Below are 72,089 nucleotides of genomic sequence, written 5' to 3'. Positions count from 1 at the left end.
CACAAGAGAGAAAATAAGCTCCAATAAAAGAGAATATTTGAGGCTCGGGGCTGAACACAAGGAGTCCTTGGGGCTCTCTGAATTTGGTTGTTTGCTTGCAGGTGTTTTGTTACCCAACTAGATAGCATCATCAGTGTGAGTGAGTGTGAGGTTTATTCCATTTATACTCAGCAGGTTTCCCTGGCGGTATAGTTTTCTCCTTGGTGGTTCCTTGATTGGGGTATTATTTTCTACTTGATTGTTTGTCTGGTGATAAGCAGGGATTATCAGTTGGTTGTTGGTTGCTAAAAAGGATTATTCTGGTCTTTTTGTGTCCTTTGTATCTTTTTTTTTTTATTGTCTCTGCTGAATGGTGTGTAAATGTGCTTTATCTCAGTGTGTCTATCTATGGCTGGTTTGTCTGAATGCCAAGCTTCCAAGAATTCCCTAGCCAGCTAAACAGAGAACAAACTCACACACTTCCTCACACTAGTGGGGTAATGAAACAAGCAAACAAGCATCTTCTGTAGCAGTGTTTCTCAACCTTGGAAGCTTGAAGATGGGTGGACTTCAACTCCCAGAATCCCCCAGCCAGCAGCGCTGGCTGGGGGATTCTGGGAGTTGAAGTCCACCCATCTTCAAGCTTCCAAGGTTGAGAAACACTGTTCTATAGCCATCAAAACTCCCAGAACTTCCAATATGGGATCATATGGCCACTGGTGATAAAGGGATTTCCAATAGAAGATAATATTTGTAACTCAGGGTTGAACTGTGGAGTCCTTGGGGTTCTCCGAGTTGGGTGGTTTTCCTACAAACATTTCATTACCCAAACTAGTAACATCATCCGTGCTAAAATGGAGAGGAGGGTGTTTGTGGAGAGGAGGAGGAGGGTGGGATCCTTGGTTGTTGTTTTTTTGCAGACGTTTCATTACCAAACTAGGTGACATCATCAGTGCTAGCAGGGAGTGGGGCTTGCAGAGAAGAGGAGGAGGAGAAGGGGAGGAGGGGGGAAGAGGAGGAAGACAACGGTGACAACTGTGGGGTCCTTAGTGTTTTCTGAGCTAAGTGGTTTTCTTGAAGACGTTTCATTACCCAGTTGGGTAACATCATCAGTGCTAAAAGGAAGGGGTATTTGTGCGGAGGAGGAGAAGGACAATGACAATGACTATGGAGTCCTTGGTGCTCTCTGAGCTTTGCTGTTTACTTGCAAATGTTTCATTACCAAACTAGGTAACATCATCAGTGCTAGAAGGGATCTGCGCAACAGGATCTGCACATACGCGATCCCGTTGCGAACCGGTAGTAAAGGTAAGTAGAACCCACCCCTGATACATACATACATACATACACACACACGCAAACAAACAAACAAAAAATAAATATATTTCAGGGGCTGTCACTGTTCTGTCCCCATCTCACACACGCACACAAACAGTCAGCCAGGAGTTAAAATAAACTTGCAGACAACAATTTCCTTCGATAACAGAATTGGCAGCAACCCAGTAGCTGCTTGCCAAAAACTTTACTCACAGAGGGAGGTGTTCCTCCTCCGTCAGATAAACCAAAACAAATACACAAAGCCAAAGAATTGTCAAGTCCAGTCCATAATAAATCCAAGGAAGGCAGATAACGAAGTTCCAGGATGAGTTGCTAGCTGTTCAGTTCTGTCCGTCACAAAGCCTGAATGGCCACCACATCCCCTTTTATCCCCTGTGGGGTGTGGTCCAGTGACTCAGCTTAATCTCTGGCACGCCTCCTTCTCTGCTGCGGGCGCTTGTCTTTCTGACGCTGGCGGGGATCCAGCCAAGATTTATCTCTGTCGCTGTCTAACTGCAGCTGCTCAGAGATGCCTGGCTCCTGGTCCATCTCTTCTCCTTCGGGAGACACCTGAGGCATTGCCAGAGAGGAGGGTCCTGGAGAGGGAGGCCTTGCCAACTCCTCTCCTTCACTTTCGGAGTCTTCTCCCTCTGATAAGACGGGCTCGGGGGTCGGAGTCACAACAGAGAAGAGGGAGTCAAGCTATTCTCCGAAGCACTTGAAGGCAGGACAAGAAGCAACAGATGGAAACTAATTAAGGAGAGAAACAACCTAGAACTAAGGAGGAATTTCCTGACAGCTAGAACAATTAATCAGTGGAACAACTTGACTCCAGAAGTTGTGGCTGCTCCAACACTGGAAGTTTTTAAGAAGATGTTGGATAACCATTTGTCTGAAATGGTATAGGGCAGTGATGGCTAATCTTTTTGCCGTTGCATGCCAAAAGCAGATGGAGCGGGGGGGGTCATGGGCATGTGTGCCCATATCCATAATTCAATGCGCCCTGCCCCCCACGCATGCACGAATGATACCCCCCCCATGCTCCTGCTTTTGGCACGTGATGGCACGGTAGGCCCTGTAGGCTCATTTTTCGCCCTCCCCAGGCTCCAAGAAAGCCTCTGGACTAAACGGCCTATTTGTTGACTTCCGGTAGGACCGGAAATCCCGTTTTTCACCCTCCTCGGGCTCCAGAGGCTTTCTAGGAGCCTGGGGAGGGCAAAAACGGGCCTTCCCCCCCCCCCCCCCCGAGGCCCTCCGGAGATCAGAAACGGCCCGTTTGCCGACTTCCGGTGGGCCTGGAAGGCCTGAAAATCAGATGCGGGCACTGGAGCTGAGCTAGGGCAACGCTCGTGTGCCCACTGATATGGCTCCGTGTGCCACCTGTGGCATGCGTACCATAGGTTCGCCATTACGAGTATAGGGTTTCCTGCCTAAGCAGGGGGTTGGACTAGAAGACCTCCAAGGTCCCTTCCAACTCTGTTATTCTATTCTATTCTATTCTATTCCATTCTATTTTATTCTATTCTATTCTATTCTATTCTATTCTATTCTATTCTATTCTATTCTATTCTATTCTATTCTATTCACAGAGAGAATATAGAACACAGGCAGCCAAAAACAGAGCTTGGGAGCCCGTTTTCGCTGGCAGAAGCACTGCGGGCCAGTCCTTTGCTGTTTCCAGGGCGGCCCCGCAGGCCAGATCTAAGTACCCCACAAGCCAGATCCAGCCCCCCGGGCCTTGAATTTGACACCCCTGGTCTAAGGTTTTCTCCTGGTGATGTGGCGAATTCTGAAACGAGTTCCCATCCCTCTCAGCTTCTCTGTCTCTCACACACAAACAGGCATATGCAATTTCTGCTCTGAAAATTTAGATAGCCAATTTTCCCGAATGGAAGAAATTTGTGATAAGCACTCCTGAAGATAAAGGTTTTGCACCAACCATACGAAACATCAAACCTAAATGATCCATTCTGGTTTAGTAATTGACGCACCAGGCCACAAACCAGGAGACTGTGAGTTCTAATCCCGCCTTAGGCATGAATGCCAGCTGAGTGACTTTTGGGCCAACCACCAGGAGACCGTGAGTTCTAGTTCCGCCTTAGGCAGTGGTGGGATTCAGCCTGTTCGCACCACTTCGGGAGAACCGGTTGTTAACTTTCTGAGCAGTTTGGCAAACTGGTTTTTGGAAGAAATCATTAGGCAGAGAACCGGTTGTTAAATTACTTGAATCCCACCACTGGCCTTAGGCATGAATGCCAGCTGAGTGACTTTTGGGCTAACCACCAGGAGACCGTGAGTTCTAGTTCCACCTTCGGCATGAATGCCAGCTGAGTGACTTTTGGGCTAACCACCAGGAGACTGTGAGTTCTAGTTCCACCTTCGGCATGAATGCCAGCTGAGTGACTTTTGGGCTAACCACCAGGAGACCATGAGTTCTAGTTCCACCTTCGGCATGAATGCCAGCTGAGTGACTTTTGGGCTAACCACCAGGAGACTGTGAGTTCTAGTCCCGCCTTAGGCATAAATGCCAGCTGAGTGATTTTTGGACCAATGACCAGGAGACTGTGAGTTCTAGTTCCACCTTAGGCATGAAAGCTGACTGGGTGACTTTGGGCCAATCAGCAGGAGTGAGTTCTAAGCCAATCACTATCTCTCAGCCCAACCCACCTTACAGGGCTCTTGTTGTGGGAAAAATAGGAGAAGGAGGGAGTATTATGTATGTTCATCACCTTGAGTTACTTGCAAAGTAATAAAGATGGGATAAAAGTCTAATAATAAATAAATAATGTATGTATTGAATACTGGTGTAAGGTGCAGCAAGAAGAAACTGGGATACTTAAATAATGATTTACTTAATTGAAAGACTTTCCTGGTCCTCCCTGAGTCATAAAGGATCCCTTTTAAGATCTCTGGAGATCTACCTGGTCTACGCCGAGTATGAAATTTGCAAGAAGGTGATGTTTAGTATCCGAATATCCGTTTAAATCTGGGTGACTTGTTCTTTATGGAATCCATTAGTCTATTTTAAACCCACTCAGTCTCCGGAAAGGGGCTATGCAATGAAAAATATTGGGATATTTTTGGTGGCAACAACCTTTGAAAAGATTAAGAAAAAAACATACGCACTGAAAGGTGGAATGGGAAAAAAAGGGAGAGAGGGAAGGTAATTAATCATTCACACAGACAGATCTGGAGGGAGAGATAAGACTTTTTATAGGAGCTGAAAAGAGACGATAGGCATCTCACGGACTCCGGGAAGAAAAATTCTAGGCAACAAACTCTACTACAAAGTGGACACTCAGCAGGCCCTTTCTTTGAGGTTTGAGCAACCAACCTGTTCTGTGGGAACAAAGTAAATCAGCCTTGCACCTTCGTTCCAACAGCTTTTGTTAGAATCTGAACCCTGAACCCGGGGTACCAGTTACCGAAGGGGCAGCACAGCAACTTCAAAACATGAAAGACATACAGGTATCCACATGCAACTTTACCGCACAGGACACATATATATAAAAAAGGAAGGAGGCCTTCAATTGCATAGTTCCCCCTGCCATCTTGATTCTTTTTTGGACTTTCCTGCTGAAATTTTACGGAGTACGTGTGCGGTAGTGGCACATCTAACAAACAAAGGAAAAGAGTTCAGGCTTTGTCAGCTTTTCTCCAGCAGTCCAGGCAGGAAACATGACCCGATGAGATAATTCTACTTTATTGTAAGGCTGCAATGCATTAACAGAATCTTGCAAGTTTGAAAGTACAAATCTCCCATTGTCTCCTTTACAGTCTGAGGAACTAGGGAAGGTCTCTTCTGATCTTCTTCCTCTGCCTATTATGCAGCTTCAGGTTATGCCTTCTCTTATCTGACTGTTCCCTAAGCAGAGTCCCTTCATCCTATCTTTACGGAGTTACAGAATATTGGAAGGGACCTTGGAGATCTTGTAGTGCAACCCCTAGCTCAAGCAGGAGGCCCTACATCCGTGATGGTGAACCTATGGCATGTGTGCTGGAAGTTGCATGTAGAGCCATCTCTCCGGGCACGCCAGCCATCGCCCATTGCTCTTCCGGGTTCCGGCATGCCAGCTGGTCTTCGCGCGTGCAAGAGTACCGGAAACTGGAAGAGCAGCTCCCTGGCGCACCTGCGCATGCTGGGAAGCTGAGCTTCCTGTTTCCTGCACGGGCATGCACGCTGGCCAGCTGTTTTTCTCGTATGCATGCATGCCAGAAGCCAGAAGACCAGGTGACCAGCATGCATGCACATGCATGGCCAGGGAACTGCTCTTCCAGTTTCCAGTGCTCCCCCACCCCCATTTTGGCACTCGGTGCCGAAAAGTTTTGCCAACACTGCCCTACATCATTCCAGATAAACAGCTGTCCAGTCCCTTCTTGTTGTGGCGCATACACCACAACAAAACCCCCCAGTGATGGAGAACTCAGATGTTCTGGATCTTCCAAGGTCTTCCCCACGTATCTTTATAGTATTTGATCTTTGGAAAAAAATGTGATTTTTTTTTTGCAGTTGATAATGTGGGAAGAAATATCCATCTGGTTCAGTTCCAAGCTGGAAGAAAGACACTGGAAACATGGAGGCTGATTGGGAAGATGGTTCATTGATGAAACAGAACCACATGTGATTCTGGGCAGCTGACAAAATGGAGTTGAGAGTGGGTGGGTTTTTATACCTTCTTTGGATTTGAGCTTCCTGTTCCTGTGCCAGAACATCTCATTTAATATTCTATTGGCTGTTGTCAGATTCCTATTGGGGTCACGTAGGGCAGTGGTGGGTTTCAAATTTTTTTATTACCGGTTCTGTGGGTGTGGCTTGGTGGGCGTGGCTTGGTGGGCATGACAGGGGAAGGATACTGCAAAATCCCCATTCCCACCCCATCCCACTAACCTGCTCTGGGAAGGAATCAAACTCCCCCCCCTTCATTTCCCCAAATAAAATATTACTCATAAGAAAAGGCTCCCCGTTTCTTCACTCCAAGCAAAAACTGAGGAGGCCAACTTTTAGAAATGCAGATTTGGTAATCCATTCAGAAAGACTGGGTCAAGACAGACACTCAGATAAGCAACAAACTAAAGCTTGACTTAACAATCGTGTTACTAACTTAACAACTGTAAGTGATTCACTTAACAACGGTGGCAACAAAAGTCGTGAAACGGGGCAAAATTCACTTAACTGTCTTGCTTAACAACGGAAATTTTGAGCTCGATTGCGGTCGAGGACCAGCTGTAGTTTCTCTTTTTTTTTCCTCTTCCTTTTTGAGAAATAAGAATTCAAGCCTGATCTGTTGGATTTTGTAAATCAAATGCCAGCAGTAATGGGATTCAGCCAGTTCCTGCTGGTTTGGATGAACCGGTAGTTAAATTGCTGGTTGGCTCTACCCCTCCCCTCCCCGCCCCTTCCAGGAGTCCCCACGCACCCCATTTTATTTACTTATTTTATTCATTTATTTGTTTTAATTTGTATACCACCCTTCTCCAGCAGGACTCAGGGCGGTGAACAGCCAGAATAAAACAGAACATACAAAATTTAAAAACAGTTTAAAAATAATTAAATATTTTTGGCCGCAATTTAAAACAACCCAATTAAAATCAATTAAATTTAACCAAAACAGTGGGATCAAGCCAGCCCGGCTAGGTGAAATAAATAAGTTTTCAGGGCCCGACGAAAAGTCCGGAGGTCTGGTATCGTACGTATCTCAGGGGGTAGGTTGTTCCAGAGGGCAGGCGCCGCCACAGAGAAGGCTCTCCCCCTGCGGGTCGCCAGCCGACACTCTCTGGCGGACGGCACCCTGAGGAGGCCCTCTCTGTGTGAGCGTACTGGCTGGTGGGAGGCTATTGGTGGCAGAAGGTGGTCTCGTAAATACCCCGGCCCTAAGCCATGGAGCGCTTTAAAGGTGGTCACCAACACCTTGAAGCGCACCCGGAAGACCACCAGGAGCCAGTGCAGCTCACGCAGGAGAGGTGTCACATGGGAGCGCCCCGTCGCTCCCATAATCCCCCGCGCGGCCGCATTCTGGACCAGCTGGAGCCTCCGGGTGCACCCCGGAGGAGCCCCATGTAGAGAGCATTGCAGTAGTCCAGGCAGGAGGTGACGAGTGCCTGAGTGACCGTGCGTTGGGAGTCCCGATCTAGAAAGGGACGCAACTGGCATATCAGGCGAACCTGATAAAAAGACCCCCTGGCCACGGCCGTCATTTTGGCTCCCAGGTAAGTGCAGGGAGGCCTCCCAGGCCCAAAATGCCCCCCTCCATGGCCCATTTTCGCTCCCAAAACGGGGCACGGGGTGTAGCATGTCCCCTCCATGGCCCGTTTTTGCTCCCAGGTGGGTGCAGGAGGCCGAGTGCTGCCTGTCACCCCCACGGCCACGCCCACCATGGCCACGCCCACCCAGCCAATCATTAGGGCAGAGAACCGGTTGTTAAATTATTTGAATCTCACCACTGAATGCCAGCCATGGAAGGAAATTCACCAGAGAGCAAACCGGTGCAACAGCAAAAAGAGTATCAGCTATTTTCTCGTGGTGAAGGCTCAGCGTTTATTTCCTGTGGAAGAGATCAAACCAGTAATGGGATCAATGCAAGGAAAGACCTTTTAGCATTACAAACGGGCAAACTTCAAACTTACTATTATTAACAAAAAGCAGGTAACAATGTCCTGGTTTATTTGCCCTGTCTGGTCACCCTTTCAAGCTGGTGAAAGGTGAAAGAATATGTCGAATTACAGCCATTTTAACAAGGCGAGGCTTCCGCCGGAGAATTAATGCCTTCCGCCATCCTCCTATTGAAATTGGAACAGAAGGAATAAAATGTCTTTATTTCTTAACGTGACCTAGTTTTGCCCTGGAAGAGAGGGTTATATTATGATGAAAAACTCGAATCTGAAGAGGGACATACAGAATCAAGAAACCTTCTCCCACTCTTGAACAAACAGTATACGCTATTCAAATACGTGTGTGTGTGTGTGTGTGTGTGATGCCTCCTGCAATCCCTTCCTTTCAAAGAAATACACACAGCAGGTGTTCAAAAGGTGATAAAAAAAGGTGGAGCGGCAGCCGAAAAAGTCAATGCAATCCTAAATTACATTAACAGAGGGATACATTCAAGATCAAGTGAGGTACTAATACCCTATAAAGCCCTAGTAAAATGACAACCTAGAGTACTGCATCCAGTTTTGGTCACCACACTATAAAAAAGATGTTGAGACTCTAGAAAGAGTGCAGAGAAGAGCAACAAGGATGATGAGGGGACTGGAGACTAAAACATACGATGAACGGTTGCAGGAACTGGTTATGGCTAGTCTAGTGAAGAGAAGGACCAGGGAAGACATGATAGCCGTCTTCCAATATTTGATGGGCTGCCACAGAGAGGAGGGGGGGTCAAGCTATTTTCCAAAGCATCTGAAGGCCAGACAAGGGATAATGGATGGAAACTGATCAAGGAGAGATTCAACCTAGAAATAAGGAGGAACTTTCTGACAGTGAGAACAATCAACCAATGGAACAGGAGTTGCCATCGGAAGTTGTGGGAGCTTCATCACTTGACACTTTCAAGAAGAGATTGGACTGCCGTTTGTCAGAAATGGTGTAGGGTCTCCTGCTTGGGTGGGGAGTTGGACTAGATGACCTATAAGGTCCCTTCCAACTCTGTTAATCTGTATCTGTATCTGATAAAGCACAGCTCTTATAATCATGAATTTGAAGAGTGTAGTCTCTCCAGAGAACCTCGTGTGGAGTTCCTAAATGCTGGTAGAGCACAAGTTGGAAATGTGTATTGGTTTTTTGAGTGTCCCCCCCTCCCTCTTTTAACATCTCCTCCTGGTGTCAGGTCAGCCAGTAGTCAAGTAGCACCTCAAAAGAGAAAGTGCCAAGCAGCTGTAGTTTCCCTGCCAGCTTCCTTAGTCCTCCAGCTCTGTTTTCTTAAGAGGCAATCATTCCTTGTCAAGTCTAGCGTTTTTCAATGGCATAAAAGCCATTTATCAGATGACTCGAGTCAGGAGCTATTTCTTGCTTGTACAAGGAAGATGCAAGCTCCTTGTGTCGGCTCCCGCACATTGTCATCTATGCTTGCTTGATGTATTGGAAACAATCCAGATCTCCGGCAAACTTAACACAAACTTTTGAGTTTTTCCTCCTCTCTTTCTCTGCTTCTACGTCATCACTGGAGGTTTGCAAGAAGAGACTGGACAGCCATTTGTCCAGAATGGTATAGGATCTCCTGCATGAACACTGGGGTTGGACTAGAAGACCTCCAAGGTCCCTTCCAACTCTCTCATTCTGTTCTGTTCTCTGGAAGTTGTGGATGCTCCATCACTGGAGGTTTCCAAGAAGAGACTGGACAGCCATTTGTCCAGAATGGAACAGGGTCTCCTGTTTGAGCTGGGGGTTGGAGGAGAAAACTTCCAAAGTCCCTTACAACAACACTGTTATTCTGTTCTGTTCTCTGTAAGTAGTGAATTGTCCATCACTGGAGGTTTCCAGGAAGAGACTGGCAAGAGACAGCTATTCTTCCAGAATGAAATAGGGGTCAGTTGCCAAGCATCGGAATTTTGATCACATCACAATGGGATTGCGGCAATGGTTATTAAGTGTGAAACAGGGTCATCAGCAGCGGTGGGTTTCCAATATTCTTATCACTGATTCGCCACGTGTGTGCATGCTCACTTCGCGCATGCGCGCACCTTCCGCGCATGCGCCTGGCCTTCCTCACATGTGCTTTGCTTGCTCACGCACCTTTCGTGCATGCGCCCGGCCTCGAAGATGTGCCTAAATAGGAAGTTATAGAGCCAAGGCGGGTGGGCAGACCCACCTGCGATCTCCGCTACCAGTTCGCAGGAACCGGTACGAACCAGCTGAATACCACCTCTGGTCATAAGTGGTTTTTTCAATGCCATTGCAATTTCCAATGGTTATGAGGTGAACTGTTGCAAGTCGAGGACTTCCTGTATTCTGCGTGCTGATTCCTCCATCGGTTACCTATTCTGCTTCTGTCTGAGCTCGGTGTTGTGGTCCGCCAGCAGCCTGCGGAGCTGGCAGCAGTGTTGGACAGTGAGGAGGCTGGGGAGGACAATGGGCCAATCCTGGAGTCTGGGGAAGGCCCAGATGAGGGCTCTGCATCAGAGGCAGAGATGGGGCCAGGGCCATCAGAGAGTGATGCACGGACTCCGGAGCCTCCAGAGGCAGACAGCAGAGAGACAGAGGAACAGGAGGAGCCTGTTCCTAGTGCACGCATGCGCAGAGCTGCCAGAAGCAAAAAGAGCAGCTGAAGCAAACAGGACGACTCAGGAGTAAGGCCAGGAGATGATTGGCCCCTCCCATAAGGCTTAAAAGAGCAGCAACGAGCCGTTGGGTTCTTTGGAGAAAAGCAACGTTGATTCCAGAGCTTCTTGTCAGCGTCTCTTGAACTTTGTGGGGGTTTTGCCAAGAAAAACCTTTGGCAGGTTGCCAAAGACATCAAAGGTTGGTGATAAGGCCGAAGAATTTGTTTTGGACTAAAGCTGAGAATGAATTAATTCTGAGCTGTTTTAATAAAATAAGTTTGTTCAGGACTGAATTGTGTTTGGTAATCACTACTTGGGCCTTGGTCACAACACTCGGAATTGCCTCCGTAATTGCCTCCCGTTCCCTTTTCCTCCAGCGGCAGGGAGAAGGTGACAATTTGTCTTCCATCCCCCCTGAAGGAACATCTGCCGTCTCCTTTTGCATCGAAAGTAACACCCCTGACTTAGCATCCCTTGATAAAAATCAGACTCCGGCTGCAGCTCCGCTTCATCGAGAGATCCAGAAGAGAATCCTCTCCTATCCTCTTCCCCGATCCGTTTTCTGCTCGGATATGGCATTGCCTGCCCTTGGAGGATGTGATTCACGATCGCTACGCAGAATGTCATTAGACTTTGCTGCCCACATAGAGGCCACAAGGGTAGGGGTTAGTGAGTAATCACCACTGGGGATGTTTTCCTAAATGGTTCCCGCTATTTCTTGTCGGAGAGACATTCCTCTCCGTTAATTGAGTGGATGGCATCGCTCAACCCACACTGCAAACGCAAACGCACACACCTTTCTGGGCACTGGAGAGACGATTTGTCCTTCTGGGCATGCAGATTCTGACTCATCCTTACTCAGCTTGCAAACCAGAACAGCCCTCTGGCAATTTTGGCAGCCCAACTTTGTGGATGGGGGTTATGAAGAAAGTTTGATCTTCCCTCCTTGCACTCCCATCAGGAGACAGTGCAAGGACTTGTCTTTAAACCAATTTTTAAAAATGTTTTTAAAGAAAAAAAATGTACCAATAAAATATATATTCGGGGGGGGGGACCCAACCTCTCAAACCAAAAGATAGCAGAAAATTATATACAGGTAGTCCTCGATTTACAACGGCTCATTTAGTGACCGTTCGAAGTTACAATGGCACTGAAAAAGCGACAGGATCGTTTTTCACACTTACGACCGTTGCAGCCTCCCCAGGGTCACGTGATCAAAATCCTGATGCTTGACAACTAATTCATATTTATAACCGTTGCAGTGTCCCTTTTTGTGACCTTCTGACAAGCAAAACCCATGGGGAAACTGGATTCACTTAACAACCGTGTTACTAATTGAACAAGTGCCAAGGGTTCATTTAACCACTGTGACAAGCTAATTTGTAAACTGGGGCAAAACTCACTTTACCAATGTTTCACTTAGCAACATAAATTTTCAGCTCAGTTATGGTCATAACACGAGGACTACCTGTAGGAGGTCCTCTACGCTCTCCGAGCTTAGTTGTTTCCTTACAGACGTCTCATGACCAAACTTGGTAACATCATCAGTGCTAGAAGGAAGGGGAGGTTTGCAGAGAGGAGGAGAAAGAGAAGGAGGGGAGGAAGAGGAGGAGAACTGTGAGGTCCTCAGTGCTCTCTGAGCTTGGTTGTTGCCTTACAGACGTTTCATGACCAAACTAGGTAACATCATCAGTGCTAGAAGAGAGTGAGGTTTGCTCACTTTTAAGAAGGTGGAGACTCAAACAAGAAAAAGTCTCCTGGTTTCACGCATTCTCACTAGGTTGAGCTTAGTGTGGACAAAGAGGCAGACCCCAATTCTGTCTAAGTAACACATTTAATTGGATCCAGACCAGGGGTGAAATCTACTTATCTTCCTTACCGGTTCACTTCACTCATGTGTGCGTGTTACATGTGTGCACAGACCTTCTGCGCATGTGCACAGACCTTTTGTGCATGTAAAGAAGGTAAAGAACAGATTACTTCCTGGTTAAAACCAGGAAGTAAGGACACCCAGGCGGGTGGGCAGAGCTTTTCTCCGCCATCACTACCAGATCACCAAACCAACCGCCACGATCGCTACCGGATCGCCCGATCTGGTCCGAACCAGGAGCATTTCATCCCTGATCCAGACAAAAGTAGGTCCACCCCAGTGGTGGGTTCCTCCCGGTTCGGCCGAGCCGGTAGCGGTGACGATATGGTGTCACCAAACCGGTTCTCCCCCCCACACCCTCCCACCCCCCCACCCACGTTATTCTTACCTTTTATTTGGTCCCACCCCCAATCTATTGCTGCCTCCTGAGTCCCAGCTGATGACTAGAGGGAAAAAAACTGTTTAAACTCTTGCCGTGGGGCTTCAAAGGGCCGTCCTACAGCTGATCAGTGTTAAAAGCAAACAAATGAGTCGGGTTGTAAGTGCAAGGACTGGTCGTAAGTGCGAGGACCTTCCAGAAATGACTCTGACCAGCTAGCCACGCCCACCTAGTCACATGACCTCCAAGCCACACCCACAAAATAAGCCACGACCATAGAACCGGTAGTAAAAAAAATTAGAACCCACCCCTGGTCCACCCATAAGGCTCAGAAAGGTTCACACATATAATATTTCAGCAAGCACTTATACTTTATAATTATAAGTATATAAGTCAGGCAATATGAGCTAATTACAAAGGAAACACACATTGTCTGTGGAACAAAGAAATTACTAAAGCATTCTTTTCACTTGCCATTTCAGCAAAGTTTGTTTAAAGAAACGAAAGTGTTTTCCAGTGAGGCCAGAGCAATTTCCTTTTTAAAGACATGTTGCTGTCTGACAGATCTTCACACACTCAGGCCTCTGTCTCCAAATTCACACAATTTAACATAGGAACTTTTTTTGAAAATTACTTATGTTAGCCTGACGGGGAGAAACTCTGATTAATTGGAAGAGAGATGGCGGTTTTATGGCTTGTCAAGCCAAGAAAGATCTAGAAAATGGTGATAGTTGACCCAAGCTTAGACTCAAGAGGAGTGGGTTTCAAAGACCCTCTGAAGAAAGAAAAGAACCTCTTCTCCAAAGCCCCTGAAGGCAGGACAAGAAGCAATGGATGGAAACTAAACAAGGAGAGAAGCTACTTAGAACTAAGGAGAAATTTCCTGATAGAAGAATTAATCAGTGGAACAACTTGTCTCCAGATGTTGTAGGTGCTCCCTAACTTGAGGTTTTCAAGAAAGCACCCAAAACTTCTGAAGGCAAGTCATTCCACTGATTAATTGTTCTCTCTGTCAGAAAATTTCTCCTTAGTTCTAGCTTGGTTCTCTCCTTGATCAATTTCCATCCGTTGTTTCTTCTCTTGCCTTCTGGTGCTTTGGAAAATAACCTGACCTCCTCTTCTTTGTAGCAGCCCCTCAAATACTGGAATACTGCTATCATATCCAACACACTTTCCTCCTCTTATTTTCTCACAACAATCCTACAAGGCGGATTGGGCTGAGAAAGAGAGTCAGTGGCAGAGGTAAAATCCAGCAGGTTCTGACAGGTTCTGGAGAACCGGCAGCGGAAATTTTGAGTAGTTTGGAGAACCGTCAAATACCACCTCTGGCTGGCCCCAGGGTGGGTTGGGAATGGAGATTTTGCAATATCCTTCCCCTGGAATGGGGTGGGAATGGAGATTTTTGCAGTATCCTTCCCCTGCCATGCCCACCAAGCCATGCCCACCAAGCCACGCCACACCACGCCAACAAAACCAGTAGTAAAAAAATTTGGATTTCACCACTAGTCAGTGGCCCAAAGTCACCCAGCTGACTTTCATGGCTAAGGAGGGACTAGAACTCACAGTCTCCTGCTTTTTAGCCTGGTGCCTTAATAACTACTAGACTAAGCTGTCTCTCTATTATCCTTCCATTGGCATCATTTAGGACTTTGGAGCAGGAATAAAAATGTAATAAAGAGAGGAGCAAAGTCATAAAAAATTTTGGTAATTCACTGGAAGTAAAGGTGCGCCAATTAAGGCATGAAAGATTTCTGCATAACTTTGGGCCAATCACCAGGAGATGGTGAGTTCTAGTTCCACCTTAGGCATGATCTTTGGCTGGGTGACTTTGGTCCAAACTCTTTCTCTCAACCCAACCCACCTCACAGGATGGTTGTTTATGAGGAAAATAGGAGGGGGGGGAAATCGTCTCGGATATGTTTGCTGCCTCGAGTTATTTGTAAAAATAATAAAGGCAGAATTGCAAATAAACAAATAAATAAATAAACCCAGATTAGCCTTGTGCAACCTTCAAACGTATTGTAAGCCGCCCTGAGTCTCCGGAGAAGGGCGGCATATAAATCAAATTAAAAAAAAAACGATATTATTTATTATTTATTTATTTTTTATTTATTTTATCATATTTGTATACCACCCTACTCCCGGAGGACTCAGGGCGGTGAACAGCCAAGATAAAAATACAAAAAACATACAAAAGTTAAAAGCTATTAAAAATAGATTAAATAATTTGGGCTCAAGAAACAAAATTAAAACATCCAATTTATATAAAACATTTAAAACCCAATTTAAAAGGGAGAGTTAGGCCAGACCAGCCTGTTGGAATATTACAATTCCTTCCAGAATTCTCCAGACCGCAGCCTCAGGCGGGTTGCGAATTCTAGAAAGGTTCCTTCCTCAAGAGCGGCAGTTTTAAAAGAATATGATCCAGTGGAAATGTTGCCCTTGAGTACCAGCCTGACACAATGGGGATACGCACCTCACAATGGTGAGAAGATCTGTTGACAGGGCCAAGACAGGGTATTGTAATCACAGCAGGCGTTGTTTTTCAGGCCCCCTTCTTCCCAAGCGAAGGTGAGGTGCCAATCACATTAGCCTTCCCCGAAAGCCCATCAGGTAAGATTCTCTTCCCTCTTCAGGCGACACCTGGCGTTAATCTTGAGAGCAGGGTCATCTGTCAAGTTGTTAAAATTCCTTCTGACAATGTCTGAGGAGGCTTCTATCCGTCTCCATCACCGCTCCCCTCAAGCCTTTAGTAACAGTTACTCCAGCAATTGAAATAGCTGATTGCCACACCTGCCCTTCCAAAGTTTAAAATAAAGCAGAAGGAGAGGGGAACAGGAAAGCTAAGCCAGGGCACGAAAATTGCTTCTTCTTTTTTTTCTTCCTTGCCTCCTGCCATCAGATATCAGCTCAGCTCTGTAATTGCCGATGCTTTTGTGGAATTGATGTGCCGGTAGCTACAACTCCATAGGGAGCATTTAATGAGAGCCGTTTAGGCTGTGTAGAGATGGGGTGGGGTAAAGCAGGGTGTCAGCGATTCAACGCTGGCATAGAGAGCAGAGGAGAGAGAGATAAGCTCTGAACTTTTGCCTGCTAAATCCCTTTGAAGTCGGGTTGTCGTGGAAATGAGGAGGGGGGGGACATTCCTGGGAAATGATGAGACAAGAAGTCTGAAAAATGACTTGGAAGATAGCCAATGAGAAGCAGAGATTTGGGGATCGGAAAGGGAGGGATTGGGGGGCAAAAGGTCAGTCTTGTCCGCATCAAGTCATGATCCGGTGGCTGTGCTCAATTAAAGAAAAGATTTCTTTAAAGATTGGCAGTTTGGAAATTCATTTATTTTGAGATAGCATCGAAGTCTGACACAGGGTAGGTGGGAGAATGGGAGATTATGTCCTTTAAAGGAATGACCGCTTCTAATTTCTCTAGCTGGGTGGAGAGAAAGCTCTTAGGAAATGGAAGGCTGAGATGCAAAGTAGGACCGTGACCATCCCATCTTGAATGCATCAATAGTAGTAACTGTGAGAGGGATCTTGGAGTCCTAGTGGACAGCCATTTAAACATGAGCCAGCCTTGTGCTGCAGATGCCAAAAAAGCCAACACAGTTCTAGGCTGCATAAACAGAGGGATAGAATTAAGATCCCACAAAGTGCTAATACCACTTTATAAGGCCTTGGTGAGGCCACACCTGGAATACTTCATCCTGTTTTGGTCTCCACAGTGTAAAAAAGATGTGGAGACTCTAGAAAGAGTACAGAGAAGAGCAAGGAAGATGATTAGGGGACTGGAGGATAAAACATACGAAAAACAGTTGCAGGAACTGGGTATGTCTAGTATAATGAAGAGAAGGACTAGCGGTGACATGATAGCAGTCTTCCAATATCTCAGGGTCTGCCCCAAAGAAGAGGGAGTCGAACTACTCTCCAAAGCATCTGAGGGCAGGACAGGAAGCAATGGGTGGAAACTAATCAAGGAGAGAAGCAACTTGGAACTAAGGAGAAATTTCCTGACGGTGAGAACAATTAATCAGTGGAAAAACTTGCCTCCAGAACTTGTGAATGCTCCGACACTGGAAATTTTTAAGAAGAGGTTGGATAACCATTTGTCTGAAGTGGTGTAGGGTTTCCTGCCTAGGCAGGGGTTGGACTAGAAGACCTCCAAGGTCCCTTCCAACTCTGTTATTCTATTCTAATATTTATTTCTTTGTTTGTATCTTTGTTTGTATCCCGCTGTTATTATTTTTACAAATAACCTGAGGTAAACATATCCAAACCACTTTCCTCCTCTTATTTTCCCCACAACAACATCCCTATGAAGCAAATTGGACTGAAAGAGAATGACAGGCCTAAAGTCACCCAAATGGCTTTCAGGCCTAAAGCAGAAATCACCATCGCCTGGTGATTGGCCCAAAGTCATCCAGCCGGTTTCTATGGCTAATGTGAAACTAGAACTCACCATCTCCTGAGGATTGGTTCAAAGTTACCCAGTTGATTCTCATGACAAAAGTGGGACTAGAACTCACAGTCTTCTAGAGATTGGCCCAAGGTCACCCAACTGGGTATTATGACTAACGCAGGACTATAACTCACAGTCTCCTAGTGATTGACCCAACATCACCCAACTGGCTTTTATGATTAAGGCAGGGCTATAATCCACAGTCTCCTAAAGATTGGTCTAAGGTCACTTAACTGGCGTTCATGGCTAAGGCAGAACTATAACTCCCAGTGTCCTAGTGATTGGCCCAAGGTCACCCAGCTGGCTTTTATGACTAAAGCAGGACTATAACTCACACTTACCTGGGAGCCAAAATGGAGTACGTGGGGACTCCTGGAAGGGGCGGAGCAGGAAGAGACAGAGCCGGCCAGCAATTTAACTACTGGTTCGCCCGAACCGGCCTGAATCGGCTGAATCCCACCACTGGTTGTAAGTCAAGGACTACCTTAATTAAAACAATCAATATGTTGTGACTTATGACTGGTTACTTAATGACTATTCAAAGTTACAACAGACCTCCCTGGGGATATAATCCAGATTCAAAGTTCCAATGATCAACTCTCTCCCACTTTGGAAGAAAAAAAACAAACCATGGATTTGCTTAATGACCATAATGATGATGTTATTATCCATTCAGTCTTTTTCCGACTCTTGGTGATTCTGTGGGCTAAGGTGTCTCCACCTCTTCCAATCTTTTACTGCTTCTTTGAGTTGTTCTATGCCCGTGATGGCGAACCTATGGCACCGGTGCCACAGGTGGCACGCAGAGCCATATTGGTAGGCACGCGAGTGTTGCCCGAGCTCAGCTCCAGCACACATGCGCACACCGGCCAACTGATTTTCAGGCCTTCTGGTCCCACCGGAAGTCAGGAAACTGGCTGTTTCCGGCCTCTGGAAGGCTTCCGGGGGGATGGGGAAGGCTGTTTTTGCCCTCCCCAGGCTCCTAGAAAGCCTCTGGAGCCTGGGGAGGGGGAAAAATGGGCCTACCGGGTCCACCGTGCCATCGCGTGCCAAAAGCAGGGTGAAGTGGGGGGGGTCACATGCGCATGCGTGGGAGGGCAGGGCGCAATGAATTATGGATGTGGGCACCCACACCCGTGACCCACCCCACTTTCCCCGCTTTTGGCACGCGACGGCAAAAAGGTTAGCCATCACTGTTCTATGCTCTGGCTGGGGTCAGCTTTGATGGTGTCCAGCCATCGTGTTCGTTAGTGGTTTCCTTTTACCGCTAATTCTTCCAAACAGAATTCCAGTGAATTCCCCCGTATGGCATGGCCACAATAAATGAGACGCAGTTTTGTGATTTTTGCCTTCCACTGCAAAAAAAAAAAGTCGCAAAATGAAGTCAGTCATGTGAGTGACCAGTGTTCTGATCTAGGCTTCCTCAACAGCACGAAGCCGAGTCCTCGTCCCGATAAACTCCTTTTATTTAATTTACAGTGAATTCCTCTCCAGCAAAGTCTTTCTTCACCCACAGTCTTTCAAGATAGTTCACAATTACCGACCTTTATCAGGCTTGGAAAATGGCCAGGCTGATATCTTTCAGATAGGCCGCAATAATTGGCAAGAATGCAGAAATGAACTAATTGTCTCCTGCAAACTCCACTCCCCTTTTGCTCCTCTTTTATTCCCTCTGGGAGGGGCCTTTCATCGTCCCCCTGTGGCCTTACTCCCTAGTCGACCCTTGTTCCTTAGTTGTTCCCTTCATCTGGCAACTCTGCACATACACACATCGGGAACAGGCTCCAGCTGTTCGTCTGCCTCACTGATGTCTGACTCCGAAGGCAGCTGATAACTGGCATACGGCTCTGGCCCCCTTTCTGCCTCCGATGCAGAGCCCTCATCAGAGCCTTCCCCAGACTCCAGGACTGGCCCATGTTCCTCCCCAACCTCCTCACTGTCCGAATCTGCTGCCAGATCCGCTGGCAGGCCACAACAACCAGATCTACAACTATCACGAGTTACAACCATGATGGGCAGCCTCCATTACAGTAATAGTTTGAGGACTACTTATCTAGAGGTGGACCTCTATGAGAAATAAAATATAGTAGAATTGTGTCCTTGGATTGATCCAGTAGGACTAAGACCATCCATAGAGAAGAAAACATAGCTACCGAGAAGGTCCACCAGAAAAGATCTCTGACTACAGTGGACACTTCTATGACAGAGGCTGACCTCCTGTCAATCTTCTGGCAGTAGGATAATTCAGATATTTGTCAGTAATTGCTGAGAATTCATAGATGTCCTCATTCTTCTGACAAGTCTTGGATGTTTTGCTAATCCAAGAGACGTCTAATAAATTCTCATCCGTTGGGAGGAGGGACAATGATGGAGGACAACATGAAGAAAATAGTTGGGGTGTTTCTGTCCTGCTTTGTCTACTGAGTCCAATGGTGGTTCTAGAGCAGGGGTGTCAAACTCAAGGCCCAGGGGCCAGATCCAGGCTGTGGGGTGCTTAGATCTGGCCCACGAGGCCACCCTTGAAACAGCAAAGGACTGGCCTGCAGTGAAAATGGAGCTCGGGAAGGAGCTCTGTTTTCACTGGCAGAGGGTTGCAGGAGGCTGTCGCAAACGAAAATGGAGCTCGGGAGCCTATTTTCACTGGCAGAGCGCTTGGGCTACCACAGGTGCCCCCGACATGAGTGACATAAAGCTGGCCATGCCCATCCTGGCCACGCCCCCTCCCCCAAGGTCAAACACAACCATGATGCGGTCCTCGATAAAATCGAGTTTGACACCCCTGCTCTAGAGTGAATTTTTCACATTCCGGAAATATAGCATTTTTACTCCAAGTAAATAATTTGAGCCCACAATCTGGAACCACAAAGCAATCAGCAAATAATATGGTGCTACTCTTAGAATCCAAAGCCATCCTTGAACTCAAGTAAAAAAAATAATAATGCACAAGGACATACTTTGTTTGCATTTCAAACAAAAAACAACAGAAAGAACCACAGAAGGTCAGGGAATCACACTGTTCTAAAAGCAATTCATGGAAATTGATGGGTTGTGTGGATCAGGGCTTAGAGAATATATATTAATAACCTGGCACCTTTAAATGCCTCTAAATCAAAAAATAGATTTTGGAATGGTGAAAGGGAACATTTTCCAATATGGCGAACATGACAGGCAAGGTAAATTCTTCCCTTTTTTTTTTTTTTTTTTTTTTTTTGCACAAATGGAAGTGTTGTTGTTTTTTGTGAGATCTGGATTACTTAAGAAGGAACATAAACCTCAATTCAGGTTTCTAGTTGTTACAAATGCAGCGATAACTCATGAAGTTGCAGCCTTGGGAGTGACATTCTAAAAATGTAAAGAGCATAAGGTTTATTTTTAAACAAAGAAGCCAGCAAACCCATTTAAACAGAAGAAAGAAAATCGAAAAGAAACTAGGCACGAAGTCTGACCCAATGCTAAAGAAAAGAATGAAACAATAACTTAAAAGAGCACATTTATTCAGGATTAGGAGAAGAGGTCAGTTTTAAGATTTCGCCAGTATAAGTAGTCCTTGACTTACAACCATTGGCGTGCCCACTTCGGCAGCACATATACTAAAAAATTGGAACGACTTACAACCATTTGTTTAGTTATCATTTGAAGTTACAATGGCACTGCAAACAACTGGGCCTCACAGTTATGACTGTTGCAGCATCCCCCACAACCGTGTGTTTAAAATTTGGGCATTTGGCACCCAGCATATATTTAGGTTTATATTATATTGCTCCAGGGGAGGAAAGCTATGGCAAATCTAGACAGCATACTAAAAAGCAGAGACATCACCCTGCCAACAAAAGTGTGTATAGTCAAGGCTATGGTGTTCCCAGTTGCAATGGATGGCTGTGAAAGTTGGACCAAAGTTGTGCACCAGTTGCGCCCTTTTCTAGACCGGGATGCCCTCGCCACGGTTACTCATGCCCTCGTTACCTCTAGGTTGGACTACTGCAACACCCTCTACATGGGGCTGCCCTTGGGATGCGTCCGGAGGCTCCAGCTAGTCCAGAACGCAGCCACGCGGGTAGTTATGGGGGCGTCTAGATACTCCCGTGTAACACCTCTCCTGTGTGAGCTGCACTGGCTGCCGGTGGCGCTCCGGATACATTTCAAGGTGCTGGTGCTCACCTATAAAGCCCTTCATGGCTTAGGTCCGGGGTACTTGCAGGACCATCTCCAGCCGCTCTTCCACCATCCTGTGTGCTCTCACAGAGTCAGCCTCCTCAGGGTGCCGTCGGCCAAACAATGTCGGCTGACGGCCCCCAGGAGGAGGGCGTTCTCTGTGGGAGCCCCGACCCTCTGGAATGGATTGCCCACCGAGCTCAGGACAGCCCCCAACCTTCTTTCCTTTCGTCGCGAGCTGAAGACGTGGCTCTTTCGTCAACTCAACTGATCCGTTTGGGGGTACACTGTCATAATTTTAAACTGTTTTTAATAGGGTTGCTGATTTTAATTTTATTTCATTGTGATTTGTATTGGAATTTGTCATTGTAAGCCGCCTTGAGTCTCCAGGGAGAAAGGCGGCATATAAATCGCAATAATAAATAAATAAATAAGGAAGGCTGAGCACCAAAGAATTGAGGCCTTTGAAGTCTGGTGCTGCAGAAGACTCCTGAGAGTCCCTTGGACTGCAAGGCGATCCAACCGGTCAGTCCTAGAGGAGATCAACCCTAACTGCTCCTTAGAAGGCCAGATCCTGAAGAGGAAACTCAAATACTTTGGCCACCTAATGAGAAGGAAGGACTCCCTGGAGAAGAGCCGAATGCTGGGAATGATGGAGGGCAAAAGAAGAAGGGGATGGCAGAGAACGAGGTGACTGGATGGAGTCAATGAAACAGTAGGTGTGAGCTTAAATGGACTCCAGAGGATGGTAGAGGACAGGAAGGCCTGGAGGAGCGTTGTCCATGGGGTCACAATGGGTCGGACATGACTTCCCAACTAACAACAACAACAACTACAATATATTTAGGATACTTGCTGCCTCCTCAGGCATGTGGCTGCCACTTGTGATCTTCTCAGCCAGCTTCTGACACGCATAGTCAATGGGGGAATTTGGATTTGCTTAATGGCCATGTGATTCACTTAACAACGGCAGTAATTTCCTTAACAACTGTGGCAAAAAAGGTCATAAAATCAGGTGCAACTCGCTTAACAACCACTATGCGTAGCAACAGAAATTTTGGTTCCAGTTGTGGTTGTAAGTCGAGAACTAAAAAAAGATATTGGGACTCTAGAAAAAGTGCAGAGAAGAGCAACCAGGATGATGAGGGGACTGGAGGCTAAAACATACGATGAACAGTTGCAGGAACCGGGCACGGCAAGTCTAGTGAAGAGAAGGACCAGGGGAGACAGGAGAGCAGTCTTCCAATATCTCCAATGGGCTGCCCCACAGAAGAGGGGGCCAAGCTATTCTCCAAAGCACCTGAAGGCAGGACAAGGAATAATGGATGAAAACTGAACAAGGAGAGATTCAACCTGGAAATAAGGAGAAATGTTCTGGCTGTGAGAACCATCAACCGATGGAACAGAAGTTGCCTTCAGAATTTGTGGGAGCTTCATCACTGGAGGCTTTCAAGGGGAGACTGGACAGCCATCTGTCAGAAATGGTGTAGGGGCTCATGCTTGGGCTGGGGGTTGGACTAGATCAGTGGTCAGTGGATTAGATGACCTACAAGGTCCCTTCCAACTCTGTTAATCTGTTAATTATCTCTGGTTTTTTTAGGTGCGCTCTCCATGGTGCTGAAATGGAACTTTGCCAAATCACGTTAGATCCTCGGTTTAATCATAAACCAAGTTTTCTCTTTCTCCTTCTCCCTCTCCCTACCTCCCTTCTCTCTACCTCACACACACACACACACACACACACACAAACACACACATACATACCATCTACAGTTCAAAGTGTAGGAAAGTCCCAAACCACAAACTCATTCACATGAAACACATTGGGGTTTTTTTGGATCACTGCGTTGGTTCTATGATTCATCCAGAGAACTCCTTTGTCATTTCATTCCTTTATTTCTTCATCAGATTCATACTTTTCAAGAAAGGAAAGGAAAAGAATGGGGTGCTCCAATTCCTCACCACCACCCACTCACCCACCTCACAGGTAAGAGGTCCAAAATCAGGACGTTTGCATCAGGAAGCTGGCCCTACACTTTAATCATGACAAATAATATTTCAAATAAAAATGAATGCCCAAGCAGTTTGGAATTTCTGAAATGACCCATTCATCCAGGTGCTTGGTGTCACCAGTGCTATACAGGTAGTCCTTGAGTTACAACAATTTAATGACCAAAGTTACAACAGCACCAGAGGTGGGTTTCAGATATTGTTACCACCGATTCGCCATGCATGCGCACACGCTCGCTTCGCACACGCTCACTCCATCAAGGGTGAAATGCCCCCAGCTCGGACAGCATCGCCCGATCCGGTAGCAATGGCAGCGGGTGGTTCGGAGAACCAGTAGCAAAAATCCCTGCACACACACACATCCCATGCCCAGGTGAGCCGTGCAATCATCAGAGGCTGGTTTTTTTTACTTTTAAAAGCATTTTTTCGGCTGAAGAGGTTGTAGAAAAAATGCTTTTAAAAGTAAAAAAAAAAAGCCTCTGATGATCGCTCAGCTCAGCTGGGATCATCAGAGGCTTTTAAAAGCATTTTTTTCTGCAATCTCTTCGGCCAAAGAGGTTGTAGGGGAAAAAATGCTTTTAAAAGCCTCTGATGATCCCAGCTGAGTTACCTGATCGTCAGAGGCTTTTCAAAGCATTTTTTTACAACGTCTTGGTTGTAGAAAAAATGCTTTTAAAAGTAAAAAAAAAAAAAAGTTGGCCACACCCATCCAGTCACATTACCCCCCCACACCAAGTCATGCCCACAGAACCAGTAGTAACAAATTTTACATTTCACCACTCCCTTCCATGCATGCGCCCAGACTCGAAAACATAGCTAAATAAGACGGCATAGCTCCGGGGTGGGTGGCGGGCCCACCCACAATCTCTACTACCAGTTCAGGCGAACCGGTCTGAACCGACTGAATACCACCTCTCAACAGCACTGAAAAAAGTGACTTATGACTCTTTTTTATATTTACAATCCTTGTAGCATCCCCATAGTCACGTGATCAAAATTCAGCCGCTTGGCAACGGGCTTGTATTTATGACGGTTGCAGTGTCCCGGGGTCATTTGATCCCCTTTTAACGACCCTCTGACAAGCAAAGTCAACGGGGAAGGCGGATTCACTTGAGAAATACGGTACTAACTTAACAACGGCAGAGATTCGCTTAACAACCTTGGCAAGAAAGGATGTAAAATGGGGGCAAACTCACTTAACAACTCTCTCCCTTAGCAACGGGAATGTTGGGCTCCTTTGTGGCCATAAGTTGGGGACCGCCTGTTCTTTTCCACTATGAAAAGAGTTTCCCCTATTTACGGGACCGCCTGCTGCCACTAATAGCCTCCCACCGACCAGTACGCTCCCATAGAGAGGGGCTCCTCCGGGTGCCGTCGGCCAAACAATGTCGACTGGCGGCCCCCAGGGAGAGAGCCTTCTCTGTGGGGGCACCTACGATCTGGAACGAGCTCCCCCCGGAGATACGGAGGATTCCGGATCTGCGTACCTTCCGTCGCGCGCTTAAGACATTCCTATTTCATCAAGCTGGCCTGACCTAAATTTCTCCTCTTTTTAAATGGAAATTTTAAATTTGGTTTTAATTTATTGGGGTTTTAAAATGGTTCAGCCAAATGTATTTAATTAGTTTTATCTCTATTTTAAATTTTGTATTTATATGTTTTATTTTATGGCTGTTCACCGCCCTGAGTCCCTCGGGAGTAGGGCGGTATACAAATTTAATAAAATGAAAAAATGAAAATGAAATGCCTCTGAAGTGGTGTAGGGTTTCCTGCCTAAGCAAGGGGTTGGACTAGAAGACCTCCGAGGTGCCTTCCAACTCTGGTTTTCTAAGTACTCCACAGGATGGCAGAGGGAAAACTCCCAATTCCAACCCTTGCGTTATTTCTGGTTAGGGATGCAATCCAACCCCCCAGAAGCTTAAAGAGATGCGGGAGTTGAAATTGAGATGGGCCAACTCAGCTCCTTAAGTTCCAGAATTGCCATTAATCCGAAGTGATTGCTGTCAGACAACATTCTTCTGCCTCAGCTCCCTATTGCCACTGGGACGTTCCACTTCCAGATCCTGCTTCCAATCATGTCTGAACAGATCCCGCATTTGAGAAGATTTCGAAAACGCTCTGAGCGAGCGGCTTGGGCTTCTACGATTATCTTTCATTTACAAAATCGTGAGTCAGCATCTGCAGAGAGAGAGGGAGGGTTGGGGAGGATTGGGAGGAAGGGTTGGGAAGGAACATTTGTTTAGAGATGGGGAAGTTATGGGGAGGCAGGGGAGTGAGGTGAGATAGTGAGATAATTCTCCACTGAGATATCCTGAGGGCCAGGATAGACATAAATCATAAGTTTATTTGTCAAGCATATATAAGATAACAGGTAAAAGTATAAACATGATTTGAATACATGAAAAGAGTAAGTAAAAAGGAATATTAGGACAGGGACGGTAGGCACGCTGGTGCTCTTATGTACGCCTCTTACAGACCTCTTAGGAATGGGGTGAGGTCAACAGTCAACAGTTTTTTTATTTTTATTTTTATTTATTTATTTATTTTTATATGCCGCCCTCCTCCGGAGACTCAGGGCGGCTTACAATGTGTTAAGCAATAGCCTTCATACTTTTGTATATTTATACAAAGTCAGCTTATTGCGCCCACAAACCGGGTCCTCATTTTACCCACCTTAGAAAGGATGGAAGGCTGAGTCGACCTTGAGCCTGGTGAGAATTGAATTCGCAGTGATTGCAGGCAGCTGGATGTTAAATGCTGCCTTAGTAGGAGGCATTAGCCTCCTATGCCACTCAGGCTCCTTTAAGGTTAAAGTTTTGGGGGTTTGGGGAAAGAAACTACAGAGTCAGGTAGTGCATTCCAGGCATTGACCACTCTGTTGCTGAAGTTGCATTTTCTGCAATCGAGTTTGGAATGGTTTACCTTGAGTTTGTATCTATTATTTGCTCGTGTATTGTTGTTCCAGTATTTGAGGGGCTGCCATAGAGAGGAGGGGGTCAAGCTATTCTCCAAAGCACCTGAAGGCCAGACAAGGAATAATGGGTAGAAACTGATCCAGGAGAGATCAGTTGGTGGCTCAGCAGACTGATAGCATTGTGATTAACACCAGCTGTCTGCAATTACTGTAAGTTCGAATCTCCCCAGGCTCAAGGTTGACTCAGCCTTCCATCCTTTCTAAGGTAGGTAAATTGAGGACCCAGTTTGTGGGGGCAATAAGCTGACTTTGTATAAATATACAAAAGTATGAAGGCTATTGCTTAACGCATTGTAAGCCACCCTGAGTCTCCGGAGAAGGGCGGCATATAAATCAAATTTTAAAAAAAAATCTAGTGTAGGAAGTTAGCACCCACCCGTCTCCTAGAAAAATGAGATATTTTAGGAAATATTAAACGGGCAGAATATTTCCCCTAAAAGGGAGGCAGAAACTCAGCCCCCTCCCCACCTTTGTCAATGGGCCATTAAGGCCTGAGGCAGTCCATTCTACATAACAAAGATCTACCTCCTTCAGGCAGAGCCATTTAATTGCCCTTCATTGCATCACCCAGCAAGATTCAACCAAACATAGCACAAGGACAACCTACAAAGGTAGCCATGACTTCTGACAGCAGCCAATCAGGATACTCTTCCTGTGCCCCAGGAACTCCAAAACCAGAGAGGGACTCTCAGCATCTCTGTCCTTTTTTTTTCCGCTCAGACAGGTGAAAAAAAATTTTTTCAGCCTCTTCGGCTGAAAAAATGCTTTTAAAAGTTTTAAAAAAGCCTCTGATGATCGCGCGGCTCAGCTGGGATCTTCAGAGGCTTCTGAAAACATTTTTTCTGCAACCTCTTCAGTCGAGGAGGTTGTAGGGAAAAAAAATCCCTTTAAAAGCTTCTGGCGATCCCAGCAGATTTGCCTGATCGTCAGAGGTTTCTAAAAGCATTTTTTTCTGCAACCTCTTAAGGTTGTAGAAAAAATGCTTTTAAAAGTAAAAAAAAAAAAGTTGGCCACGCCCACCCAATCACATTACCCCCCCAAGCCACACCCACAAAATAAGCCATGCCCACAGAACTGGTAGTAAAAAATTTTAGAACCCACCCCTTGATCATCCCCATGATCATGTGACCAAAATTCAGAAACTTGGCAACCGATCCACATTTATGACGGTTGCAAGTGTCCCAGGGTCATGTGATCCCCTTTTGCGACCTTCTGTCAAGCAAAGTCAATAGGGAAGCCGGATTCACTTAACAACCGTGTTACTAACTTAACAACTGCAGCAATTCACTTAACAAAACAGGGCAAAAAAGGTCATAAAATGGGGTAAAATTCACTTAGCAACAGTCTTGCTTAGCAACAGAAATTTGGGGCTCAATTGTGCTGCAAGTTCAGAACAGCCTGGTACATCTCTAGCTGTGTATTTTCTATTTCTTTATTGACCACTTGTTTGTTATGAAACTCTACGATGTTTTACCATTTTAAAAATAGAGTTATTTCAGGAGGTTTGCACCATAAATTATTATTTTTTTAATGCTGTAAGCAATTTCAGTTTATTGTATCTCTACATCTTGGCTTCGGTTCTCAGTGAAAAAACTGGAGAGAAATTTAATGGTAAATAAAAGGAATCCATGAATAATAAGCCAATAAACTCAAGGCTTCAGTAATGGATGCTGTGGGTCCGCATTTCATTCTCAAAATACTCCCATTTCACAAGAAGTCAGGCAGAAGGACAAGCAAGCAATGTGGCCCTGTTTCTGAGGATGGGCCCGGTGTTTTGTATAGTTTTTAAATTTTTAATCTGTGTGGTTTTAATATTTTAATATAATTTAATTATTTTTCTACTTGTTGTATAATCTGTAACACACCCAGGGTTACCTTATAGGGGAAACAGGTGGCATAAAAATTAATTTAAATGTAAATGGGATGGGATGGGATGGGATGGGATGAGATGGGATGGGATGGGATCAGAGGTGGGTTTCAGCAGGTTCTGACCAGTTCTGGAGAACCGATAGTGGAAATTTTGAATCGTTCGGAAAACCGGTAAATACCACCTCTGACTGGCCCCACCTCCATCTGTTCTCTGCCTCCCGAGTCCCAGCTGATCGGGAGGAAATGGGGATTTTGCAGTAACCTTCCCCTGGAGTGGGGAGGGAATGGAGATTTTACAGTATCCTTCCCCTGCCATGCCCACCAAGCCACGCCCACCAAGTCACACCCACAGAACTGGTAGTTAAAAAAAATTGAAACCTACCACTGGATGGGATGGAGGAGAGGAAGGGAGGATAGGATAGGATAGGATAGGATAGGATAGGATAGGATAGGATAGGATAGGATAGGATAGGATAGGATAGGATAGGATAGGATAGGATAGGATAGGATAGGATAGGACAGGACAGGACAGGACAGGACAGAATAGGAATGAGAAAGAGAGAGAGAGATGGTAGGTAGGTAGGTAGGTAGGTAGATGGATGGATGGATAGATAGATAGATAGATAGATAGATAGATAGATAGATAGATGAGGGAGGGAGGGAGGGAGGGAGGGAGGGAGGGAGGGAGGAAGAGGGAGGAGAGGCTGGATGGACAGACAGACAGACCATTGCTTCACCTTGAAAAATTCAGGATAGCATTACTGGGTTCAAACGTTATGCTTTGCTCAGATGAGGTTTGTGTGGTTTTGCTTTAACGTGTTGCAGAGACCCAGATATTTTTGTTTGCAAATGACGGTTGGGAGTTTTATCTGTGGAATGACTATTTCTCATACTTTCCATCAAGGCAACGTAGAATTCAAACTTGTTCACATTTTATATAAAGGCTTTTAAGGGTTAGAGCCTCTCCTGGTTCTATTTCTCAGCAGATCACATCCTGGTTCCTATCCAGGGTTGAGAAACTCAGCTTGGATAGAGTTTTGTGCTGCCTTCTTTAACCTGGTTTCCTTATAGATACCGATAGAAGTGAATATTTGTAGCTCAGGGTTAAATTGTTTGGTCTCTTGGAGCGTGGTGGTGACGTTCATTAGCCAAACTAGATAACATCATCAGTGCTAGAAGGGAGTGGTATATGTGGAGGAGGAGGAGGAGGAGGAAGAGGAGGAGGAGGAGGAGGATTGTGGAGTCCTGGATGCCCTCTGAGCTTGATTGATTTCTTGCAGACATTTCATTATCCAACTAGATTACATCATCAGTGCTAGAAGAGAGTTGGACTTGCTCTCTTTTTATACACGAGTGACTTTTCTTTAGAGATTTACCAGAAAGTCCAGTTGCCTCTTGAAAAAGCGCCTTTGGGATTTTCTTAGAGATCTATTATTAGAAAAAATATTTCAGCCTAGCATTTGATTAACATGGAAGTTTTACAAGCCATCTTTTCCTGGCCCACTTCTGACCTTCTCCCATTTCATTTCTATCCTCCCATGTATACAAATAAAGAATTAAGAAGCCAGGCAGCTCTCACTTTTCTCCTTGGGGGTTAAAGAGAGAGAGAGAGAGCAAGAGAGATTTTTTTTAATTAAAAAAAATCTCTTTTTTTTAAAAAAAAATCTAGCGAAAATTCTGCTTCACTGCTGCACCCATCGCCTGGAGGGATTCTTTTCTCTACAAAGAACAGAAGAAAAAGGAATATCATCAGCACTCTGGCAGGTACCTTGATTGGATAATGCCCCCGCCGGTCTCAAAAAAAGATGGACAAATACATCCTGATTTCCAGAGGGACTTTGAAAATAGCTTTTTAACCACGTATCCAAAATGCGTTCATTCCCCATTTTGCAACCCGCGATCCGTGTTTCTCGGCATCAGGACTCACCTTCCTGGTTCTCTTCTCCTGGTGGGATGCTCGCTCACAAAGTGTCTTGTAGTCATCTCTTCTTAGGCCTTAGGAGCAAGCCCTGGGCTGGACTGCATTCACACAGGCATCGAATCAAGATGACGTGAAGTCTTAATACCATTTTATAATGCCTTGGTAAGAAGACCACTCTTGGAATACAGCCAATAAGGAGAATGTCTGTAGCTTGGGGTTGAAACGAGGGGTCCTTGGTTCTCTCTGAGCTTGCTTGTTTTCTTGCAGTTTCATGACCCAACTAGGTTACAGCATCAGGGCTAGAAGGGAAGGGGATTTGTGGAGTGAGGGAGGAGGAGGAGGACAAAGCCGGGAGCGTTAGACAAAGTGCTGGCCACTCCCTCTGCCCTGCCAGCGAAAGGAAGGGAGAAACATTAACGGTATGCCCATGAGATAGATCAAAGAGGTGAATGTAGGTAATGGAACTGATTTGGGTGGATTATTTTAAGAACTTTGAAGAAAAATGCATAAACAAATCCATGAGAGAATATGGGAAAAAAAAGTATAAAAGGATATAAGACAAATAAAGAAAACAGAGCTTTTAAAAATATTACAGAAAGCCTGTTTGACGCAGGGGGGAAGGTGCTGCTTTAGAAACCAGGAGACCGTGAGTTCTAGTCCTGCTCAGGCATGAAATCCGGCTGAGTGATTTTGGGCCAATCACCAGGAGACTGTGAGTTCTAGTTCTCCCTTTGGCATGAAATCCAGCTGAGTGACTTTGGGCCAAGTCACCAGGAGACCGTGAGTTCTAGTCCTGCTTAGGCATGAAATCTGGCTGAGTGATTTTGGGCCGATCACCAGGAGACTGTGAGTTCTAGTTCTCCCTTTGGCGTGAAATCTAGCTGGGTGACTTTGGACTAATCAGCAGGACACCGTGAGTTCTAGTCCTGCTTAGGCATGAAATCCAGCTGAGTGATTTTGGGCCAATCACCAGGAGACTATGAGTTCTAGTTCTCCCTTTGGCATGAAATCCAGCTGAGTGACTTTGGGCCAAATCACTAGGAGACCGTGAGTTTTAGTCCTGTTTAGGCATGAAATCCAGCTGAGTGACTTTGGGCCAAGTCACCAGGAGACCGTGAGTTCTAGTCCTGCTTAGGCATGAAATCCGGCTGAGTGATTTTGGGACGATCACCAGGAGACTGTGAGTTCTAGTTCTCCCTTTGGCATGAAATCTGGCTGGGTGACTTTGGACCAATGACCAGGACACTGTGAGTTCTAGTCCCGGCTTAGACATGAAATCCAGCTGGGTGACTTTGGGCCGCATCATTCACTTAAGAACTGCAATGATTCGCTTAACAACTGTGACCCAAAAAGTCATAAAAATGGGGGGAAACTCAATTGACAGCTGCCTTGTTTAGCAATGGAAAGTTTGGATTCCCTTGTGATCATACGTTGAGGTCAACCTGTACAGATTTTATGCCTACAAACACCCAAATTTTGGATGGAACAGATTCAGCCCGCTAATCCCCTAACCCAGGGATCAGCAACCCTAAACACTCAAAGAGCCATTTGGATCCGTTCCCCACAGAAAAGAAAACACTGGAAGCCACAAAACTCTTCCCGTGCGTGACTATTTCCTGAGCGGCCACAAAAATAGCATATGTAGTTGAATTAAAGGTTCTGTTTTCTTCTGAAACTGTTCTTTTCTTGGATTTATCCACGGTTGGCCTACTGGGGGTTGAAAAGCTTAATAAATTGCGCGTCGGTGGGTGTTGCACATTGGCAGTTGTGCCGCATATTTTGAGCGACGGAGCTGCAGTAGAGGGATGAAAGAGCCACATGCGGCTCCAGAGCCACAGGTTGCTGACCTCTGCCCTAACCGCAGGTTAGTTCGGACCTTTTATAAAACATGATTTGGGCGGGGATGATGGGTTTGAAGGAAGAGATCAGCAAAGCTCTTCATAGGAATTGCTGCATTGCTCCAGCTTATCTGGATCGTCCTGACCTTTCATTTTAATATACTGACGGAGCGAGGGTACTTTTTTTTTTATTATAAAAGTTTTACAAAAAAGAGAAAAAAATTTCCCCCCTGTTCCCCCCACCCTTTACCTCCCTTCATCCCACCCTCCCCCCCCCGACTTCCCAGAGCAAAATACAAGGTATTTCATTTAGTCAAACATAAACTAGATTAATCTACTTATCCTCAAAGTACTACCTTCCCCACTGAAACCTTAACTCCACTATCGATAACTAGATACTTCTAATACTAACAGTCATTCATAAGCTATTTGATATTTTCTTGTCTGATACTTATTTTGAATATAATCAATCCATCTTCTCCATTCCGATACGTATCTTTCTTGCATGTGGTCCTTCAAATACGCCGAGATTTTCGCCATTTCTGCTAGGTTTGTTACTTTCAATGTCCACTCTTCAATAGTAGGCAAAGAGTCTTTCTTCCAATATTGAGCTACCAGCAGCCTAGCTGCTGATATTAAGTTCAAAATCAATTTAGTCTCTAAAACTGTACAGTCTGTAGTTATACCCAATAGAAACAATTGAGGAGTAAATTTTAACCTTCTTTTCAAAATGTTCTGCATCACCCACCAAATTTTTATCCAAAATGCCTTGATTTTCTTGTAAGTCCACCATATATGGTAATAAGTTGCATCATTACATTCACATCTCCAACATTTAGCTTGCAAATTTGATTACATACATGATAATTTCTTAGGAGGGTACTTTTAATGTGACATCGGACAGGAAATGTTTGCATTTTACATACAGCACTGGAAGTAGATAATCTCTGTTAATAGTGCTTTGATCAAAGTTCCCCGCCCCCTAAAGGATTAGGATAATGCCAGCCCATTTCCATATTGGAAGAGGGGGATTATCTGAATTTTTCCTCTCTCCCAGACATCCATGGCTCCAACAAGATGGCCAAGCCACCACCCTAAATCCCTTCCACAGCTTTTTTAAAAAGTGTAAATGTTCCAGGAGAGATTTAAGCCAAGTAGGAAGTTAGCACCCACGCCTCTACTAGAAGAATGAAATATTCTAGGAAATATTAAAAAGGCAGAATATTATATTTCCCTGGATGAGAAATGGAGAAAAATGTTTTTTTAGGCAGGAGGCAGACTCACTCTTAATAACCCCCCCCCCATCATCCTCAATAGCCCACAGCAGATGTCAGCACTTAAGAGATAAAGAGATAGCTAGGTCTATTCATAAGCAAATGCCCTCACCCAGGATCTAACAAAGATAGGATTAGCCCTCTACCCATCTAGCAACAGAACTCACCACATGGCACCTGGGGAGATTGCATCACCCAGCAAGGCTCAACCAAGCCTAGGATTCAAAAGACAACCTACAAAGCAGAGGTGGGTTTCAGCAGGTTCTGACCAGTTCTGGAGAACCGGTAGGGGAAATTTTGAGTAGTTCGGAGAACCAGTAGTAAAAATTCTGACTGGCCCCGCCCCCATTTATTCTCTGCCTGCCGAGTCCCAGCTAATTGGGAAGAAATGGGGATTTTGCAGTAATCTTCCCCTGGAGTGGGGTGGGAATGGAGATTTTGCAGTATCCTTCCCCTGCCACGCCCACCAAGCCATGCCACGCCCACCAAGCCACACCCACAGAACCGGTAGTAAAAAAATTTGAAACCCACCACTGCTACAAAGCTTCCCTGCACAGCCCCATGGGAGTCTGACAACCAATCAGAATACAAGCTCAGATTCAAAGCCCAACAGAGGGTATAAATCTCTTTCTCTCTCTCACCCATGTGCCTTTTTGCCCAGGATCTCAAAACCATGTGGTCCTGTCCACCATTAATCCATCTTCCCGAGCAGCCTCCATGTTTCCAGTATCTTTCTCCCCAACTTGGAACTGAACCCAGATGGACATTTCTTCCAACACAAGAATGTCAGGTTTGTAATGTGTAAAAATTCAGGAGTGTCAGATGTAAATGCCTTATTCCCTAATGTGTAAATAATGTATATATGGGATATCAGGGGTTAACTTATTCTTTGTTTCTTAATGTATTCATAATTCACCACTCCCACTCTTGGCTCCACCCTTTGTATATATAAGGAGCCACCTTCACCATTTTCTTTGCTTCTATCTGTGAATATTCAGTGAATATAGAATGCCTATTATAATTAAAGAGAAATATATTTAAACCTCTAACTCTCATTATTATTATTGAGTCTGATCCTAAAAATATTGCAACAAACTGGTAGCAGAGGATGGTTAATTGACTCAATAAATACCTAAAAATGTCTAAGAAAGATAGGCCCAACACCAGGGCCTACAGCAAAGAAATAGAAACTGAACAAGAAATAATCAACGAATCCACAAACGCGATTTCGAGAGAATCCGAAGAATACACCACTGAAGAAGAAGAATTAATAAATGAAAATGATGGCCAGGAGGAAATCGAAATAGAAAATAACGAACTCAGGTCAGAGATACTGAAGCTATTAAAAAGCCAGAAGAATGATGAAAGCCTCATCGCGAACCTCCAAGAAATGCTGAAGAACAGCGGAGCAGCGAGAGAGAAAAACATCGCTAAAGAGAAACCCAAAGACCAAAAAACTGTGAGTGATATGACTACAGAGAAAGTCGTTATGAAAAAGAAAAGATGTGATCCCGCGCGAAATTTTGAATGGCAGCCATCTTGGTTTCAACAAGCCTCCAAAGTGAGCGAAGCAGAGCCAATCAAAATGCTCAGTTCAAAATTTCTGGCGCGAAAAACGTTATCAGACAACGAAAGTGAAAAGGAGGATTCAAACTCTTCGGAAGAGCCAGAATCAGAAAATGAAGACGACTTAACGAAATCCCAAGTAAAGTCAGCAATGAAGACGCTTTTTGCTGCATTTGGGCCAAAATTAAAAATTTCCAAAGCGCCAACGAAGAAGCAAGCGAACAAGCCGATACTTCAAGACCTGCACGCTCCCATCCTGACTTCGAGAACGACGACGCCCGAGCCCAGAGAGCCATGTCGATTCCGCCCTACACCGCAGACCGAAGCAAGTGCCAACGCACCCAAAAGAAAGAGAAGAACAGTCGCCGCCATCAGAACTCCTAAGACCGAGCCAGAGACCGACTCGTCTGAAGAGGAGCGGAGCGAGCGAGCTACAATGGAGAGAACCTTCCACGACGACGTCAAAGAAGAAATGAACAACGCGCATGTGCGAAACTACGTAGACGGTCCGGAAAGACTTGAACTGGCCAGAGAACCGCGCAGACTCGTTGCGAGCATTCCCATGCCGTTTTGCAATTTCCTACACTTGCGAGACCACGGACTACCTCAGGTTGTAAGTAATGGACAAAATAATGTGGGTAACTTACCCAGTGACTTCCCAAAACTTAGGGTTGATGGCATTAATTTACAAGAATGGTATCAACAGCTCCAGGTTGTCTTTATGAAAGAAAATTTACTATTTTTTATCACTAGTCCCCCAAGAAGACCTTGGACTTTAAAAATAGATTGTTTACACCATAAGGCATTTTTCTTAATAATATCTAGCGTGTCTCCTGCAATGTATCATAGCATCAAACCAAATCTAACTGTTTCAGAAATAATTCAATGCATGTTTAATTTGTTTCACAGCGATAGTGTAGCTACCACCACAAGAATGTCTAAGGACTTCTTTTCTTCCAGAGTAAAACCAGGGGTTTCCATAAGTGAGCATTTAATATCTTTAAACAAAATAAGAGCTGAGCTGCATTTGAGGGGGGAAGTGATTTCAGATCAAACAATGAAAAGTGTTATTATCAACTCACTTGATTCATCATGGGATAGTTTTATGTCACACTTAGACACCATCAATCTAGGATATCTGTCAATAGAAAGTCTGTCTAACAAATTGATAGCAGAAGACAATTCAAGAAAAAATCGTTATAGCAATCACACAGAACACAAATCTTTTAGGAAGGTAGCTTTCCAAGAAAAATATAATGAAACTTTTAAATGCCACAATTGTGGGTCCAGAGAACACAATAGAAGAGATTGTCCCAAAATTTCAAAGGAAAGACATAGGTCAGAATATAGGAATAAATACAATTATAGACAGTCTTCCACAGATAGACATAAATATAGAAGCCCACCAAATTACAGAGAAAGTAGAGGGGGCAGAGAAAATTCAAAAGAGAGAAAATCTGGTTCACTGAATGGACTAAATAAACAAGACAGCACTAAAACGCAACAAAATGAGAACAATAATTGGCTTATTGATTCTGGAGCAACTAATCACACCACTAATAACAAAAATATATTGTCTTCATTTATAGAAGATAAGTTTGTAATAAAGGTAGCTAATCAAGAAAAAGTTCAAGTATTAGGCAGAGGGAATGTGACCTTGCCTGGTCTAGGAAAAATAGAGGGGGTATTGTTAATACCAGAAATACCTCATAACATACTAAGTGCCATAAAACTAAGCAGAGATTCTGACATCAATATAGTTTTCTCAAAGGGAAAAGCAACTTTAGAGAAGAATAAAACAAATGTAGGCACTGTGATGATTAAAGGAGGCCTACCCTATCTGATAACAAAAGAAAGATGGTTACATAACATTGATTCAAATATGGAAGATTGTATTGAGGCAGATGATGAAAATATTAGTAACAGTGACAATGATGAATGTAAAATATCTCATGATCACACAGATACACACAATGAGAAGAAACCAAAAATAGGCAAACCAATTCATGACGAGTGTGCTCATATCTTACATAGGAAGTTAGGACATGCAAGTTTTCCTGTAGTACAAAAAATGACTGAACACGCAGAAGGTGTCAAAATAAAAAATTGCGAAAATTATTTGGAATGCTCAGTATGTAAATCTACTAAATTAAAAACTAGTCCCAGGCCAAAAAAATCCACCAGATCAACTAACAAAATTTTTGACTTAGTACACATGGACTTAGTTGGTCCATTAACTCCATCAATCACTTATAGAAAACGTTACTTCCTAACAATAGTAGACGATTACAGTCGCTATGGTTTTGTTTACACATTAAAACACAAGGATGAAACCTTTCAAAAATTTAAGGAATTTTACAAACGCATAGAAACACAACATAATATCAGAATAAAACAAATTATGACAGATAGGGGATGTGAATTCATGTCTAAAGAATTCTCCCGATGGTTAAAGGATAGAGGAATGCTACATTACACGTCTAGTCCATTTTCTGCGTTCCAGAATGGGATTGCAGAGAGAAAGAATTCCACATTACAAACCATGATTAGATGCACATTAGAGGATGCTGGTTTAGGCAAACAATTTTGGTCAGAAGCCCTACATTATTCAAATTACACTCAAAATAGAACCTGGTCCAGTATTGTGAATAAGACACCATATGAGGTGATGTATAATAGGAAACCAAAATTAGCACACATGCACATATTTGGGGTCACTGCAGACGTACACATACCCAAACAGTTGAGAAGAAAGGGAGAAAACGTATCCAGAAGACTAAGATTTATGGGATATGAAACTGGCACCAAAGGGTACAGATTCATTGATAATAATAATAAACTTATAGTTTCCAGAACAGCTGTGTTCCATGAACAGGCCAACTGGTCTAAATTACATCTTAATGAAATATTTCCGAATAAATGCAAAGATACCAAATCTCGTGAGGAAGGGACAATAGAAAATCAAAATGTCAACAAAAATAAAAACAAAACCAAAACATGGACAAATAGTCAACACAAAATAAAGACAGACACATTAACAAAAAAGGAAGCAAGATATTTGCATGACTACCATAGCAAACCAGAAAGAGCTATTAGGAACAACAGAAATCAAATACCAAATAAATACAGAGATTACATAATGCATATGGATGGTGAACAAATAACACCTAATACATATGAGGAAGTATTAAAACTACCTCGTGAAGAAAAGGAAAAATGGGAACTAGCTATGAAAAAAGAGATGGAAAGTTTGCAAGGATTAAATGTATTCACACCTGCGATTGCACCCAAAGATAAAACAATTATTGGTACCAGGTGGATTTATAAAATTAAGAACCTAGAAGGAGGCAATACCTTATACAAAGCTAGATTGGTTGCACAAGGTTATGCACAAAAATATCCGGAGGACTATACTGACACATACTCCCCCACAGTAAGAACAGAGAGTGTTAAAACAGCTCTAGTAGTAGCATCCGCACTCAATCTTGATGTATTTCAATATGACATACAGACTGCGTACCTACACGCAAAACTAGATAAGGAAATATATGTAAGAGCACCTCACAGTCAATACACTAATAAAAATGAAATTTGGCTATTGAACAAGAGTTTATACGGATTAAAGCAATCTGGCAAAAGATGGTACGATTGCTTGGTAAAAGTACTTAAGACCATGGATTTCAACGCTACCACTGCTGATAACTGTTTCTTTGTCAAAAAGAGTGATGATCACATTGAATTTGTATTGATTTATGTAGATGATATTTTATATATAGGAAAACACAAAGAGAGAAGAGAAATCTTTGTAAACAAGTTAAATGAACATTTCTCGTTGAAATCTCTAGGTAAAGTAAACAAATACCTTGGTGTACAAATTAACAAAACTAGAAGGGGATTCAAACTTACTCAGAAAGATAAGATTATTGAACTTCTAAACAAATGCAATTTAAACAATGCCAAACCCTGTGACACTCCTATGCAAACTGATTTCCTTAGAAATACTGATGAATCTTCCCCTGAATTCAGGGATAATACATTTTATAGATCAGTCATAGGTTCACTTCTTTATATATCTAATTGGACCAGGCCAGATATTGCATTACCACTCAATTTATTATCAAGGCACGTTAGCAAACCAACAATGTATCACTGGGAAGCTGTCAAAAGAATTTTAAGATATCTGAAAAGTACATTAGACTTTTGCCTAGTATTAGAACCTAGTGATAATAAAGAACCAAGACTTACATGTTACGCAGATGCGGATTGGGCTGGAGATATATCATGCAGAAAAAGTACTTCTGGTTATATTTTTCTGTTAAATGACTGTCCAGTTTACTGGTACACTGGTAAACAAGAACTGGTAGCCACTTCAACCACAGAAGCGGAATATGTTTGTTTATCCAAAGCTGCAAATAACCTTGTATGGTTTAATGATTTAATTTCAGATGTTTGGAAAAAACCTGCTTTGCCTTTTGTTATGCATGAAGACAATAAAGCGGCCATTGAAATATCTAGATCCGATGCCATTGGACAAAGATCCAGGCATATAGATATAAAATTTAAGCATGTGAGACAATTGTCTCAAGATGGATTTATCAAAGCAGTGCATTGTGATACCTCTGAACAATTAGCTGACATATTGACGAAGCCTTTACCTTCTAAACAGCACAAATACTTAACTTCCAAATTGTATGTCTTATATTGTCCTGAATCTGAATGTAATTGGTGTTGTATAGCGAACCGGCATTTAGAGGGGGATTTGTCAGATGTAAATGCCTTATTCCCTAATGTGTAAATAATGTATATATGGGATATCAGGGGTTAACTTATTCTTTGTTTCTTAATGTATTCATAATTCACCACTCCCACTCTTGGCTCCACCCTTTGTATATATAAGGAGCCACCTTCACCATTTTCTTTGCTTCTATCTGTGAATATTCAGTGAATATAGAATGCCTATTATAATTAAAGAGAAATATATTTAAACCTCTAACTCTCATTATTATTATTGAGTCTGATCCTAAAAATATTGCAACAAGGAGGACTCAGAATCTAGCGGATTTGCTTATTTTTAAGTTTCCACTTTTTTCCCTCTTCCCAAGCCACGAAAAAGCTCTTTACGTTGAGCGAGAAAAGCTGCGGTGCTCCTGAATTTCATCCCACCAAGTTTCTGTAACGGCAACTACATCATACAGGTCAATGGTGGGTTCCTCCCGGTTCGGCCCGGTTCTCCCGAGCTGGTAGCAGTGAGGATATGATGTCAGCAAACCGGTTCTGGCCCCCCCACACCTCCCCCCCCATTATTCTTACCTTTTATTTGGTCCTACCCCCAATCTATTGCTGCCTCCTGAGTCCCAGCTGATGGCTAGAGGGAAAAAAACTGTTTAAACTCTTGCCGCGGGGCTTCAAAGGGCCGCCCTACAGCTGATCAGTGTTAAAAGCAAACAAATGAGTAGATCAGTGCCTGCAAAAATAAATGGGTAGACCAGTACCTCCAAAAACAAATGGGTAGACCGGTGCCTCCAAAAACGAATGAGTAGACCGATACAGCTCTGCAAGCAGTTAAAAACCTGGTAGACCAGTACCTGTGCTAAATCCTAAAGAATTGTCACATAACATCAAGCCACACCCACAAAATAAGCCACGCCCACAGAACCGGTAGTAAAAAAATTTAGAACCCACCCCTGATACAGGTAGTCCTCGACGTACCAGCACAATTGAGCCCAGAATTTTTGCTGTCAAGTGAGAAATGGGTTAAGTGAGTTTTGCCCCCGTTTTACGACTTTTCTTGCCACGTCCATTAAGCGAATCATGGGCATCATTAAATTCATAACACGGTTGTTAAATGAATCTGGCGTCCCCCCCCCCTTGACTTTGCTTGTCAGAAGGTTGCACAAGGGGATCCACTGACCTAGTGACAGACAGCAACCGTCATAAATATGAACCGGTTGCCAAGCATCTCTGAATGCAAATCATATGACCATGGGGATGGGGCCACAGTCATAAGTCTGAAACTCTGCAAACAGGGGTTTGCAGAGAGGAGGAGGAGGAGGAGGAGGAGGAGGAGGAGGAGGAGGAGGAGGAGGAGGAGGAGGACTCTGAGATCCTTGCTTGTCTCTTGAATTTGAAGCCCCTCGTCAATGAACAAGAGTACTGATATGCCACCAAGTACTTAGAAGGTGAGGGCTGGGCAGCACAAGCAAATAGCATTTAGCACTTAGACTTATATACCGCTTCACAGTGCTTTACAGCCCTCTCTAAGAGCCTATTGTCCCCAACAATCTGGGTCCTCATTTTACTGACCTTGGAAGGACGGAAGGCTGAGTCAACCTTGAGCCTGGTGAGATTCAAACTGCCAAATTGCAGGCAGCCGGCAGTCAGCAGAAGTAGCCTGCAATATTACATTCTAACCCCTGTGCCACTGCAGCTCTTTCTTGCAGACGTTTCACTACCTATTCCGACCTAGGCTTCCTGAGAAAGCATAAATCACAATTTCAGTCCCAAAAAACCTCTTTTATTGAGACGGCTGTGAATTATGGTCATTCACGGCCCGTAACGATTCCCAAACAATCTGGGAAGATGCCGACAGATGTTTGCTCGAGTTGACACAGTCTTTCAGGGTAATGTTGATAAGCTTTATCTCCTTTATCTCCCTTGAAACGCTGCCAGAGACATAATTGCCAATTCGTTTTGCAAGGCCAAACGGAGCACCGAGTCAAACGGAGCTTCTCAGAGCTTGAATTGACTATATGAACTAATTGCTTCCTGCAAAGGCTCACATCCGTTTGCTCCTCTTTTATGTCTTATGGGAGGGGCCAATCAACTCCAAGCCTTACTCCCGAGTCACCCTTTTTTCCCCTTAATTGTTCTTGCCTTCTGGCAGCTCTGCCCATGCACACACTGGAAACAGGCTCACACTGTTCTTCTGCCTCGCTGATGTCAGATTCTGGAGGCTCCGGAGGCAGCACATAACTACCAGATGGCCCTGGCCCCCTTTCTGCCTCCGATGCAGAGCCCTTGTCTGAGACTCCAGGACTGGCCCATGTTCCTCCCAAACCTCCTCACTGTCTGACTCTGCTGCCAGCTCCGCAGGCTGCCGGTGGACCACAACACTACCCAACGGGGTAACATCATCAGTGTTGTGGCCCGTCAGCAGCCTGTGCAGCTAGTAGCTGATTCCGACAGCGAGAGGCTGGTATGGTGCTGCGCCAGCAGCCTGTGCAGCTGGCACTCAAGTCAGACAATGAGGAGGCTGGAGAAGATGTGGTGCCAGAGGCGGGGATTCAGCCAGGGCCTTCAGAACCTCCAGAAACTTCCATAAGTAAAGAGGAAGAAGAGGATGATACTCTTCTCGATGCATGGGCATGCAGAGCTGCCAAAAGACAGGAGTGGCTGCTCAGGAGGAGGTCTCCTCGAGAGTAAGGCTTGGGGCTAATTGGCCACTCCGTTAGCCTATTTAAGGAAGAACAACGACTGAGGCAATTTGCAGGGAACAACTTCGTTCACTCTCCTTCGCGTCCTGATCTTAGTTCTCTTATCAGTTTCCTGCAAATTGCTTCTGGGCTTTCTGCCAACCCTAGTAAGATTACGATTATTTATTCTGTGGATTCTTGTAGGCTGTTAAGAAAGTTAATTAACAGCCTTTGTTTGAAAAAGACTGATTTAATTTAGTAAACTAAGGTTTGTACAGACTTTGTGTGTGCTGCGTTCTTTGGGGTCCGTAGCTGGGGCAGAACAACCCCACTCCCCTCTAGCATTGATGATGTTACCTCATTGGGTAGTGAAACATCTGCAAGAAAACCCCACCAAGCTCCAAGAGCACCAAGGACTCCTCAGTTAAACCCGGAGTTACAAATATCTTCTTCTATTGGCATGTTACACATCTTTACCAGTCCCAACTCCTTTCTCCTAGTTGGAAGCTATGTTGACACCTAATTCTGCCAGTAAATGAGAAAATAAACTTAAATGATGGTCTGTCATCTCCAGCTCATTTGGGGTGGGGGGATGGGGGGGTCAACCAGCCTAATTAAGTTCTTGTTCAATAGCATGCAGCCTTTTTTGGAAATCTTATCTTTTTTTTTTAAAAATAAATAAATAAATAAACAAACAACCAACCCAAAACTCAGGAACAAAATGTTATAAAACCAGACTGAAAAGCTGAGTGGCTGTGATAACACCCGCTTTTAACATTAAAACAAAACAAACAAGCGATTTTAACTCAACAGCCAGGCCAAAAAAACATTAAAAAGGGACTATTTTTATCTATCTATTCACTTGGTAATTTCCCATCTAATTCTTATTTTGATGCTCGCTTTTGTCATCTTGTCACCTCCTAAATCCCAAATTGTAATTTGTCTCTTTTGTGATATACGAGAACCCATTTCTTCCTCTCTCTCTCTCCCTCCCTCCCTCCCTCCCTCCCTCCCTCCCTCCCTCTCTCTCTCTCTCTCTCTCTCTCTCTCTTTCTCTTCATTATGGAGCTTGCTAGGTTTTTCTATTTTCTTTTTCGGTCTCCCAGACTTTCCCTTTGAGAAAGATTACGTTCTTATCTTAATTGGGAGATGAGAAGGGAGGGGATTTTGGACCGGCATTAAGCATCTTTGATCGGCCTCACCTCGGGTTTTTTTTTTGGTTTTTTTTTGCTTTGCATCCTGGAAGGAAAAAAAAAAGAAATTCAAATGTTACTGGAATGTTTCTTCTAATAGGTGATCAGAATCACTGCCATGTAGATGAACGAGAAAAGGTATATGGGCCATGACTTTAGTTTTTTTTGAAAATCTATACTGGAGACCAAATTTGGCCTTATGGTTGAGGCAATGGGACCAGAAACCAGGAGATGGTGAGTTCTAGTTCCTCCTTAGGCATGAAAGCTGGCTGGGTGACTTTGAGCCAATCAGCAGGAAACAGTGAGTTCTAATCCCTCCTTAGGGATGAAAGCTAGCTGGGTGACTTTGAGCCAATCATCAGGAGACGGTGAGTTCTAGTTCCTCCTTACGCATGAAAGCTGACTGGGTGACTTTGAGCCAATCAGCAGGAGATGGTGAGTTCTAGTTCCTCCTTAGGCATAAAAGCTGGCTGGGTGACTTTGAGCCAATCAGCAGGAGACAGTGAGTTCTAGTTCTTCCTTAGGCATGAAAGCTGGCTGGGTGACTTTGAGCCAATCAGCAGGAAACAGTGAGTTCTAATCCCTCCTTAGGGATGAAAGCTAGCTGGGTGACTTTGAGCCAATCAGCAGGATACGGTGAGTTCTAGTTCCTCCTTACGCATGAAAGCTGACTGGGTGACTTTGAGCCAATCAACAAGAGACGGTGAGTTCTAGTCCCTCCTTACGCATGAAAGCTGACCAGGTGACTTTGAGCCAATCAGCAGGAGACAGTGAGTTCTAGTTCTTCCTTAGGCATGAAAGCTGGCTGGGTGACTTTGAGCCAATCAGCAGGAAACAGTGAGTTCTAATCCCTCCTTAGGGATGAAAGCTAGCTGGGTGACTTTGAGCCAATCAGCAGGATACGGTGAGTTCTAGTTCCTCCTTACGCATGAAAGCTGACTGGGTGACTTTGAGCCAATCAACAAGAGACGGTGAGTTCTAGTCCCTCCTTACGCATGAAAGCTGACCAGGTGACTTTGAGCCAATCAGCAGGAGACAGTGAGTTCTAGTTCTTCCTTAGGCATGAAAGCTGGCTGGGTGACTTTGAGACAATCAACAAGAGATGGTGAGTTCTAATCTCACTTTAGGCATCTTAGGCATTAAAGCCAGCCACACAGCTTTGGGCCCATCATCAGGAGACTGTGAGTTCCAGTCCTGCCATAGGCATGAATGTCAGCTGGGTAATTTTGGGCCAATCACTCTCTCCGCCCAACCCACCTCACAGGGTTGTTGTTGTGGGGATAAGAGAAGAAGGAAGGAGTATTGTGTGTGTTATCCCCTTGAGTTTCTTATAAAACAATAAAGGTGGGATAAAAAAATTACTAATAAATACCATAAATAAATACCGGGATGTGCATTAATTCAAGATGGGCTTTCTTTGTCATGAATTCCAAAGCCCCTTGTCAACTCGCGAAGCCTTCTCGACCTGCTCTCGGTTTGCATAGGTAGGGGGATAGACAATCGAGCCTCGCAGCTGTGTCGAGGAGTTTGCATTTCAGTCAAAACAAAGCACATTCCAGCCAGGAACCGTCAAGGGCATCTCCACGGAGATCCACAGTGGCTGGAGGGAGTGACTTCTACAACCCGCAAAATTGCTTCATTGGAGAATGTGACTGATGACACACCTTGGGGGGAGGGGGAAACAGGGTGTTGTGGTCCGCCAGCAGCCTGCAGAGCTGGCAGCTGAGTCGGACAGTGAGGAGGCTGGGGAGGAACATAGGCCAGTCCTGGTGTCTGGGGAAGGCCCGGACAAGGGCTCTTCTTAGTTCTAGGTTGCTTCTCTTCTTGATGAGTTTCCACCCATTGCTTCTTGTCCTGCCTTCAGATTCTTTGGAAAATAGCTTGACTCCCTCTTCTTTGTGGCAGCCTCTTAGATGTTGGAAGACTGCTATCATGTCACACCTAGTCCTTCCTTTCATTAAAGTAGACATACCCAATTCCTGCAATCGTTCTTTATATGTTTTAGCCTCCAGTCCCCTAGTAATCATCTTTGTTGCTCTTCTCTGCACTTTTTCCAGAGTCTCCACATCTTTTTTATATTGTGGTGACCAAAACTGGATGCAGTATTCCAAGTGTAGTCTTACCAAGGCATTATAAACAATCACCGTTCACTACTCTATTCTAAATTCAATCTATTTTAAACTGCGTTTTGAATTCCTCGGTGCCTCCACGAAATAGGTCAGTCTCTAAATAACAATTAACTTTGTATATAGAACTTAACAGTTAGCAGGGAAGGAAGAGTGGGAAGGTTTTAACCTGCGCTATGCCGATGACGCTACCTTAAGAGCCAAGAAGGCAAAGGCCCTAGAACAGACTATAGTCCTCGACTTATGACCATAATTGGGACCAGAATTTCAGTTGGCGGTTGTTACATAAGTTGCACCCTCCATTTTATGAACTTTTTTGCCGTAGCTGTTAATTGAATCATTGCAGTTGTTAAGTGAATTGTGCAATTGTTAAGCAAAGCTGCTTCTCTCATTGACTTCGCTTGTCAGAAGCCTGCTGAGAAAGTCACAAAGGGCAATCACGTGACCTCGGGATGCTGCGACCGTCATAAATACACGCCAATTACCAAGCGCCCAAATTTTGATCACATGATCTTGAGGATGCTGCAAGAGTTGTAAGTGCGAGGACCGGTCATAAGTCACTTGTTTCAGTGGCATCCCGACTTCAAACGGTCGCTAAACGGATCCACGAGGATGATCTGTAGTTAAAATCAAAGAGCAGTGAAAAAAATCGGACTAACATTAATTAGAAAGGAGACCAAACCAATGGCCACAGATCGAATAACCTGTCTTAAAATTGGCAATGAAGATATCTAAGTGGTAGAGAGCTTCTGCCTTTTAGGACAAGAAGGACTTGATAGGACATCATCAATCAATCAAACATACTTAAGTATGTGTCAAGCTTGAAGAATCAGGAGCGCACATTAAGTTCCAGTTAAGCTGATTTATTGCTCACGTCTATACAGGTAGTCCTTAGCATACAATCATTCGTTTAGTGACCATTTGAAGTTACAGCAGCACTGAAAAAAGTGACTTATAACCAGAGGTGGTATTCAGGTGGTTGGTTTTTTTTTTAATTTGATTTATATGCCGCCCTTCTCCGGAGACTCAGGGCGGCTTACAGTGCGTTAAGCAATAGCCTTCATACTTTTGTATATTTATACAAAGTCATCTTATTGCCCCCACAAACCGGGTCCTCAATTTACCTACCTTAGAAAGGATGGAAGGCTGAGTCAACCTTGAGCCTGGCGAGATTCGATCTTACTTTAATTGCAGACAGCTGGTGTTAAATTACAGTGCTTCTGTCTGTTGAGCTAAACCAGGCACCAGGTTTAGACCGGTTTGTGTGAATCGGTACTGGCGACCTGTGGGTGGGCCTGCCTGTTGTTGTCTGCCAGCAGCCTGCGAACCTAGCAGCGGAATCAGACAGTGAGGAGGCTGGAGAGGAACATGGGCCAGTCCTGGAGTCTGGGGAAGGCCCAGACGAGGGCTCTGCATCGGAGGCAGAGATGGGCCCAGGGCCATCTGGGAGCGATGCACGGACTCCAGAGTCTCCAGAGGCGGACAGCAGAGAGGCAGAGGAACAGGACGAGCCTGTTCCTAGTGCATGTATGAGAAGAGCTGCCAGAAGGCAAGAGCAGCTGAAGCATACGGGACGACTCAGGAGTAAGGCCAGGAGATGATTGGCCACTCCCAGAAGGCTTAAAAGAGTAGCAACAAGCCGTTGGGTTCTTTGTAGAAAAGCAACGTTGATTCCAGTGCTTCTTGTCAGTGTCTCTTGAACTTTGTGGGGTTTTCACCAAGAAAAGCCTTTGGCAGGTTGCCAAAGACATCAAAGGTTGGTGATAAGGCCAAAGAATTTGTTTTGGACTAAAGCTGAGAATGAATTAATTCTCAGCTGTTTTAATAAAATAAGTTTGTTCAGGACTGAATTGTGTTTGGTAATCACTACTTGGGCCTCAGTCACAACACTGCCCACCTGCCCAGGCACAATCCCGTCCTATTTCGCTGTGTTTTTGATGCCGCACACATGTATAGACGATGCACACAAGTGAATTGCCATGTTGTTTGTTGTCACATGTATGGATGGATGGTGCGCATGAGCAAATTGCCGTGTTTTGTAACGCCGCACACATACATGCGCGCTCACATTTTCAGTGCTGGGCGAACTGGTTGCTATGGTACGTGAATCCCATCTCTACTTATAACCATTTTTCCACACTTACGACCGTCGCGGCATCCCTGTGGTCACGAGATCAAAATTCAGGTGCTTGGCAGCCGACTCCTATTTATGACAGTCCTGGGGATCATGTGATCCCCTTTTATGACCTTCTGACCAGCAAAGTCAATGGGGAAGGCAGATTCACGTAACAACCGCCTTATTAATTTGACAACTGCAGCGATTCACTTAATAACCGTGGCAAGAAAGGTCATAAAACGGGGGCAAAACTCACTGAACAAACTATCTCGCTTAGCAACAGAAATTTTGGGATCAATTGCGATTGTAGATCGAGGACTTATACCATCTACACGAGAATTTAGTCAATTAACCATCAGCCACCAAAAATCATCAAAGCGAAAGTTAGAATATTTTGGACGTGATGCAACCAGTGGTGAAATCTAAAATTTGTTACTACCGGTCCTGTGGGCGTGGCTTGGTGGTGGTGGGGTAATGTGACTGGGTGGGCGTGGCCTTTTTTTTTTTCTTTTAAAACCATTTTTTCTACAACCTCTTTGGCGAAGAGGTTGTAAAAAAATGCTTTCAAAAGGCTCTGACGATCTCAGCTGAGTTGCCTGATCGTCAGAGACTTTTTCTTTTAAATGCCTCTGCCAATCAGGCAACTCAGCTTGGATCATCAGAGGCTTTTAAAAGAAAAAAAGCCTCTGACGATCAGGCAACTCAGCTTGGATCGTCAGGCATCGTCTTGGATCGTCAGCTTGGATCGTCAAACTCAGCTTGATGATCAGGCAACTCAGCTTGGATCCAAGCTGAGTTGCCTGATCATCAGAGGCTTTTTTACTTTTAAATGTCTCTGATGATCCAAGCTGAGTTGCCTGATCAGCAGAGGCTTTTTAAAAAAGCCTCTGCCAATCAGGCAACTCAGCTTGGATTGTCAGAGGCATTTAAAAGAAAAAAAAGCCTCTGATGATCGCACGGCTCAGCTGGGCAGGGGTGGGGGGGACAGGGATTTTTGCTACCGGTTCTCTGAACCACCCACCTCCATCGCTACCGGATCGGGTGATCCAGTCCGAACCGGGAGCATTTCACCTCTGGATGCAACACCCAGGAAAATATGGCACCCTTCACTAAATCCTCCAGGGAAAGATTGAAGGCAAACGAGGTCCAGGCAGAAGAAGAACATCATGGCTTCAAAATCTAAGGGGCCGGTTTGGACAAAACTCAGCAGCGCTTTTTCATGTGGCTGTTGATAAAAATAGGATCGCCAACTCGATTGCCAACGTCCGATGACGGATATGGCACAAGAAGAAGAAGTAGAACCATCGGCGCTAAGTTGAGGACTAATTGTATTGCCATTCTGAGAACCAGTAAAAAGGAAGTAACATGCAAATTGTGAATTTTCATTCAAGTGACGGAAATTAGTCCTTTTTGGCAGTCCCAGACGTATGTTGCTTTTATCACCAACCCTCCTGTTGACAGTTTGATTTGGCTACCTGTGAAAATTTCAAACAAGCACATCGAAAAGGCAAAGACAAGAAACAATGGATGGAAACTAACCAAGGAGAGAAGCAACCTGGAATTAAGGAGAAACTTCCCAACAGTGAAGACAATTAACCAGTGGAACAGAAGTTGCATTGAGAAGTTGTGGGTGCTTCATCACTGGAGGTTTCTAAGAAGAGACTGGACGCTAAGTAACAGTTAATGGAATTCAAGAAGGGCTGGATTTGGACCGCTTATGGGAACATAATGACTCCAGGCTCAGTGGTGAGTTTCACATTTTGTTACCACCGGTTCGCCACACGTACGGACGCTCGTTCGGGTTCATGTGCACCTTCCGTGCATGTGGCCAGTCTTCCGTGCATGCACTTTACTTATGCGCACACCTTCACGCATGCACCCGGCCTCAAAAACATGCCTAAATAGAACGGAATAGAGGCAGAGTGGACGGGATCTCCGCTACCGGTTCGCTTGAACCGATCCGAACCGGCTGAATACCACCTCTGTCCAGGCTTATTCCTCGCTTGACTCCACCCCCAGTCTCTGCCTGCTCTTCTCCTACAGCACGCTATATTAAGATCTTTTCTCTCTCTCCCTCTCTCTCTCCCTCCCTCTCTCTCTCTCTCTCTCTCTCTCTCTCTCTCTCTCTCTCTCTCAAAAAAAGGCCAACCCCTCCAACCTAAATCGAAACATGTTGCCAAAATCTTTGCAATAAGCCATCTGGGGTGTTGGATGAAATCGCTCGCCCCATCTGCAGACCAAAAGGGACTTTTGTCAACAGCCGCGACAAACATGTCTTGTGACATTTCAAGGCACAGCTGTGGCTTTCCGGTTTGCAGTCCTCTTGGAAACTTCCTGGCTGATGTTTTCCCCACCACCACCCTACCCCTTGGTGTTTTCCGCTTCAGTGCGCTAGTCAGTCTGATGCCCTCCTCTTCCAGAGTGGGCCTCGCCGTTGGCAGTAAATGCATTATTAACTTTCCATTTCTGAGCACAAGCAATCAAAAATTAATAAAGTCGTACCAAGCCTTTCCAGCTCAGCTCCTTCCCTTCCACTTCTCTTTCGCCCTTTGTGTGTATCTGGGTCTCTCCCCCTCCCCTTCTGCCCCCAACTCTCCACTTTTGTTAACAAATATTATTGATGCAATCCAGTCCTACAGCTGTCACATCTCATTGCTCCGCAAATGCCATTTCACGTGAGTGAGTGAGTGGATGAAATTTTCATCTCCGTGTCTTAATCCAATTCTTCGCCTTTGTTCCATCGGGGGGGTTTGGCGAACCCTTGACCTTTATAAGTCCTATTTTTATTGGAGATTTAATGGATCCCTGCTTTAAAGGAATGGAAGGAGAATAAGTAATGCATCTTTCAGATGCCAATTGGCTTTGGCAGTAGCCAAATGCTGGAAGGGGAACGTCTCTGTCATCGTGTCACATTAACCCTTGAAAGCCCAGCGCGAGCCTGAAATAATATTCAGCGTCAGACCTTTTGCAACTCCGTCAATTGTAATTTTTTTTTAGATTCTGGGCGCCACAAATAGGAGATGTTAGTCATGCACACACAGTGGGAAGCCTAGAAATTGATAGAGGGAGAAATGAGAGCCATAAAATACAGACAGTAATAATTATCTACTTCCTGGATGATCTTTACGAAATGATTTTACACGAGTGCATGGGCTTTCTTGAACCAGTGAGTAAATGTACTTCTTCTAAGGCTGGAGATAGAGACACTGTAGAACGTAGATAGATAAATTGTTATATTGATACACATAACCTTTATCTGTGGGTAGGTAATAAGGGAAATGACCTTTAGAGGAGAAAATGTAGAGCTCAGGTTTGAAATGAGGGGTCCTTGGTGCTCTCTGAGCTTGGTTGTTTTCTTGGAGACGTTTCTTTACCCAACTAGGTAACTTCATCAGTGCTAGAAAGGAGGGGTGTTTGTGGAGAGGAGGAGGAGGAGGAGGAGGAGGAGGAGAGTGGGGTCCTTGGTGCTCTCTGAGCTTGATTGTTTTCTTGCAGACATTTCTTTACCCAACTAGGTAACATCATCAGTGCTAGAAGGGAGTATGGTTTGATCTCTGTTTATATGCAGTCAAACAGTAAACAACAGCCTAATCAAACAACTACCAAGAAAAAAATTACACTCCCATCCACACTAACAGGGCCACCTGTTAGGATCTTTTCTCTCTCTCTAAAAAAAAAAGAAGTCATTGTCTATAAACAGAGAGCAAACTCTACTCCCTTCTAGCATGGATGGTGTTACCTAGTTGGGTCATGAAACGTCTGCAAGAAAACAACCAAGCTCAGAGAGCACCAAGGACTCTACAAAAAATGACCTTGACAAAGATAAGCCAGGTCCATTATGGAAAACGACAAGGAGAAAAATTGCGGGTTAAATCTAAAAGAAACAGAATGTATGCAGAAGTGGATCAAACAGACAGCTCCCTAATTCGTATAGGCATAGAGGCACAGCACTGGCAAGATTCGGCCATTATAGCTGCTCTCCCGTTTGGTCTAGTGGTTAAGGCACCAGGGTTGAAATCAGGAGAAGGTGAGTTCTAGTCTTGCCCTAGGTACAGAAACCAACTGGGTGACTTTGATCCAATCACCAGGAGACAGTGAGTTCTAGTCTCGCCTTAGACATGAAAGTTGGCTGTGTAACTTCAGGCCAACCACTAGGAGAAGTTGAATTCTAGTCACATTTTAGGCATGGAAGCTAGCTGGGTGACATTGAGCCAAGTACCAAGAGACTGTGAGTTCTAGTCCCACCTTAGGCATGAAAGTCAGCTGGGTGACTTTGGGCCAACCACTAGGAGATGCTGAATTTTAGTCGTGTCTTGGGCATGAAGGCTACCTGGGTGACTTTGGGCCAAGTACCAGGAGACAGTGAGTTCTAGACTCATTTTAGGCATGAAAGTTGGCTGGGTGACTTTGGGCCAAGTACCAGGAGACACTGAGTTCTAGTCCCACTTTAAGCATGAAAGTCAGCTGGGTGACTTTGGGCCAAGTACCGGGAGACTGTGAGTTCTAGTCCCACCTTAGGCATGAAAGTCAGCTGGGTGACTTTGGGCCAACCACTAGGAAATGCTGAGTTCTAGTCCCACTTTAGGCATGAAAGTCAGCTGGGTGACTTTGGGCCAACCACTAGGAGATGCTGAATTTTAGTCGTGTCTTGGGCATGAAGGCTACCTGGGTGACTTTGGGCCAAGTACCAGGAGACAGTGAGTTCTAGACTCATTTTAGGCATGAAAGTTGGCTGGGTGACTTTGGGCCAAGTACCAGGAGACACTGAGTTCTAGTCCCACTTTAAGCATGAAAGCTATCTGGGTGACTTTGGGCCAAGTACCAGGAGACTGTGAGTTCTAGTCCCGCTTTAGGCACTAAAGCCAGTTGGGTAAGCTTGGGCCAGCCTCTCTCTCTGTCTCTCTCAGTCCAACTCACCTCACAGGCTTGTTGTTGTAGGGAAAGTAGAAAGAGGAAGGAGTATTAGATAGGTTTGCCCCCTTGAGTTATTTCTAAAGATAATAAGGTGGGCTAAAAAAAAATAATAAATATTCTTAGTCTTCCTGGCGGGACTGAATCTTGCTCTGCTCTACTTGAGAATGCTGACAGCTTCTTTAAGCCTCAGAAGAGAAAACTGAACCTCTTAGAATAATGATAGTTTCTACCAGCTCGGGTTGAAATCATCTCTCTTTTTCTTTTCCCCCAATAATGGTTCTTGGGCTATTGCTGACAAGTTAAGATAAAGCATTTGTCATCCTGAGCTCAACCCCTGGAGTTTTCATCAATGTCTCCATGTATTTTTTTTCCCCCCGCAGAAATATGGAAGTGGGTTTGCAAACCTCTTTTGCTAGGATATATTCATTTTCCAGTCTAACCTAAACCGTGGGATATCTCCGCAGTCTCCCACAGGTACAAATAGTAGCATCGAAATGGAGATTTCCATTTCGCCGACTCAGAAAGCACAGATTGACCCAAGGAGCTGCTGATCCAGTTCTACAGAGGAATCACTGAGTCTGTCATTTTTGCACCTCTATAGCTGTCTGGTTTGGCACAGCAACCAAACAGGATGAGCAGGGACAGATTTCAACGGATAGTTAAAACCGCAGAAAAAATAATTGCAACCATCCTGCCTTCCATTGAGGACCTGTATAGTGCACGAGCCAGAAAGGGGGCTGTGAAAATATCTACAGATCCCTCACAACCTGGACATATATTGTTTCAGCTTCTCCCTTCTGGACATCGCACACCAAAACAATTAAACAGAAGGACAGTTTTCTTCTCCCATGCCATCACTCTCCTAAACAACTAATTCCCACAACACTGTCAAACTACCTAGTAGGGCTGTATTATTATTATCCTTCTCATCTTTCCTATTACCTATTTCCTTAGCTTCTTATGACTATAACTTTGTTTGTATCTTATGATTTATAGTAACGATTTATTTAGGATCCTAATATGATTTATGTTGATTACTTTTTTTAGTATCCTGTGACTATCGCTGAGTGCTGTGTCTTATGATTTATGATGATTGTATTTTATGTTTGCGATCATGATTTATCACTTGCTTGTATGTACACTGAATGCTGATGCACCAGAGACTAATTCCTTGTGTGGAATTTGGCCAATAAAGAATTCTGTTCTGTTCTCTTCCGTTCTGTTCCATTTTGTTTCGTTCTGTTCCGTTCCGTTCCGTTCCGTTCCATTCCATTCCAATTCCAATTCCAATTCCAATTCCAATTCCAATTCTATTCTATTCCATTCTATTCCATTCCATTCCATTCCATTCTATTCCTTATTGTATTGTATTGTATTGTGTTGTGTTGTGTTGTGTTGTGTTGTGTTGTGTTGTGTTGTGTTGTGTTCTGTTCTGTTCTGTTCTGTTCTGTTCTATTCTATTCTATTCCATTCTATTCCTTGTTGTGTTGTGTTGTGTTGTGTTGTGTTGTGTTGTGTTGTGTTGTGTTGTGTTCTGTTCTGTTCTGTTCTATTCTATTCTATTCTATTCTATTCTATTCTATTCCATTCCATTCCATTCTATTCCGTATTGTATTGTATTGTATTGTATTGTATTGTATTGTATTCTATTCTATTCTATTCTATTCTATTCTATTCTATTCTATTCCATTCCATTCCATTCCATTCCATTCCATTCCATTCCATTCCATTCCTTATTGTATTGTATTGTATTGTATTGTATTGTATTGTATTGTATTGTATTGTATTGTATTGTATTGTATTGTATTCTGTTCTATTCTATTCTATTCTATTCTATTCTATTCTATTCTATTCTACTCTACTCTACTCTACTCTATTCTATTCTATTCTATTCTATTCTATTCTATTCTTTCTATTCTATTCCATTTGTCATCTTCTCATGTGTTCTGATATGCTTCTCAAATTAAACATTCCAATTCCCACAGACTGTCCTCTTATTTCTAATTTATTTATTGATTTACGATACATTTTCCCTGCCTGTATTACTTTATATAGGTAAAGTAAGGTGCCAAACGTGACTGAGACTATTCTATTCTATCCAACGACTTCAGAGCTTCCTGCCTTGAATGTAATGTCTCAGTGTCAAAACAAAAATGGCCAAGTTTTCTTCATAGACACAATGCCTGTGTCATCATTTATAGGTAGTCCTCAACTTACAACCATTCATTTAGTGACCAATTGAAGTTAAAGTGGCACTGAAAAAGTGACTTATGACCGGGTTTCACTTTTGACCATTACAGCATTCCTATGGTCATGTGATCAAAAATCAGAAGCTTGGTGACTGCTTCATATTTATGACAGTTGCAACGTCCTGGGCACCCCCTTCTGACAATGGGGAAGCCAGGTTCACTTAATGACTGTGTTACTAACTTAACAAGTGCAGTGATTCGCATAGCAATTGTGGCAAGAAAGGTCGTAAAATGGGGTAAAACCAGTGGTGAAATCCAGCCGGATCTATCCGGTTTGCGCAAACCGATGGCACCGATGGCGGGAGGCTCCACTGGGACGTCATTACGTCCCGTTTTTGACCCTTTGCGCATGCTCCCTTACGCTTCCATTCCCGGACCGGTAGCAAAGGTAAGTGGATTTCACCGCTGGGCAAAACTCACTTGACAATCATCTCGCTTAGCAATGGAAATGTTGGGCTCACGTGGTCGTAACTCAAGGACTACCTGTGTTCCTTCCTCACGCCCAGATTTCCAGGCAACCGTGCTTCGCTTTATGAAGTTCTGATTGGGATTCTCGTTTTTATTGATGGAGACCCTGGCGCTGATTCTGCCTCATTAATTTAGCAATCTGAACTGATCTTCCCCATCCTTCATTCCGATTCATCATTTTCCAAGCTTGCTCTTCCCGAAACTTTCTTTCCTCTTGAATACTGAATTATAGAGGCCCAGGTGTAACGTGAATTTAATTACATTAAATCTGAATTGGAGCGTGCAGAACTTCCCTTTTTCAGTTTGCAGCTTCCCCCACCAAATCCTACAAAGATATACAGTAGTGGCCAAAATTGTGGAAACCTTTTGGGAAAAGCGTATTTTCTAAAACTAGCTAATAACAGCACTGGATTTTCTGGAGTAGTACCATAAAATTATATATCAATGGAAAGATAATTTAATCAAGAATGTAATGCTCTCTACATGGGGCTCCCCTTGAGGAGCACTCGGAGGCTCCAACTGGCGCAGAGTGCGGCCACGCGGGTGGTGATGGGAGCGATGTGGCGCTCCCATGTAACGCCTCTCCTGCGCGAGCTGCACTGGCTCCCGGTGGTCTTCCGAGTGCGCTTCAAGGTTTTGGTTATCACCTTCAGAGCACTCCATGGCTTAGGACCTGGCTATTTACGGGACCGCCTGCTGCCACCAATAGCCTCTCACCGACCAGTACGCTCCCATAGAGAGGGGCTCCTCCGGGTGCCGTCGGCCAAACAATGTCGACTGGCGGCCCCCAGGGGGAGAGCCTTCTCTGTGGGGGCACCTATGATCTGGAACGAGCTCCCCCCGGAGATATGGAGGATTCCGGATCTGCGTACCTTCCGTCGCGCGCTTAAGACGTTCTTATTCTATCAAGCTGGCCTGACCTAAACTTTTCCTCTTTTTAAATGGAATTTTAAATTTGGTTTTAATTTATTGGGGTTTTAAAATGGTTCAGCCAAATTTATTTAATTAGTTTTATCTCTATTTTAAATTTTGTATCTATATGTTTTATTTTATGGCTGTTCACCGCCCTGAGTCCTTCGGGAGTAGGGCGGTATATAAATTTAATAAAATAAATAAATAAATAAAAATAAAATAAAATAATGCAATAACTTTTATGAAGAATTTGCTATTAGAATAGCAGTTACAGGATAAAGAAGAAAAAATGTAGAAAAACTGAGATATACAAAAATTATCACCATAGAAAAAAATGAGATATACAAAAATTATCACGTCAGTTAATACTTAGTTGGATAACCTTTAGCATGAATTACATGCTAAATTACAGAATTTACATGCTGAATTACAACGTCTTCCCATGGAGTGAACCAAGTCTTTTACTTCTGCATCTGTTATAATATGAAGCCAAAATTGAATGATTGCTTCTATTAACTGGGGCTTTATTGCTGGATCGCTTCTGACTAATAAGTTTCTTTAGTCGGCTCCATAGATTTTCAATTGAGTTAAGGTCTGGGCTATTCCCAGGCCATTCCAGCAGTGGAATAGGATTACCTTGAAACTCCCAAAAAAAGTGGTGTTACTTAGCCATCAAACCTCAAAAATGCACTTTTCCCAAAAGGTTTCCACAATTTTGGCCACTACTATATTATTGAGGCATTTGGTTGAGGTGTTGGTTATCACCTTTAAAGCGCTCCATGGCATAGGGCCTAGCTATCTGCGAGACCGCCTGCTGCTACCGACGACCTCCCATCGACCCGTGCGCTCCCACAGAGAGGGCCTCCTCAGGGTGCCATCAGCCAAACAATGTAGGCTGGTGGCCCCCAGGGGGAGGGCCTTCTCTGTGGGGGCTCCCACCCTCTGGAATCAGCTGCCCCCAGAGATAAGGAGAATCCATGACCTCAATGCCTTCCGTTGTTCCCTGAAAACCCATCTTTTCCAGCAAGCCAGGTTGGCTTAAGAAGAAATTTTTAAATTCTTTTAATTAGTCTGTGATTTTTTAACTTTCGGGCCAAAATTTATATATATTTTTAAATGTTTTAATATTTGTATTCTATGTTTTTTATCTTGGCTGTACACCGCCCTGAGTCCTCAGGGAGAAGGGCGGTATATAAATTGGAAATTAAATTAAATTAAATTAAATTAAATTAAATTAAATTAAATTAAATTAAATTAAATTAAATTAAATAATTAAATTAAATTAAATTAAATTAAATTAAATTAAATTAAATTAAATTAAATTAAATTAAATTAAATTAAATTAAATTAAATTAAATTAAATTAAATTAAATTAAATTGGTTGTGGTTGTGGTTGTAACTATTTATTGCATTATAAAACTCTGTGGTCCTTTTTTTTTCCCTGTATGATTTATGATCCAGCAAATCCCAAAGCAACAGAATATGAGTATATCTTCAGATCCAAGGCCCACTGAATTTAGCATTCTATGTCTCATAAAGGACAAGGGATTTATCTATTTTATATGCCTTGCTAAAACCCTTTTTTCTCTCACCATTGAGGTCCCGATAGCATCCATGCTGGATCAAGGAAGACCACTCGCTGGTAGCCTAAGGGTTCATGCAACCTTGTCCAGATCAAATATGTATACTAACACCTAAAGTCTAACTCACAAAATCGTCACTATTTCTGTCTTATTGGTATTCAGTTTGGTCTCTCACTTCTTGTACCTATAGCTGGGAGACGCGTACAAGTTTTCCAGCCATGCAATCCCAAATTTACAGAAAAGGAGGGATTACAGCTGAGTAACAATACATTTTGAGATCATACATGATCCTGTTGGAAATGAATTCAACCAACAAGCATGGGTCGATGAAAACAAAGAGATTTTATTAAAAGAAAATAATAAAAGCTATTTTGCAAAATAGGGTGGGTATATCCCAGCAGATCTCAACAGAGGAGTTTAAGCCAGGAAGCCACACCTAAAATTTCAAAAGCATTACATTTTATAGTTCCCTATCCTGACGGTCCATTTTCCTCCTCCTTTGGACTTATTGGACAGGTCCTCCGAGGTTTGAGCTAATCCAAGATGCCTCAAAGGAATACATTATCTCTCTCTTTGTTTTCTCAGATTACTTTCTCTTCAGCACCTCCCGTACCTCTCCGTACCTGTCCATTACACATCTACATAGCATCGCTCAGTTTTAAGGAATATCTCCGTGTACCCTCAGCAGGCCCCTCTCCTGTGCCAGAGAACAAAATAATGCCCACATGTCCCTCTCCAAGCATATGCACCGTAGACATGGGAGAAAAGTTCCACAAAGCATATGTAATCTAACTACATTGTAAAATTCAGTCATATTTAGATCTTAATGCAGGAAGGATACAATTGATTTCATACATATGTTTTTACAGAGGTACATCAAGTGTGAAATGCTCCCAGTTTGGACCGGATCGCCCGATCCAGTAGTGATGGTGGCGGGTGGTTGGGAGAACCGGTAGCAAAAATTCCTGCCCCCCACCATGCCCAGCTGAGCCGCACAATCATCAGAGGCTTTTTTTTTTTACTTTTAAAAGCATTTTTTCTACAACCTCTTCTGCCGAAAAAATGCTTTTAAAAGTTAAAAAAAAAAGCCTCTGATAATTGCGCGGCTCAGCCGGGATCGTCAAAGGCTTTAAAAAGAAAAAAAGCCTCTGCTGATCAAGCAACTCAGCTTGGATTGTCAGAGGCATTTAAAAAAACCTTTTTTTCTTTTAAATGCCTCTGACAATCCAAGCTGAGTTGCCTGATCGCCAGAGGCATTTAAAAGAAAAAAAAGCCTCTGCCAATCAGGCAACTCAGCTGGGATTGTCAGAGCCTTTTGAAAGCATTTTTTTACAACCTTGTAGAAGGCCTGGTGGCTCAGCAGACTAATAGCATTGTGATTAACACCAGCTGCCTGCAATTACTGCAGGTTCGAATCTCCCCAGGCTCAAGGTTGACGCCTTCCATCCTTTCTAAGGTAGGTACATTGAGGACCCAGTTTGTGGGGGCAATAAGCTGACTTTGTATAAATATACAAAAGTATGAAGGCTATTGCTTAACGCATTGTAAGCCGCCCTGAATCTCCAGAGAAGGGCGGCATATAAATCAAATTAAAAAAACAAAAACAAAAAACCTCTTTGCTGAAGAGGTTGTAGAAAAAATGGTTTTAAAAATAAAAAAAAAATGGCCACGCCCACCCAGTCACATTACCCCACCACCATCAAGCCACGCCCACAGAACCGGTAGTAACAAATTTTAGATTTCACCACTGAGGTACATGTATTATAAATGCTTAACAAATAAATGCTTAAATGGAAAATACTTTTGTAGCAGCATAACATATATTGTACAATAGAATAACAAGTTTCTATTCAATTATTACTATTCCCTTCGTTACTATTTTATTTTTGAATTCCCTTATATCCTACAATCCTTTCCAAAGGAAGAACATAGAACTTACAATAACAGGGGTGGAAAGGACCTTGGACGTCTTCCATTCCAAGCCCTTGCTCAAGCAGGAGATCCTAAACCATTCCCGGAAAAATGGCTGTCCCATCTCTTCTTGAAAACCTACCGTAAAAGTTGAGGTTTGATATTAACGCCTTATCCTACTGCACAAAGAGAGTCAAAAGGCAATGCCTTTTCTTCCTTTTTCCCTTTTCCCTTCCCTTTTCCCTTCCCTATTTTCCCTACTATTTACATTTGTATTTTCATGGTATGCTATATTATAAACTAGGGGTCTCCAACCTTGGCAACTTTAAGACTTGTGGACTTCAACTCCCAGAATTCCTCAGCCAAACTTCACGTGCAGAAGGCCGCCCGCGTGCTCACATTTTTGGTGCGCGGCAAATCGGTGGTAAAATTACGTGAAACCCACTTCTGCTCTGCCAGCGAAAATAGACCTTGGGAGGACCTTCCCGAGCTCCGTTTTCACTGGCTGAGGGTTGCTGGAGGCCGTCAACGCTGAAAACAGAGCTCGGGAACCCGTTTTCACTGGTAGAGCGCCCGGGCCACCAGAGGCACCCACAAAATGAGTGACATCAAGCTGGCCACACCCACCCTGGCCATGCCCACCCACCCACTCCAAGGTCAAGCACAACCCTGATGCGGCCCTCAATGAAATCGAGTTTGACACCCCTGACCTAGAAAGAGGAAGTCACTAACTACTGCAACGCTCTCTACATGGGGCTCCCCTTGAAGGGCACCCAGAGGCTCCAACGGGTCCAGAATGCAGCCATGCGGGTAGTGACGGGAGCAGCATGGCGCTCCCATACAACACCTCTCCTGCGTGAGCTGCACTGGCTCCCAGTGGTCTTCCGGGTGCGCTTCAAGGTGTTGGTTATCACCTTTAAAGCGCTCCATGGCATAGGATCTAGATATCTTCGAGACCGCCTGCTGCTACCGACGGCCTCCCACCGACCTGTGCGCTCCCACAGAGAGGGCCTCCTCGGGGTGCCATCAGCCAAACAATGTAGGCTGGTGACCCCCAGGGGGAGGGCCTTCTCTGTGGGGGCACCTACCCTCTGGAACCAGCTGCCCCCAGAGATAAGGAGAATCCAAGACCTCGGTGCCTTCCGTCATGCCCTCAAAACTTTCTTTTTTCAGCAAGCTGGGCTGGCCTAACACTTTTTTTAAATGTTTTTAATTGTTTGGTCATTGCTTTTAAATTATGGGGCCAAATATATATATATCTTTTTAATTGCATTTTAATGTTTGTAGTTTATGTTTTTACTTTGGCTGTACATTGCCCTGAGTCCTCAGGAAGAAGGGCGGTATATAAATTTGATATAAAAATAAATAAAAAAACTTGTATCGGGGAGAAAAAAAAAACGGATCTATTTAAGTATCTTAAATAAAGATACTTAATTTATTTAAGTATCTTTATTTAAAACCACATTGGATTGCCAGAAGCAATCAGTCCCTTGGAATTTTCAACTGTAATTATGTGCTAATAAGATAAGTGAAAGTGTTAACCACAAGAATGCAGGCCAGCTGCAAAGGATTAACAATTAGAGCTGGAAGCTGAATATGTTGAGTGAGCAGACAGGCTAAAATATCGATTCAGTTACTGAATTTTAGATCGTTGTTTAAACCACAGGATCAGGGGTGAAATCCAATTTTTTTTACTACCGGTTCTGTGGGCGTGGTATAGCTTGGTGGGTGTGGCTTGGTGGGCGTGGCAGGGGAAAGATATTGCAAAATCTCCATTCCCACCTCACTCCAGGGGAAGGATACCGCGAAATCCCAATTAACCCCACTCATGGGGGAAAAGATATTGCAAAATCTCCACTCCCACCCCACTCCAGGGGAAGGATACCGCGAAATCCCAATTAACCCCACTCATGGGGGAAAAGATATTGCAAAATCTCCACTCCCACCCCACTCCAGGGGAAGGATACTGCGAAATCCCAATTAACCCCGCTCCTGGGGGAAAGATATTGCAAAATCTCCACTCCCACCCCACTCCAGGGGAAGGATACTGCAAAATCCCAATTAACCCCACTCATGGGGGAAAAGACATTGCAAAATCTCCACTCTCACCCCACTCCAGGGGAAGGATACTGCAAAATCCCAATTAACCCCACTCATAGGGGAAAAGATATTGCAAAATCTCCACTCCCACCCCACTCCAGGGGAAGGATACTGCAAAATCCCAATTAACCCCACTCATGGGGGAAAGATATTGCAAAATCTCCACTCCCACCCCACTCCAGGGGAAGGATACTGTAAAATCCCAATTAACCCCACTCCTGGGGGAAAGATATTGCAAAATCTCCATTCCCACCCCACTCCAGGGGCCAGCCAGAGGTGGTATTTGCCGGTTCTCCAAACTACTCAAAATTTCCGCTACCGGTTCTCCAGAACCTGTTAGAACCTGCTGGATTTCACCCCTGCACTGGATCCATTGCCTGGAGAAGACTAACTCCCTTCATACCACTCCTTATTGTATATTCAAATATGCATATGAATTAATCTAATCAACAAGGCTAACTTTCTCAGGCTCATTGACTGCTACATCCTATCACAGAACTAATCAGCATCTGCAATTGCAATGTAACCAATTAAATAAAAATATAATCTGCATGGCTTTATAAAGAGGGCTTGTAAACCCACCCATCTTTTGACGCCTGTTTCCTTCCTTGCCTCTGGGAATCTATCTGTCAATAAACCAATTTATGCTTTGCTGTAATTGAATCCTGTTCTCTGGTTCAAACATCCCCTTTGGGAAAAATTCCTCTTCACCTGGAAGGGTTTAAAGGGGAATTGGAGAAATTCGTGGAAGATGTTCGCATCTGTCAAAGGTTATGGGTCTCAAGACTCTGTGTTTACTTCTGAGTTGGGAATAGCATAGTCCAAATGCACCGTGGAGAGGAACAATGACATGATAGGAACATGTCTTGTATTTGTAAACCTCTCTCTCTTTCTCTGTTTCTTTCTTTCTTTCCTACTTCTCCTTCCTTCCCCTTGCCTCACCTGCTTTCCTGCTTTCTTGCTCCTTCTTTCCTTCCTTCCTTCCTTCTTTTCCTTTCCCACTTCCCCTTCCTTCCCCCTGCCTCACCTGCCTTCTCGTTCCCTTCCTTTCTTCCTTCTTTTCTTCCTTCCCTCCTTCTTTCTTTCTTTCTTTTTTCCCACTTCCCTTTCCTTCCCCTTGCCTCACCTGCTTTCTTTTTTCTCCTTCCTTCCTTTCCTCCTTCCTTCTTTCTTTTTTTCCCACTTCTCCTTCCTTCCCCTTGCTTTTCTGCTTTCTTTCCCATTCCTTCCTTCCTTCCTTCTTCCTTTCTCTTTTTTCCCACTTCCCCTTCCTTCCCCTTGCCTCACCTGCTTTCTTTCTTTCTCCTTCTTTCTTTCCTTCCTTCCCTCCTTCCTTCTTTCTTTGTTTTTTCCCCACTTCCCCTTCCTTCCCCTTGTCTCACCTGCTTTCCTGCTTTCTTTCTTCTTTCTCCTTCCTTCCTTCCTTCCTTCCTTCCTTCCTTCCTTCCTTCCTTCCTTCCTTCCTTCCTAAAAGATGATTAGGGAACTGGAGGCTAAACCATATGAAGAATGGTTCCTGAAATTGGGTAGGTCTAGTCTGATGAAAAGAAGGACTAGGGGGGTGACATGATAGCATTCTTCAAATATCTCAGGGGTTGCCAAAAAGAAGAGGGAGTCAAGCTATTCTCCAAAGCACCTGAAGGCAGGACAAGAAGCAATGGATGGAAACTAATCAAGGAGAGAAGCAACTTAGAACTAAAGAGAAATTTCTTGACAGTTGGAACAATTAATCAGTGGAAAAACTGGCCTCCAGAAGTTGTGAATGCTCCAACACTGGAAGTTTTTAAGAAGAGATTGGATAACCAGTTGTCCAAAATGGTATAGGGGCTCCTGTATGAGTTTGGCTAGGAGACTTCCAAGGTCCCTTCCAACTCTGTTATTCCTTCCTTCCTTCCTTCCTTCCTTCCTTCCTTCCTTCCTTCCTTCCTTCCTTCCTTCCTTCCTTCCTTCCTTTCCCCCCCCTTCCTCTCCTCTGTCTTTCTTCTTTTTGACTTCAGGTAGAAGAATATATAGAAAGGGAGGATCATGACACAGACACACAAAAAAGGGGATTTTCAAGGGCAGCCTCCCAGGTTGAGATCCATTTTCCCAAAATTGACAGTCAGTTTTATCTGGAAGTGCCAGGCTGAATTGCAAAATTCTTCTAGGTGGAAAATTGCTTAAGTTGCTCTAAAAATAACCAACATCCAAAATGTTAAGGGAGGGAAATGTGGGGGAACAAAAGCCGGACATGTCAACATCGATTCCTCCGCAAAATAATCCCAATCGCTTTGCAGAGGATCAGGTGGACTTTTCAGCCAAGACCGAGCCGTCCATTTCATTTGCTTAGAGTATTAAACTAGGCTACTGGATACACAACACAGATTAAAAAAGGAGGGGGTGTGATGGTCTTTGATCACAAGATGGGGCTGCTCTTTTGGCTTTTTACACAGACAAGGAGAGAGAAAGAGAGGGTGGGAGGGAAGGAGAGAGAGAGAGAGATACACAAATACACACACTCACAAACATACAGACTCAGAAAGAAACAGATACACAGAGACAGAGACAGACAGATAGAAAGACTCAGACAAAGAGGGAGAAAAAACAGACAGAGAGAAACACACAGATATACATAGACACACACAGACAGGGAAACAGACACAGATACATACAGAAAGAGAGAGAAATAGAAACACAGACACATAGAGAGAGACAGACAGACAGACAGACACACATAGCGAGAGAGAAGCAGAAAGAGAGAGAGAAACTGTCAAGTATTTGCAAGCCATTGGCACATTGGCCTAATTTTTTAAGTGTTTTTAAGTGTTTTGTTTATTGTTTTTAATTAATGGGGCCAAATTTATATATATATATATATATATATATATATATATATATATATATTTAACTGTATTTTAATATTTGTACTTGATGTTTTTACTTGGCTGTTCACCGCCCTGAGTCCTCAGGGAGAAGGGCGGTATATAAATTCAAACTAAAATAAAAATAAAAAATAAAATAAATGTGTCATATAAACACCAGTGGAGGCAGAGAATGTCTCCACCCCATGTGGAAAGGAGGGGCTTACCCTGAGTATAAAACCCCCTCCAACCTTTTCCACCTTGCGCTCTCTCCATCTCTCCCTTTTCATATTCATTCCTCATGAGACTTGATCTCTGTTGTACATAGTTAATATGATTTATCATATGAATAAATACGTTTAAGACATTTATTTATGCATCTGCCTCTGAACTCTTCTATGCTCCTGGGTGTTTTCTACGACCCCAATTCCACAGAAACACACAGATACACAGAGAAAGAAACAGAGAGAGAGAGAGAGAAGCACAGAGAAAGAGAAATAGGGAGTCTGGATAGCTCAACAGACAGAGCTCTGTAATATAACACCAGCTGTCTGCAATTAAAGTAAGATCGAATCCCGCCAGGCTCAAGGTTGACTCAGCCTTCCATCCTTTCTAAGGTAGGTAAATTGAGGACCCAGTTTGTGGGGGCAATAAGCTGACTTTGTATAAATATACAAAAGTATGAAGGCTATTGCTTAACGCATTGTAAGCCGCCCTGAGTCTCCGGAGAAGGGCGGCATATAAATCAAATTTTAAAAAAAAATTAAAAACACACAGAAAGACACAGAGGGGGGAGAGAGAAACAGACAGACAGAGAGAGACAGACAGATTCACAGAGAGAGAGAGAGAGAGAGAGAAACAGAGAGAGAGAAAACACACAAAGACACACACACACACACATAGAAAGAGAGAGAGAGAGAAACACAGAGAGAGAAAGAGAAATTAAAAAACACACACAGAGACAGAGAGAGAGGAAAACAGACACACAGACACACACACATAGAAAGAGAGAGAGAGAGAGAGAAACACAGAGAGAGAAAGAGAGAAATTAAAAAACACACACAGAGATAGAGAGAGAGGAAAACAGACTCACAGACACACACACACACACACACACACAGAGAGAGAGAGAGAGAGAGAGAGAGAGACGGATGGATGGAGGGACAGACAGATTGACACACACATAGAAAGAGAGAGAAAACACAGACAGACAGACACACACACACATAGAAAGAGAGAGAGAAAGAAACAGAGAAAAAGAAAGACAGAGAGAAAGAGAAATTAAAAAACACAGACAGATACACAGAGAGAGAAACACACAGACAGAGAGAGAGAAACAGAGAGAGAGAGAGAGAGAAACACACAGATAGAGACAGACAGACAGACAGATTCACACACAGAGGAAAACAGAGAGAGAGAAAAAACACACACACACGTAGAAAGAGAGAGAGAAACAGAGAGAGAGAGAGAAAGAAAGACACAGAGAAAGAGAGAAATTAAAAAACAGAGAGAGAGAGAGAGAGAGAGAGACGGACAGACAGACTCACACACACACACACAGAACACACACACAGACAGAGAGAGAGAGAAACACACAGAGACACACACAGAGACACACACAGAGAGAAACAGACACACAGAAAGCAGAGACTCCTGACACTGGCACATCTGCTACGGTACCTGTGTGTTATGAAGCTTGACTGAATTATATTGGCCTATAAAACATGGGTCAATCTGTGAGATAAAGTTTGCCAGAGCCCACAGGTGATTAAAAGTGATTATTCAAGGAAGAGAAACAGGGGCTCTGTTGTGTGTTCTTTGCACATGCCCATTATGGATGGGGATTAAAGCGCTTTGTAGGCTACACCAGAAACCCTTATAGTCACCAGATGACCACAATTTAGACAATCAGCTTTCCTGTCTCGTCTGCCTTTCATTGTTTAAAATTACTTTCACTTTACAGGTAGTCCTCGAGTTACGACCACAAGTGAGCCCAACATTTATGCTGCTAAGTGAAAGATGTAGAAGTGAGGCTTACCCCCATTTTACAACTTTTCTATACACTCTGTATTTTAAAAGCTTGCAAGAGGCCTTTGGAGAACTGGAGGAACCAGTAGAACATTCAATGGAATAATAATGAAGTGAGGAGATGAATAAAAACGGATTATAAGCAATAAGCCAGGGATCAAAATTGGGGAAATAGCTCTCTCTCTCACACACACACTCTCTCTCTTCCTCCCTCACTCCCTTCCTCCCCCCACCCTCTCATTGAGACTTTAGAAAGAGTGCAGAGAAGAGCAACCAGGATGATTAGGGGACTGGAGGATAAAACATATGAAGAACAGTTGCAGGAACTGGGTATGTGTAGTTTGATGAAAGGAAGGTTTAGGGGAGACATTATAGCAGTCTTCCAATATCTCAGGGGCTGCCACAAAGAAGAGGGAGTCAAGCTATTCTCCAAAGCACCTGAGGGCAGGTCAAGAAGCAATGGGTGGAAAATAATCAAGGAGAGAAGCAACCTAGAACTAAGGAGAAATTTCCTGACAGTGAGAACAATTAACCAGTGGAACAACTTGCCTCCAGAAGTTGTAAATGCTCCAACACTGGAAGTTTTTAAGAAGATGTTGGATAACCATTTGCCTGAAATGGTGTAGGGTTTCCTGCCTGAGTAGGGGGTTGGACTAGAAGATCTCCAAGGTCCCTTCCAACTCAACTCAACTCAACTCTTCTCTTCGCTTCTCTCTTCTCTTCTCTTCTCTTCTCTTCTCTTCTCTTCTCTTCTCTTCTCTTCTCTTCTCTTCTCTTCTCTTCTCCTCTCCTCTCTTCCCTTCCCTTCCCTTCCCTTCCCTTCCCTTCCGTCCTCTCCTCTCCTCTCCTCTTCCCCTTGCCCTTGCCCTTGCCCTCCCTTCCCTTCCCTTCTCTCTCTCTCTCTCTCTCTCTCTCACACACACACACACACACACTCCTCTGTGTATAATAGCCTCTGCAGTAATAATACAATATAATACTATAATACCCTTCTCCAATCAAATCTTCTCAAGACCTTTTACAATTCCCGATTGTGCCGTGGGGGAGGCCCCAGGCTACTGCAATTTGCAACACCAATACTGTAATATTGCACCAAGAGACAATCCAGAAGATGCTGTTCTTCTTCTTGTTATTGTTTTCACAGAACACGATATTGAACCCTGCAGATTGCGGCAATTAAGAAGAAGAGGCGGGGGAAATATTCACAGGATGAAGAGGACCGATTCTGAACTAAACTAAACCAAACCACCCTAAGCTAACTTTGCAGCTGCTTTTTGGATGCGCTCACATCCTGTCTTTCGCCTCAAAGAAGTTGCTTTCAAGGGGAAGAAGAAATTTTTGCAGCTGTGCATTGTACCTGAAGCAACATTAGTCTCCATTCCATGTAAATTTTGCCAGGAAGAAATCTCTGTCTGTCTGTCTCAACTAATCCATCAGCTTCTATTGTGGTTGCTTCCGTGTCTTTGCTAACTGCGTGGGTCACTGTCAAGAATGTGCCAAATTTGGACGTGCAACAGAAAGAGAAGATTGTGTCAGCCCTGGAGGCCATCTTTTTCTTTGGATCTTCAGGGCTGCCACATTTAGTGCTGTGGGAAACTGTGTTGTGGCCCGTACGTGGCCTGTGCAGCTAGTAGCTGATTCCGACAGCGAGGAGGCTGGTGTGGTGCTGCGCCAGCAGCCTGTGCAGCTGGCACTCGAGTCGGACAATGAGGAGGCTGGAGAAGATGTGGTGCCAGAGGCGGGGATTCATCCAGGGCCTTCAGAACCTCCAGAACCTCCCATAAGTGAAGAGGACGAAGAGGAGGAGCCTCTCCTCGATGCATGGGTGCGCAGAGCTGCCAGAAGGCAGGAGTGGCTCCTCAGGAGGAGGTCTCCTCGAGAGTAAGGCTTGGGGCTAATTGGCCACTCCCTTAGCCTATTTAAGGAGGAATTCCGACTGAAGCAATTTGCAGGGAACAACTTCATTCACTCTCCTTCGCGTCCTGATCTTAGTTTTCTTATCAGCTTCCTGCAAATTGCTTCTGGGCATTCTGCCAACTATAGTAAGCTTTCAGTTATTATTCTTTGAATTCTTGGCGGCTGTTAATGCAATTAATTAACAGCTGTTAATTAAGAGACTGGTTTATTTCATAAACTAAGGTTTGAATGGACTTTGTGTGTGCTGCGTTCTTTGGGGTCTGTAGAACAAACTGGGAGGGGGGATTGTATGGAGTAGAGAGATATATACTGTAGTCATAATAACATTCCTTTCTCTGAGAGTCAAGGACATCTTGCCCTGCACTTGGAGGGTTGGAACTGGGAGACATCTCCAGTTGGGATGGTGCATTGATTGGGCCATGTGATAGACATGTGGAGTACAGGGGAAGGGACTTGAACTTTCCTTTGGGTGAGGAAAACCTGGAAGCTTTCAGATTCAGGTTTTCCCAGATGTGCCAATATGATATCTCTAATAAAATGGAACTTTGAGGAACTTCGAGCCTCGGAGTCTTCTTTCATTGGGGGTGTTCCTTGGAACCAGCGGTGGGTTTCACATTATGTTACTACTGGGTCACCGCAAGAAAAGGTGGTAAAATGGGGGCAAAACTCACTTGACAAATGTCTCACTAGACAACAGTAATGTTAAGCACAATTGTGGTCGTAAGTCAAGGACCACCTGTAATAACAGAATCAGAATCAGAAATAGAATCAAAATAGAGCTGGAAGGGACCTTGGAGGTCTTCTAATTCAGGTAGTCCTCGACCTATGACCACAATTGACCACAGAATTTCTGTTGTTAAGTGAAACATTTGTTAAGTGAGTTTTGCCCCATTTTATGACCTTTCTTGCCACATTTGTTAAGCGAACCACCGTAGTTGATAAGTTAGTTAACCCGGTTATTAAGTGAATCTGGCTTCCCCATGGATTTTGCTTGTCAGAAGGTCACAAAAAGGGATCACGTGATCCCCAGGACACTGAAACTTCTTTCCACTATGTGTTCAAAATGGACAGTGATTCATAAATAGAGTAGTGGCAAAAACTGTGGAAACCTTTTGGGAAAAGTGTATTTTTGAGGTTTGATGACTAATAACACCACTTTTTTTTTTTTTTTTTTTTTGAGTTTCAAGATAATCCTATTCCTCTGCTGGAATGGGCTGAGAATAGCCCAGACCTTTAACCCAATTGAAAATCTATGGAGCCGGACAAAAGAAACTTATTAGTCAGAAGCAACCCAGCAATAAAACCCAGTTAATAGAAGCCAACATTCAGTCTTGGTTTCACATGATAACAGCTGCAGAACTCAAAGACTTGGTTCACTCCATGGGAAGACGTTGTAAGGCCATAATTCATGTTAAACGTTACTCAACTAAGTATTAACTGACATGGTGATAATTTTTGTATACCTCGTTTTTTTCTATGGTGATAATTTTTGTACATCTCGTTTTTTCTACGTGTTTCACTTTCCTTCTTTATACTGTAACTGCTATTCTAAAAGCAAATCCTTCATAAAAGTTATTGCATTACATCCTTGATTAAATTATCTTTCCATTGATATATAATTTTATGGTACTACTCAAAAAAAAAAAAGTGGTGTTATTAGCTGGTTTTAGAAAATACACTTTTCCCAAAAGGTTTCCACAATTTTGGCCACAGTATGTATTGTACATACATACATACATACATACATACATACATACATACATACATACATAAGTGTGTGTGTGTATGGGTGCAGGTATATATTTATGTATGTATATGGCATGTATATCTATGTGTTATGTATGTGTTTGGGTAGATATATACTTTCTCTTGAGATCAGGCAACAGAATTCCATTTTTAATGTGGCCCAGTCTTCTCACAAAAAATGACAATAAAGTTATATTATTATTATTATTGGTTAATCTTTAGTGAGATTCACAGCCTCTGAGGCTGGTTAATAGCTCAGCAGCTCGAGTCCTAACCAAGGACCTAGGAACTGTTAAGGTATCGTCGGAGGATGTAAGCTGTTCCGAGTAAGGTGGTTTTTTGTAGAGTCAAAATGTTCAAGTCCGGCAAATTTAGAATTTCTAAATAACGGGGTAGCCCTTTGGGTATTGCTCCGAGGGCTCCAGTTACAATCGGGACAACACACGATTTCTTTTTCCACAGTCGCTCAACTTCAATTTGCAAGTCCTGGTACTTTGTGATGATGATGATGATGATGATGATGATGATGATGATGATGATGATGATGATGATTCTAACTGTCATAAATACAAGTCAGTTGCCAAGCGTTCTGAATTTTGATCAGGTGACCATAGGGGCGCCACAACAGTCGTCAGCGTGAAAAAGCAGTCGTAAGTCACCTTTTTCGGTGCCGTCATCACTTTGAATGGTCACTAAATGAACTGTTGCAAGTCGAGGACTGCCTATAGACGGCCTTTTAAAATTCTCCACTCCCACTGGGTATAACGATGGTCTGTACAGCATTAGAGACTAAATTGATTTTGAACTTAATATCAGCAGCAAGGCTGTTGGTAGCGCAATACTGGAAGAAGGACTTTTTGCCTACTATTGAAGAGTGGACACTGAAAGTAATGAATTTAGCAGAAATGGCGAAAATCTCAGCGTATTTGAAGGACTATACACAAGAAAGATACGTATCGGAATGGAGAAGATGGATTGATTATATTCAAACTAAGTATCAGACAAGAAAATATCAAATAGCTTATGAATGAACATTAGAAGTATTATGTTATCTATAGTGGAGTTAAGGTTTCAGGGGGGAATTTAGTAGTCTGAGGATAGATAGGTTAATTTAGCTTATGATTGTTAATTGAAATACCCTGTATTTTGCTCTGGGAAGTCTCGTGGGGGAGGGGAGGGAAAGGGTAGGGGGAATATTGGGGGGGGAATTCTTTTTTTTTTGTAAAACTTTTCAATAAAAAAAAAAATTCTCCACTCCCATTTGTTATCAGGGAAACTGCCTAAACCATGTCTCTGACTTTCTCCCGCCATTTTCTGAAGCGTGGGACGACATTTTAACAATGTTGTTGTAGAGAAGAAAACAAAACCATGAAGGAATTCCTCTATGGAAGCTTCTCTTGGGATTTCACACAGGAGAGGGAAGTTGCAGGCCAACCCCAGAGATGAAAAAGGATATTTCATTGGTTTAATTTGCCCAGAATTAAAAATTAAAGATAGACGTGAATTCCCCTCCGTCAAGAATTTAATCATTTCCCACTTCTGCTCCATTAAAAATACATTTGTGATAACAGCTTTCTGAGGTCTGGGCTGGGGCGGAGGGTAGCTGCACCCCGGATGGGGGGGGGGGCTCAGTGGTCCAAGGACTTGCAGGATAATTGGGGGCTTCTGGTTTTGTGCCACTAGATCAAAAAGATGAGGATTATCACTTAGAATCC

This window comes from Pantherophis guttatus, chromosome 3 (assembly GCF_059756535.1).
Source record: "Pantherophis guttatus breed Tessera chromosome 3, ASM5975653v1, whole genome shotgun sequence".
Taxonomy (NCBI): Eukaryota; Metazoa; Chordata; class Lepidosauria; order Squamata; family Colubridae; genus Pantherophis; species Pantherophis guttatus.
This window is presented reverse-complemented; position numbering follows the sequence as displayed.